Here is a 62,546-nt window from a genome sequence, read left to right on the forward strand (position 1 = left end):
TTATTTATTGAGGGTGGGGAAGGAAGGAACCGTGCTCGGAGTCTCCAGAAGTTCTCTGGATTTGGAACAGACACAGTTCTGCCTCGTTACATGGAATAGGTCCCTGGAGAAAGCAGGTTGATTGCAATCTAATTTATGGCATTCATCAACATATGAATTAATGCTGGGGTCTCAGATATGAGATCTCTCTGTTTCCCCCGTCCTCCTCGCGCAGGCTTGGCAGCTCAGCTCCACTGCCACACTTCCTTCCATCCCAGCTCTGCTTCTTTCTTTCATTAAAGAAACAGCCTTGGTTTTGGTTTAAAAACAGCTTGTTTACAGCGAATGAACTGGGTATTACCCAGCTTTCTGTGAATTAAAGTCAACTGAAACCAACGAGTATCTAGTCTGTTTCTAATAACTTTGGGCTCTGGTGCTCAGCTGCTGTGTGCCTCAGCTTCCCTGTCTGTGATACAAGGATGCTGTTCCCGGCTTCCTGCTGAAAGCCATGGGGAGGATAAAAATATGCTTGTTCTTTGGAGCCCTGCAGTGAAGTTTGCACAAGGCTTTTGTGTGTTTTACTGTTGCTCCTCTGTGTTGTTCTTGGCTTTGACCTTGGACTGAGCTGAACAAAAGAATAATCAAACAAAGCCACTTATATTTCAAGTGCATGTTGGACACTTGTTAAAGAAAGCTTAAAACTGCAAAGTCTTCTGGTAGCAGCCATTAACCCATAGGTGACTGGAAGCCCTAGAGCTGTTGACAGTGTTATAAATCATCAGCAGTGGTGGATGAAGGGCTGCTTGTCTGCTCTCTGCCTAGAGGCTGGCACAGGCAAAACACGACAGCAAAACAAATCTAAGGCCGGAAAGTCGGTGTGCAGCATGCCCTGGGTATGGGAAAGTAGGACCAGGAATAGGCTGAGATGCACAGAAGAGCAGAGTGCATTCAGCTGTCTAAAGGGGAGACTTCTGCTTCACTGACATGAGGACGCAATAGTTGCATAGAATAGAAGTGAAGACAGGTATAGCCTAGGATGGGGACTATAGGCCTACAATCTCTGAGCACCAGGATCAGGCTTCCTTTCCTTGGAAAGGGTTATTCCCTGGGGCATAACTCCACAGTTAGAACTGGGTTTCAGACAGAAATCTCAGTGTCTGTCTCACTGGTCAGGTCCCATGGTCACCTTCAGGATGGATCCCATTCTGGACAAAAGGTGTGTATGTGATTTCACAGAAGCTCAGCATCACCATGAACAGAGGGGCTGCTGCTCCATCTCTTACCTGTGCTTCCTGACTTGCCTAAATGCACATGGACCTAGTGGATGTGGCTTAGCTTTTTGTATTCTCTGATAGAAGAAATAAAGCATGTGAGGTCATTTTTACACTAATCTATAGAGCGCACTGTTCATCAAAACCATCAAAGAGTGCTTCAGTGAAGAAGGAAATAGGAAGCTCTCTGTGCTTGATGGTACAGAACAAGATGTGGACTCCAACTGCAGTGAAGAACACTCAAAGTTGGATTCACTAGGAAAAGCTATAACCTGAAAATGAAGAACAAGAACTGACTGCATAGCTCCTCACTGATAAGAGACTTCCTTCATCTGTGGAAGAGCAGGTTTAGCCAGAAGAACATGCAATGCAATCAACATTTTGAAAGCCAAGAGCGTTGGTGAGCTGTGGACTATCTGATGTGACATTAGTGGACATGTAATATGTTCATAGTAGTAAAGTGCAGGAGTCAAAGGACTAAATCTCTGTGTGGTTAACAGCCTACACAACAAGATCATGCCCTGTTCATTATGAATGTCACCTTTAGTCTTAATTCAGCCTTCTCCTGGGGTTTCAGCTCCTAGAAGGGAACATTTCCCTGGCTAAATTATTCTCTGGTAGCATCGGGCAGGCAGATTAGAAAGTACAACATGCAGCACTTCCATCACAACATAAAAAGATGGAAGGGCTGCAATCCCACCTCTGGCTGCAGGTGGGTTAAAAGAGGTTTCTGTACTTGTTAAATGCATATGTCTGACTTAGGCTAGTTCTGCTCCAGAGTTTATCCTATCCAAAGTAATCAAGCATCTTACTGCCACTGCCAATCACAGCCGTCTGCTGCTGACAAGAGGAGCATTGCTGCTAGAGTTGGAGCACCACAGGGTGCTCAAGGCAATGTCCCTGCTGAGGCACAGCAGAGCTCAGGCCAGGCTAGAGCTCCTTCATGCTCCTGTCACTCAGGCCAGGGCTCCTGCAGTTCATGAGGAGCTGGCTCATCCGGCCTGACCTGAATGGGGAAATGGGGCAATGTGGTGCTCTCATCCAATTCAACCTTCAGTCCTGAAGGGCTGTGCCCACATCTTTTCTCCATTCTGGCACACATACGCCTATAGCAGCTGGATGTTCTCATCTGTGATCCACCAGTTGCACACACTGGAGCACAAGAAAGGGATTGTTACCCACTTTCATTCAGGACACTGCATCTGCTGATTTGAAAGACAAACACAGGCTAACATTACAGCCCCCCCTTGCCATCAGCTTCTTTAATGTGAGCATATGTGGAGCTGCAGGCACAGCCAGGATGTGGCCCCGGAGACTGGCTTCCCATTTGTGAGTACAGAGCAGTCTGCAGACACAGATCCAACTCAAGCAGGCAACACAGATCCAACTCAAGCAGGCATGCAGTTCAATGTGTGATGTAGAGCTGAATGAGTGCCTGGGAAATAGCAGGTAAGGGTTAAGAAAGGTGGTGGGGAAAGGGCACAGCTGGAGCACAATCTGCAATGCAGAAGAGAGCACTGCATCACCTTTCTGATGCTGTGGCAGATTAATCAGGAGTCACAGAGAGTATCTGTAACCTGCCTGGCAACCCAGCTGCATTTCACATGCTCAGCCCTACTCAGCTCCTCCTCCACACCTGAAATACTAGCATGGCTTTACAGGTGCCATGATACAAGCAGGCTCTGCTCTGGGAGAAGAAAACACTGGAGCAAAGACATTGCAAGGGATAGAGAGCAGAGCTACACACTCCTGTGCATGGCTGTAGGGGAATGCGAACTAGCATTGTGGGGGTCTGTATTTCTGTACCTCTAGCTGCAACGGGAGAAGTATTTCAGGGAAGCAGGTAAGTTTTCCTACTTGCCTTGCTCAGTTTCTTTATCTGGATAAAGGATAAGCCTCTATTTCACAGCTTCTTGTCATTCAGGAAGGCTGGCATTTAATGTTTCCTCTTGGAGCCCAAGCCTTAGCACTGGACAGACATTAGTGGATGGACCCCTCAGTCCTGCCCTTTTAAACTCTCCGAAGATCATTCCCCTACAGACACACATAGGAGTTCGTACCTCTGCTGTGTGTCCATTGCAAAGCCTTTGCTCAAAGACCTGCACCTAGAACATCATGCTGGTGTTTCGGGTGTGGAGGAAGAGCTGAGGAGGCCTGGATGTCTGAAATGTGCTGGTTGCCAGTTTCTTCTCTATTTTGGCTGAAAGAAACAGCTGGTGACTTTCTTATTTTCACTCTACATGTCCATCTTAGAGGGTGGAGAAGACAGAATATGTACAGACTGCCAGCTTCTCCTTCCAGATCCCTTTGAGAGGCTTTGAGAGGTGCTGGATGCCACCAGCCTGGCTCACCTTCTCCCTGGATTTCAGGATAGCAAAGCTTTGAGTGGAGGGGGAACATGGAAAATCATTTTTTTTCCACTTGTTAGGATGAAGTTTTCCTGTTCTTCTTTGCCCATTTGTATCAGGTTTACCCGTAGATAACACCTGAAATAATTTTCAGCTATTTTTGCCTGTTCTGTGGCCAAGCAGTGCTTTCTAGGGGTGCAAAAAGAACATGTAATTCACTCTTCCCACCTCACCTCCACTGCAATTAGTCCTGTTGGGCTGGGTTTATTTACTTGGGAAATACTCCCCTTTCTTTCATGAAGCAAGCTTTTCATGCTGGATATTTTTGTGTGTGCCTTCAGCCTCTCAAATCCATTGAATAAGCCAAGCTGCCCATGATACAGTTCACACATACCAGAGACAGCAGGTAGAGAAGAGTCTTCCTAGGGATTGCATCTAACATGGCAAGTTCGTGATGTTATTTATTAGTATAATCTGGACTCTTTCAGCTTTGGGAACATGAATAATACAGTATCAAAAAAAACACATTTTGTTAAAAGGTGTTTTTATATATAGAGGGATAAAGATAGCTCGCTCTGATTCATCTGCTAAAAGCTGCTGCTGTCCCTTGTTTGTTTGGGTTTTTTTTCAAGCAGAAATAGCTGGGCAAGAGGAATACCAGGAATGGAAATCCAGGATAAGCCTATATCTTGTTGTGCAGGAAGGCTGCTGACAAAACTTTGGTACAGGTCTGGAATTTGCTTGGAAATGAAGCCGCTGCTCAGGGTATAGTGCAGCAGCAGCGCACAGCCGGGCAGGGAGGCAGGGAAGAGCATCTGGCCCATCCAGGGATGAATGAAGGTCAGCATGGCTCCTGCATGGGAAGGCTGCAGAGAGTGGGACATGAGCTGAGCAGCCCCCATGAGCTGGTGTCTGGATATGAGTGTGGATGTCACCCTGTAGAGCTAGGATTGGGATGGTTTGAAGAAGTCCTGTAAAAACTGTTTTACCTTGTTCTAAATGAGGTCATAAATCTCTGTGCTTCTTATTCTGCTGAAGAGAATGGTGTCACAAAAATTCCTTAAGCCTGAAAAGTGACCTTTGTGCAGACAAATATCTTGCTCAAAACTGTGGATGGGGATGGACATATTGCTGCTGGAGCTGCACCTCCTGCTTGTATACTTGGCCAACTGGATAGCTCTTGGCCAGGGTGAGACACAAAGCCCTCCCATGCCATGCCACACTTCACAGTGATGAACTACAGCACTCTCCATCCCTGCTGCTCAGCTTGCACCTCACAGTTGTTGCCACATTCACAGCCTCTATATCCCTTATGTGTCACAAAGGAGGCCATGCAGCCAGCAGTGGAGCTGGGAGCAGGGTCAGATCTCCAGCCATGGTGTAGTCCTTGGGCTTTAGAACAATCTCTGGCTTTAGCTCATATAGAAACCTTGGGATCTGCTCCTGGTCATGAACAAGAAACCAGACTCTGCTCAGGGCATCACTTGTGAGGTGTCAGAGTAGTTTTTCAGCCCTGCATGGACACCAGCATTAGTCAGTTTGATCCTGCCTCTGTGGAATAAAACACCAGTGCTTTGACTATAGTTACACAGGCAGTAAGCCCTAAAATAATAAGGAAACAGCTGAAACAATCACTCAACATCCATCCTGAGGAGCAAGATCTTCTTGACCCATTAAGACATCATTTGTTCTTGTTCCCAGGAGCCAAAACACCGCTCTTCTGCATGAGCTCTGTGTGTCATTGGGTATGTGTGTATCCCTAAATTCAACTTGTCCAGTTGCATTAGGACAAACAGCTAATTCTGAAATTCATTTTGCTCCTCAATCAACCCCTTTGCCAAATGGCATTTGAGTGGAATTGTGGAGATTGTGGTTTTTATTTAAAGTGATTTACTAAAATCATTAGCACTGTTCCCAAAGAGAAGTCCACGGCAATCCTTTTAATCTCTCCCCTCCCTCCCCCCCCCCCCCCCCAATCTCAGCAAATGCAAACATTTTTTTAATAACAGAGAGTATGAAATATATTAAAATCCACATTTTTATATTTATCCATGTTCTCTCCCTCCGTAATGGGATGGAAGCTGTAATCATGGAAATAAAACCTCTCTTTCAGATGAGAGATGCAGAGAGTGTCTAATGAACAATTAAACATCTATTTAGTCGCTTTGAATTGATATGGGTGTTAATGAAAAAGAAAGAGGCCACCTTTACTGTCACTGCAGGGAGATGCAAAAGGTGGAGGAGTATATTCTGGCATTACCCTAAGCCTCTTTAATGAATTCAGCGCCTGCAGCAGACCTCAGAGCTCCCCCAAGCGCTTTTCCAGCCTCTTCCCAGGAGTGCTCAGTGGAGGTCTAGGAAACCGAGGGGGGCTGCCCTCCGTCCTGCTGGAGCTGCTGTCACCAGCTGCCCCCAGGCAAGCAGAGAGCTGCTGGCTGCTGGCTTGCTTCATCCCTCGGTGTGCTGATTCACAGCCACGCGTTTCCCAAAGAGGGAAGTGTGGGAGACGGAGCTGTGCCAGATGTGCTGCAAGCTCCTGGCCATGGGGAGCAAGACAGGGACCACCAGCATCCACACTGTCAAAGCACTGTGAGCAGTATCCCAGCTTTCAAGGGTACCCAAAGGCAGTGAACCCCTGGCAGCCCCAGCAACAGCTGAGCAGCACGGCTCCTTTGGCTCACACTTGCAAAACTGTGGGGAGAGGAGAAGTGCCAGCCAGGTCTCTATGTTCTTCCTTTGGGTTTAGATGAGAATAAACCTGTTTGCTGATGGTACAGCAGGAAGGAAAGGGCTGCGGTCACCACAGGTTTGTCGATGGGGAAGCTGTCTGCTACTTGCAACCCTGTTCAGCCATCCATTCAGCTCATCCTTGCTACCTAGGAGTTCCTCTGTTTGGGGTGTTTTTACCCATATCACATCGGGCAGAGAATCTGACCCAACTCCCCAGGGACTTTAACCCATGTCTGACTAAAGCGCTTACAGATGGTGATGGCCTCGGGACCTCCAGAGCCACAGCATCCCCTTTTGCCCTCAGTTCCTCTGATTGACCTCCCCACTCACACACACCTTTGCAAATACTTTGCCCCAGATCACTCAGGTCCTTCCTCTTCTGTGAATAAAGAGGCACAGCACGGTAGGGACACAGCATGGTGGGAGCACATCTGGGATGGTGGTACCCACAGCCAGCCACAGGGATGGCTCAGCCTGGACCAGATGCTCTCCCTTTCCCTCTGGTTGATGCACTGGTGCCATGGCAACTGCTAACACCAAACAGCTGCAACAACAATACAGCTTCAGAGCAGCTTCAGTCCCCAAGGACCAGTGGGCATATTCCAGGGGTTGTCATCTCCTCCTGGGGACCCCAGATAAAGGATGTGTCTCTGGAGCAGGGCAAAGCCGGACTGCAACATGCTACCCCTGCATGGAGCCCCAAACCCACCTAGAATTGAAAAGTGCTTATAAATAATCAATCTTGCCACATTTTCCCTCTTAGAAAGATAAAATCTGGCATGGCAGGACTCAGAGGCTGAGAGAGGAGCTGTTTGCCGTTAGCTCCTGACTCCTGCCCTGGCACCCAGAGCATCCCATCTTCATGGGCAGAGAAGCAGCTCCAGCACCAAGGATCACTGGGGCAATGGGACATCACAACATGTCCCATTGCAGGATTACGTCTCCATGCAGCTGCCCAGATGTGTTTCTTCAATCAGTCACAGATCTTGTGAGAACAAGTTTTTGGATGCTGCAAAATGGTCCGGGGGGACAGAAATCCCTGGGACCTGGCCCCTACACACTCCAAGGGGGGCAGAAATCCTTTCTTTGCTTCTGAGCTGTACAATCTGTCCATCACCTACTTGAGCCCTAGTGATTTCATTGTAAGGGAGAGATGTTCCCATTTTATTCTATACCCTTCCAACCCCCCGGCAGCTGGCTGGATTGGTGCTGGTAACACACACACTTAAAGTTAATCTTTGCCATTATCTCTCAGAAGCTCCATCTGGCTGCCTTCAGGCCTGATGCAGTGATTTCCTTGCCTTCGTGACAGCTATTTTGTACATGGGGAAGCTGCCCCAAAAAAGAAAGAAGGATGTAAAAGATGGAGCTGTGATTTATTTTCACCACCAAATATAGAAAGACAATTTCCCCCTAAGATTTCTTCTTCCTCCTCTTTAAAAAAGTCCCAGTGCCTTCAAACTGAGCCAGCACCCCAGTGAAATCCCATTGCCAAGGAGGATGAAAAGTGTTTGTAGGGAACCTGGACCAGTTAAAACCATCATCAAGGTGACCAGGGACAGGCTGGCTCTTACTAGCTTACATAGAGAGCCACCCAGGGTTGGGGAGATGGAAGAGAGCTCAGCCCCAAATCCTGCAGGCTTTCTGCAAATCAGGCACCCCGCTGATGCCAAAAACTTGGCTTGGGCTGGGAGGGGGGAGGACAGGGCTCTGTGGAGCATCGTTCCTTTGGGATGCTGGCGGTGGGATTGATGGTGTCCGCCTTCCTCCCGGCAGCGCCTGCGATCTGATTTCTCCCTGCCGGCAGCACAGCTCCCAGACAAAAGCTGTGCTGAGCACTCGCAGTCGGGCTGGACCAGGGGGTCTCGCCGGAGGGGGCACCGGATCCGTCCTCAGCGCTGCTTGAGCCTGTGCTGCCGCTGGGACGCGCCGGCTGCGCTCTCATGCACACGCGTGTACCCACACGCACGCTCCGGATGCTCCCCACCTTCCCCTCCGCCGCTCCAGCGGGCGGATCAAGGCACGTCTCGTGGAATCAAAAGGATTAACTCCCTGGGAGCAGCCGCCGGCCTCACAGCGCGCTTGGGACTTGTGGAGCCAACCTCTCAGCGGTGGATAATCCCCCTCGCTGCTGGCAGCCGGGGCGGCTGGCAACAGCCAGCAGGGCTGTAGGGTGAAGGGACAGGAGAGGAAGAGGACGAGGAGTATACATACACACACACACACCCCGCAGACAGCAGGCAGCGGCACCGGAGCGGTTGCTCTTTGCGAGGAGGTCTGTAGGGAGCCGAGCGCTGGATAGAGCAAGCTGGAGCATCAGGAGAGCTGATCTGTTCGCTTGCGAAAGTCCTTCAGGTGAAACCCGAGAGCAGCCACTCCTCATTTGGGCTGCCCTTCGGAGACCAGGCACCGGGCTCGCTGCTGTTGTGGACATGGTCTCTGACTATGGTTTTGTTCTTAAAGGAATCAATCAGGAGATGTCGGCAACAGAAGTTGCTGAGAGCGGGGCTGGGAGCTGCTTGCTGCTGGCTCCGACACGCACTGTGAGCAGCTGAACTTTGTGGGGTTTGAACATACATTCCTCCTCTGCGGACACTTCAGGCAGCGCTACGGGAGAGGAGAGCCACGGCACCGCACACCTTGCGCCTGCTGGTACCCAAGCTGAGTCTGGGCGATGGCAAAGAGGGATTTCTGCCTCTCCGAGGACCATCACCTGTGAAAAGAGGCTGGAGAAGGGTGATTTATCTTTGTTTTCCAGATGACTGAAAATACCTACAGGATCCTGCCTCTCTGCTTTTCATCAATGAGCAGCATCTGGGGGAGATGGCTGAGGGACAAAAATGGTATCACTCAAAATCATTCTAGCACCTACTTTTTCCCAAAGAACTTCATGTCCATAGGGGTTTGCTTTGGGCATTTCCAGCGGTGAGGACCAGTATACCACAGATACATCCCTACTGGGTCATGTAAGAATTTGCAGGTGAGAAACCTACCCAGCAAGACCTTCTCTGCCCAGCTTGCAGTACATGGTTTGGTGTAAGCAAGGCAATTCTTGCCTCTTCCTCTCTATTTTCAATCTCTTGGGCTTGGAGACCTCTCTCCCCATTGCAATTATGATCATTTGCAACATCAGTGCCATCAAAGATTGGAGCACTTTCCTCTCCCAGATCCTTCCCAGCGTTAACAAGACTCTGAACTTGGTACAGCAAGTAGAAGCCACCACCAGCTCGGTGGTAAGTGTCCTGCAGGACCCTGAGGACAGCTACCTGTCCAACAGCCAGTCCATGAACTCCAGCAACTTCACGGCTGGCCTAGACCACTTGTTCCAGTACTCGTACTCAGACAATGACCAGCTTTACAAGGAGTACAAGCCCCCTCCTCGAGATGCCATTCCTCTGCCCAAGGCTGTCCTCTACCTTCTCATGGCAGCCCTGGTGGTGGTGGCAGTGGCATATGCCATCGTTGGGCATCTCATCAAGGACCTCATTCATGACTTTATAGGTGAGTGCGGGCATCACGCGCTGTGTGCATGTGGTCAAAAAGAGCCTGGGGCAGAGCCCGGGGATGTTGGCTGATCGCTCTCCTTTGATTTGGTGGGGTTTAGAGCAAACCTTTACCCTTTCACATTCACAGCAGTGTTAGTTTACCTGATGTGCTGGGCTCTCCAAGCTGAGCTGTGTGTTGATGAGCTTCTCAGGGAAAATCCTCGGGTTCAGCTCCCTCCCTAAAGAGATGAGGCTTGCACATGTATGTATAAATGTGTGTGTGTGCATAAGTTGGTGCTGCCAAACAGCTGAGCTTGGATTAGAGGTCTCCAAAATGAAAAGTTTCATGTCAACAGATACCTGAGCACAGGAGAACAACCCACCAGTGCATTGTGAAAGAATAGCTGCCATATGAGCCTAACCCCTGATCAGACACCAGAGAATCCACAAACTCCCAGGAAACACAGCTCAGCTGTCTGGCTCCCTTGTACAGCACCTAGCACAACCATTACAGCCTGTGCAACAAATCTGGACAGTGATAGCCCAAAGAGTGCATGTTGTTATTGGATTTGGCTTCCCGGTTCTTCATTCCACCCTGCTGCTGATGAACGAGGTCACTTGTCATTGGGGACAAAAGCGCAAACACTGCTGGCTGTAGCCACCGTGGGCAGGCAGAGGTGCAGGCAGAGGTGTTGGCTGCTTAAAGCATGCCCTCAGTGGCACTCTTGCTGCTTGCCCATAATTTGTCAGGCTGGTCGTGCTGGGGAGTGAGATTGTGCCTAGTTCCCTTCTGAATGCATGGTAACTTTTGGCACCCACAGCCAGCTTGCTGTGTCCTTTGGGGGATAGGGTCCTGCTGCAAGGAGTTGGTGGCAGTTTTCCAGCTCAGATGAGGGGCTAGGAGGGATCCACAGATGGATCTAAGCTCCTAGCTCCTGCAGGTGTAGATACCCCCCACTGAAAGCTCTGAGGAGCAATGTCCTCTGCAGGGGAACAGAGCTGAAATCCCTCTGCGCAGCCCTTGCTCTGAGCCTGCCCCCCAGCCAGGGATGCAGCCCTGCAGGCTCCATCTCTGCAGTGGGAGGGAGATCACACTCATGTGGAGCAAAATATGCGTGTTCCTTCATGATTCCCCTTTATTTCCGTGCTCTTGGGATGCAGGAGGTACACACCAGCCAAAACTCTAACCACTGCCTGCAAGGCAGGGAGCACCCATGCCCTGCTGACGGGAGGGCAAGATAAGTCCCTCGGGCAGGGGGTCATTGATCAGGCAGGGTCCAGCAGATATGGGACACAGGTATATGGGAAGGAGGGATTTGGGACAAGAAAGGTCAAAACTCCTGGCAGGGAGCAGTGCTTGGGGTCTCACGTGAGGCTCAGCCAGGAAAACAGCAGAGAGCTGCTGCTGAGGAGTCTTTCTTTGCCCCAGCTAGAAGGGAATGGTTATGTCTTAAAGTGTTAAATATAACAATCAGCATCTTGCTGGGGCTGTAACATCTCCCAGCTCTGCCACTGATCTGATTTAGCATTGCCTTCCCAACAAAGGGACAGCACCTAAAATTATACATGCTCCTGCCCTGAGATGCTCAAAGGACCAGTTCAGGACAGGTTAGAAACCCCTCCAAGTCACAGTGCCCGCATGGAGCAGATACCCCTGCCCTGATTACTGGGGTACCTGGTGCAGAAGAGCATGGATGTGAGGGCTCAAAAACACCCCTTGGGTGAGTACTGCAAAACAGAGCCAAAATCCATCTAAATGTCATGCCCTTCCAGACAGGGAGAGAGGCTGAAGCCACAGTTGGAGGCACCCATGCCCATGCCGTGCTCAGCATCAATGCTCCCTGGTGACCTTGGGCACCTTTAGATTTGCCTCTGTGTGGGTCAAGGTCAGTGGAGTGTCCCTTCCCTAACAAAGCCACAAAGGGACACAAAGGGACTGGACAGACTTTCACAGCACCACAGTCATCCCAGGGCTGGCCAGGCACTGGGAATATCTACCCACTTTCTGCCACTTTGGAGAAGCCCTTTCCCAGCTGAACACCCTCACTGGGCACAGAGCATCCCCTCTGCCCTGGTGGAGGTGACATCTCTCAGTTAGGGTCAAAAATCCAGATGTGAGCTTCTGTCCCATCCAGAAAGAAGGTATCTACCAAACTCCAGCAGCACCCCTCAGTGCAAAAGGCTGCCTCTGACTCGTCCTATTTAGCACTCCAGGTTTGTCTTCACACCATTTATGCACTTAAAATGAGCCAGTCCTCGGAGGAAAGCAGACAAGTCCATGGTTGTTAACACTGCCAAGAAACAGCCCTTAAAGAGAAGGTTCCATTTGAATGAGTTTGCATAAAATTACTTCAGGGACAGGACAGAGGGACCAAGGGATAGTAAATAAGAAACTGGTCTATTAGCTGCCTTAACACAATGCCTGTATTTATATACTCAGCGGCAGCTCCAACTTCCACAGAGTTTCTGCGCTAATCATATTTAGAAGGATACAGAGAGATGGAAATAAGATGCCAAAGGGCTGGAGCCTGTTTGGGGGAGATTAAAGTGTGAATAGCTAATCACTACTTTAAACAGTCACTCGGAGACGTCAAGGATGATTTCAGCTCCTCACCAGCAGCTCATAGGACACCACTGGGGGAGTCAAAGCATCACCAGCTCCATGCACCAACAGGGACCCAATTGCTGGGCTCAGTTCAGGAGGATGAAGGGGCTCTCAGGATGCTGCTGATCTCTTCCCCTGTGAAATCTGAATGGATATTTGAGACACTGACACCTCTTGCAGCTGCTTCTTAAAATTCAATTAGAGTTTGTCCAGGCGTCCCTGAGGAGAGATGAATGCAGCTGTGATGCCCAGTTTGGTAAGGAGGAGCAGGAAATGGGGGGCTGCATCGGAGGAGACGGAAAGATGTATTACTGGAGAGGATGAAGGCAGGGATCCCCTCCAGCCGGGTTGAGGATCCTGTCTGTCCTCATCCCCCTGGATAGGAATAAGAGGGCTCTGGAAAAGGCCCCTCTTCAGATTTTCCTGGACAGACTTGGCCAAGGACAGCCTGATTTCTCTCTGGTTTCTGATTTCCCGCTTGCTTGGAGCTGACAAAGCCTCATATTTGCGCCTCTCCCGAAACTCATCGGACACCTCTGCCTGGGTATGGATGCGAGCCCTGCGAGGCAGGAGGGGAAGGCTCTGCGTGAGCGCCGCTCAAACCCGGCTACCAGTTAAGGCAAATTGGGTCGAAGCATTTGGAAAGCGGCTTAACCCGGGAGCGCTGGAGAGCTGCCAGAGACGGCGCTGCGGAGAAGTGCCGGCTTGGCAAATGACAAGCCTGTCACCAACGCACGGAGCGCCTAATTACTGCAATCCTTGGGAATCAGCCCGCCCTCCCTCCTCCGTCCCCAGCAGCTCACTGCACATGGCCCTTAGTGAAACACACGGAAAAAAGGAGGAAAAAGGGGAAAAAAAACAAACCCCAAAAGTTTGACTGGAAACAAAGATGTTGCCATGGGGACCGCAGCGCGTGTGGTCCCTGGGAAAGCATCGCACCGCTTGCACGGAACCACTCGGCTCTGCGTGGGAGCTGATGCTTTGCAAATAGACCTTTGCTGGTGTCACCCAGTTCAGATGAGGTTTCCTCTGAGCTGCTGATCTCCGGAGGAGACCTCGAGGAAGTTTTTCCTTTGGGGATGAGCCCAAGATGGGGTACGGCAGGGCAAGCTCGCTGATGCTGGTGGGACTGTGTGGGCTGATGGCTTCAGGGCAGTTCGAAACCTTAACCCATTCTTGGAGTAGGTTCTTTCATTTCTTTGCCCTTTTGGCCCACCAGCTGTATTTTTTCCTTTACAGCCTTATCTCCACCCACCACATTTCAGGCTTCTTTAGGAAATGGTCTCCTTGAACAAAGAAATTGTGCATGAATGTGGTGTTACTGAAAATAGCTGCTGGGTGATCCTGCATGGAGTCGGGATCCACTTTTAATTGCTCCACACAGAACCACAGGGCTCTTAGGATAATTCAGCCCATGGCAGGGATTGCTAATTGAGTCTCAGCTCTATCGGAGAAGACTTACATCTTCTCTTTGGGCTCTGGTTTGATTATGATTCATTTGCTCCCCAGAGTTATTGGAAGAGACTGCATCAGGTTCCCTTCTGTTTCCCATCTGGGTGCTAACCCACCTCTAACACTAACCCCTGCCTCAGTTTCCCTTTGGGTGCATGGCAGTGCACTGTGGTTCTTTAGGCACTGGTTAGGGGTGCTGATGTCTAGCAGTAGCTGCTGTAGGATGGCTTCTAGTGGGTTAATTCCCACTCCCAGTTACTGTAATAACAGACAGATGCCCCATTGCCGCATCCATCCTGGCATCACCACAGCTGCAGGTTGCGGCTGTCGGCCAGACAAGTGGTCACAATGGCAGCAGTGGCCCCACTCTCTGGCTTCTGCAGCCAAACCTTTGAAGCACAAAGCCTGAGCAGTGGGATTGCTCCCAGCACATGCTGCCAGGGATAGATTATGGCTGGCCTCAGGGATGTGCCATCCCACAGCGGTGTTTCCATGCCTGCCATCCCATGGTCCAGCGATGGGCTGTGTCAGGTCCCTAAAGCGAGCACCGTGCCTCTGCAAGTGCTGGTGGTTTTGAGCTGTGACCAAGCACAGCTCCTCACTCTCTGGCCATCTTTGCCTCCATGGGCTGGAGGCTGAGGAGAGCAAATAACCAAGCCAGGAGCATCCCTGCCTCCCACTCCTGAGTCACCACCTCTCTGAAACCTGCTCTCCAGAGCAGCAACACTGCCCAGGGATGTGACTGGGATCAAATACAGGCTTGCTCCAGGGCTGTACTGGTGCACAGGAGCTATTTTTAAGAGAATATCATAATTAATTGAATGCCTTTTCCATGTCACCCCCTTCCCCTTCATGCCAGGTGACAGCTCTGCAGAGGGCCAGTGTCCTTGCCTGTCCATCAGCAAAGCAGTGTGCTCATGTTGCTTGGTGTGTAGGACAGTTTTGACTTGGGTAGCATGATTAACCTAGGAAGGACTACAGGGAAGACTAACAGGGAAGGAAGAACAGACTCCAACAGCAATCTAACTCAGTAAGACATTGAACCTGGGGGAAAAGGGACTTCTTGATAACAAATTACTACTGCCAGAGGCAGACAGAAATTTTCCAGCAGAACAAACCTGGGAGATATCTGCTGATTTTGCTAATGAATAAGCAGAGTCCATCCTGCAAATGAGACAGATACGATGTCCAGCTGGGACTGCAAAGAGACACGAGTCACATGAGGGATACCCTTGAACTTGGCCAGAGCTGGTCCTGCCTTGTTGCAGAGCACAAGGCGATTGCTGGGTCAGGACCTGTTTCAAACAAAGAGGTGCTTCTGCTCCTGCTGCTGAGAAAAGGGCTTTTTTAGCAGCTGTTTTCACACCCAGCTCCATTTAAAGCAAATAAAATTAGAGCACGAGTTCAGTTGTTCATCTAACATGTTTCCCCTTCCGTTGCTTGTTTCCATCTCTGTAGGGAGTGTGAATGTCTCACTGCACTGCATTTAAATTTCAGCCCTCTCTCCCACTTCCCTCTGCTCTTCTGTTAGGGACATCTCTTGTCCAGTGGCTGAAGTGCCTCTTAGACATCCCACCCTGTCACCAGTGGATGCAGGGGACCTGGTCTGGATAAGACTGGGCAGGAAGCATCCCTGTGCTGCTGTGGACACAGGCAGCAGGAGGCTACTCCCTGCACTGTAAGGGGTTTCCAGGTGAGGATCATCCCTCATGGTGCTGGTATGAGGGGAGGTAAAATACACTATGAAACCCCGAATAGTGTTCATCTCCCCCTAAAAACACAGCACATCCTAAGGGTCCTGCTTCCAGGGATGCAGTCAAAGACTCGGGCAGAGCCAAAGAGGTGCAGGGGCACTTTGTGCCACATCACTTAGCTATGTGGGGAGAGATTCTAATCCACAGCTCCTGGTTTACCCAGCCTGCCCTATCTCCTCTCCCCAGCTGCTTTGGATCAATCATACTGTATCGATCTCACCCCATCTCAGCACTTTCCACTTCGCCTTTCGCCCTGCACGGCCTCAGGAAGCAGGCTGAGCCCCAGCAGCTCCTGGTGAGCAGGGAGAGGTGCCTCTGGGTTAGATGCCTGGCTCAGAAGGTCACTTTGTCCCTCTCCTTTATGTGACGCATGACTCCTTGCGGCTGGAGCCTGTGTGAACGTGGATGGTGACTTTCCCCCAAAAGAGGATTTCATTTTCCCTTCTGTAACAACTGTGCCCATTTTTCATTGCTCATGCAGACCCCCTGCCAGGTGTAAGGGATGGAGAGAGAAATCCCTGTCATGATGCTAATGGCTCCAGCTACCTTGAGAGGGTCACAACCATCCCTCTGCTCCCAGCCCCTCACTACCCTCCATCACCTGATTACTTTCTAACCCGTGTTTGTGCATGACGTAAGGTTGTGCATCACATCCCCTGCAAAGATCCTTCCACATCGGAGCAAGGTTTAATCTCATGGGGCCAAAGCCGTGCAGGTCTCCTCTCTCCTCCCCTTCATCCTTCCCCAGATATCCCATGGGGGACTTTGATTTCTCAACCACAGGCTGAGAGGAGCTGGGGGTGGGAAGCTGGGGAGGAGCATGTTGAGGGTGCTGACAGTTTTATGGCTGTTTCTGCAGGGTCCTTCTGGCAGGAGATCCTCCATCAGCTCCATGGGGCCTCGCTCCCCTCTTCCACACATGGCAACACGCTGAAGTTACAGGCCATAAATGGCCACAAATAACGTGTAATTGTGTAATTACTTCACTCCTTACTTACACAGTCAAATCATAAAGGCATCGCAGTAAATACCCTCTAATGACAGCCTAATTACATCTTCCTGCAGATTACTGGGTAATTAGATCCAGCAGGCTCCAGGAATAATTCCCAGGGAAGCAGCGGTTCGGATTAGCGTGTACAATCCAGACCGCTCTTACCCAGGAATTAGACTGTGGCAGCCTCACATGAGCTGCCTTCCCCGCACACCCTGTCACCCTTTGGTGATGATGCACTCTGACCCTTTCCCCATAGAAACAGCTTTTGCTGAGCCCCACGTTGCTCTCCCAAAGCACCATCCTCTGCGTTTCTCCCTTTATAATGGTATCACGGTGCTGTGCCTGGCTCTGGTTTCTTCTGCTGCCTGCAAATGCCTTCAAGTGTTCATTGCTTGGCCACCAAATGCCACCTCCCCTCGCTTACAGGCATGCAAAGCTGTGCTCTTGGCTTCCCATTGCATGCCGCAACCCTCATGCAATGGCTCTCGGTGTATTTGGGTACCCATCACCTCTTTCTCTACAGGATATTCCCCTTCTTCCCGCCAGACCAGCCCCTGTTCCCACTGGAGTTTTATGGCTGACGTCAAGGAAAGCAAGCTGAGAACTTTAATAGTGTTTGTAGGAGGCAATCTTGTTATTGTCTTCTGGATCCTCCTCATGCCAAGTGGCTGCATGTGAGCCTAGGAGGTCTTAGGAGCAGAAGAGGGGGAGATCCAACCAGCATGGACCCAGCCCAGGCAGCCAGAAAGCAGCCAGTGGAGTGTTTGGCTTTGGTCTAAATCCAGTAAATCCAAGCAAAATGGAGGCTATAAATGGAAAAAGACCTAAATGAGCCTTCCAGGCTTGGCTGCTTTCTTCAGGGAAGGGTTGTGCTGGAGAGCCCAGGGACTGTGGACCATGCAAGTGAAAGCTAAATGCTCCAGTTGGGACTTGGGGCAGATCCAGGGCTCCCCAAAAGCCTTTAGACTATGTCTTCGATGAGTTCTCTGATCACTCTTGGTATCACCACGGTAGCTGTGGGGACTGTGGAGGTTCTCCTGCCTTTCCCTCACAAAACCAGCAAATTTTGATGGAGGTGATGGAGGTTAACAAAAAAGGAAAGACAAGAAACAGACAGTCACTCTCTGGACACATCACACATGCCCAGTGTGTTGGAAACCTTCTCTTCCTTGTAACCTGCACTCATGTCCAGCCAGTGTGGACCAGCAGTGGAGTACAACACCCACTTTCTTTCTGCCTAGTCCCTGTGGCAGGGCTGGACGCTCACCCTGACTCCACAGCATGAGCATCACCCCAAAAGCTATGTTCTGTGCCCTTGGGAATGGTGCAGCCAAATGGCTTCTGGCTGGATAAAAATGACAAAACTTCAGGTGTTTCTTCACAAAAGCAACTTTGGGACTTTCAGAAAAGCCCCAGCATTAACCTGCAGTGCACACACCTAGCACAGGGAGGACCGTGGTCATTCCATCTCTCTTATCACCCCTGCAGCAATGTCTGGACACCACTGGTGACCCAAAAAGTCAGATCTTCCCCTCCCTCCACACCTGGGATCCCACTCCTGTGTTTGCTATCATCCAGGCTTGGTTTGGCTGTAAAGCTTTTTTCCACAGCCCATGATAAAGGCAGTGTCTCACTGTGATTGCATTTCTCTGGCCCTGCTCTGCCAGGCAGCCTGCATCCTCCTCCAAAGAGCTGCGATCGAAACATCCGTGGGGACAGAAAATGTCCCAAAGGAGAGAAATGTTATTTCTGAAGCAGGATCCATTGGTGGATAAGTGGAGTCCCTCAGAAACAACTAAACCAGGCTGGACTTTTCCTGCCTCCTGATACCCATCCCTGCTTTGCTTTGAGAACAGAGCTGAAGCAGAGAGGTCCTGGTGCTCCACTGCCCACACTGTCACTTAGACTTGCTCACCTTCGGCTTGCTCATTGCTAGTGTGTCTCCATCGTGGCTGGGCATGGCCTCCTGCTGCCCGAACAACCAGGCTTTTAAATAGTGAATATTTGGGAAGCAGCACAGCACAGAGCAGCAGCCCTTTGTGCTGCAAGGGATGGCTTGGTCATACCATGTTCCAGCAGTGACCACTGTATTTTGGAGTGGGATCAGTTCCCCCCCAGGGTTGTCAGAGTAGCTGGATCAGCTCAGAGCCACGTCCTGGTGCTCTGCCCCAAAGCTGCCCATGGAGGGGTTGAAGCCCTGGTGTGGCTGTGATGTACTCCCATGGCAGATAAGCTGTGTCCGCAGCCATGCCTCCAGCCCCTTTTGGATGTCACATGGTTATTTAATCATTCCCTCTGTTTTTGACAGCAAAATCCTGCTGTGGGGAATACATTGCCAGAGAGCTTAGATGCACACTTTGCTTCAGACGCACTTCATTTTCATTTTTGGGATTAGCAGTGCGATTTCATTTGCCTAAGCCAGGAGGGCTTCCAGAAACAAGCAGCCAGCAAACCAGCCTGAAGCTGGGAAGAGCAGAGATCCCAGTACCAGGGGATCCAAGCAGACTGCAGGGGTAGGGGGGGGATGGTAAATACCTAGAGTGAGGGGCAGGATGTAGTGGGAGGCAGTGATTTCCCAGCCAGCTTTGACTCTGGGAACAGCCGGACGTAACCAGCAGCTTGTTTTGTGCTTTTCCCTCCTCCAGACTGGATCTTTGGCCCCAGCCCAGATGACAACAGCAACAAGAGCGACGTCAACTGCATCAGCAACAGCGTCAATGAGATGAATGAGATGCCCGAGATGCCACGGCGCCGGGACCGCCAGCCCCAGGACGTGGTCATCACCATTGGCGAGACCTGCCACTTACCACAACAGACGTGATGGGCACGGTGGCTGGGCTAAGTGGGATGGAGCAGCGGGAATGGAGCAGAGCGATGGAGCAGCAGGGAGATGCAGTGGGACTGCAGCAGCCACCATGCAGGACCAGGCAAAGAGAGGAAGGGAAGGGCAGAGCTGGTACCACAGAGCAAAGCCCTTCTCACCCTGGTTTTGCCAGCCTCTAAGTACTTTGCTGGGTGGGTGGCATTCCCCTTCTCCCGGGCTTGTCATTCCTGCCCTGATGTCTGCCCATGGGTTCATGACCTCCCTTTCTTCCCTGTGAATAGCAAAAAAGAAAGGCAAATGCAAAATACACCCACCAACAAGAGGAATGAGCCAGAGAGGAGCCAGGCGGTCCTTCAGTGTGCAGCTGCCCTGCAGCACAGGGATGCATGGTGAAAAGAGCAAGTGAGACAAAAAGGCTGCATGAGAAATGGGGGTGTCTGTTCCTGGGGAGGAACCCAGGACAGAGCGGGGAGCTGAGGCTGCAGCATGAGCTGGGGGCTGCAGAAAGGCACTGGAAGGTCAGTAGGAGCCAAATCCAACCCTATACACTGATGATCTGCACAGGCCATCATTCCTCCCCTTAGCTTTGCAGCTCTGTTGGCAGCTTTCCTCTTCCCTGCCAGGGCACTGATACCCAGAACTGCCCTTCTCTCTTCTCCCCACTCCTCTCTGCTCAAAGGCATCCTTTCCATTGCTAACTCCAGGTGGATCCTCACTTCCCCTTTTTTACGGGGCTCAGGGGAAGCCAGCAGCAGGTGATGTGGGGGTGACCTCCCAGACCAAGTGGAAAAAGAAGCATCCTGATGGTTTCATTCATATTCTAAGGCCAGTTCTTGCCCTGCTTGGGGTTTTGAACCAGGATTCATCATTTTTCTGTATAGCAGAGCACAGGCACCAGGATCAACCTCATTCCTTGGTCCCAGTGCCTCTTCCTCATGAAGATCCCTTTGATCTCCACATATTTCCTAACCTTAATAAAAGGCTATAATGATGGCACAGAGACCTGGTCACAGGAAAAGACAAGTGGTCAGGACTTCAGGGAGCCAAGCCCTGCCTTTCCCAGCCTGAGGTACACAGAGCACCCCTGACAGCAGGAACCAGAGCCATTTTCCCCTTCTGAATGCAGTTAGGGGAAAATGAATGTATTTTCCACCTCCTGCTCTGATGGCTTTTAATGAGAGCCATTACCAGCAGTCCCATGCTGGGGCTTTGTCTGCTTTGCAGCAAGCAAGGGCAGTAGCTACAGTACCAAAAACCACCCCTCAGTAATTAACCATTTCCAATCAGACCCTCCACTGCTCCAACCAGCATTCCTCTCCTATTTGATTTGGCCCAGGGTTTGTAATCCTAGATCCTGCAGTGGGGCTGTCGAGGAGAAGCCGGGCAGCGATGCCACAGCAGCATGGAGGGATGCTGGGGGGTGAGCCTGGGTCTGTCAGTGATGGAGCTGGCTGAGTGCTGGGGAAACAGGGAAGGTCCAGATTCCTGAGGGGCAGGAGCTTGTACACGGTGGGAGGGCTGGCTTCCTTGCTTCACTGCTCTTTCAACACATAGAGGCTGGGCAATGGGGTGATCCACTGCTGGGGGCAACAGCGAGGCCATGTGTCCAGCATTGGCACTGCTCTCGAAGGGACTGGTCCCTGCCATGGTTCCATGGCACTCACCAGGCACAACTGATCCCCTCACAGCTGCAGGCAACATCTGCGCTGAGAGCCCATCACGCAGCTGCTGAAAATGAGGCTTCCTTGGGGATGGAAGCAGCCCCTTCCACTCCACCCGGGTCCTTGCTCCCTTCCTGACACTTGTTGGGTCCCACACGGCACGGTTGGAACCCACGGGTGTTCCTGCAGAAGCAGCAGCTCGCACCCAGCGCCAGCGTGGCTGTCATCCACCCAGGACGCTGTTCTCCGAGCAGGAGAAGGAAGGAGCCAAGCTCCCTCCTGTGGCCACCGGCACCGGGATCTACCGGGCTGCTCAAGGCTGGGAGGAGTCTGGTGAGGAATCACCCCCAGCCCGCTCCACTCCTGGAGCCAGGACCCCTCCTTTGAACCCTCTTTTTTGCAGGGATGCAAGGAAGGATCCTGTTGCTGTGCCCATCCCCAGACCAACCGAGCCTCAGGTAATGCTATGGCAGGGGGAAACCACCACCCATCTTCCTGAGCCACAGCATCTCACCGGGTCAGCACCGGGAACGGGGCTGGCCCTGGGGTTGTGAAGGACCCCATGGCTGTAGCTGCTTTCTCTACTGTGACCCCACTGGAACCTGCAACACGACAGGGGAAACAGCAGAGGACAGCTGTTTCACGCACACACCACCTTCATCCCCCCATCCCTGCATCACTGCCAGCATCTGGCACCTGCCTTGCCCTGATTTATCAACAGACACTGAACTGGTGCTGAGCTCTCAGGGTGCTCTGAACCTGTTAGAGAGTCATGAGAAGCCATGGAGCCATTTTGCCTCCAGAAACTGGAGCAGAGTGTGTCTTTTGGCTGAAAGCAGCCCCTGTTCCTCCAAGACATCAGTGGCTTCCAGCCCAGGCACCCACTGCTGGACTGGCTGCATTTTGGAGGACATCTCCAGCACCCTCAGAGCACCTCTGAAGCAGGGTGACAGTGTAGGACCAGATGGACAAGCAAAACTGAGAGGATGGGGAAAGAAGAGTTGTTTGGGGACCAGTGCAGATGACAGCAACCTTATCTGCTCCTCTTGCGCACCAGGACCCCTCCTCAGGGCTGGGCTGTCCCCACCAGCCCTTTCTTTGCCCCCCACATCCTCCAAGCAGGGCATGAGGGTCCGGCCGTCCAACAGCAGGGGCTCAGGGACAAGGTCCATGGGCAGAGGTGCTGGGGGCTGCTTTGCCTGGGGGAGGTGTGGGGAGTGCCAAGGGGAAAGGGGACTAATGAGGGTGCCAGGCTGCTCCGACTGCTCCAGTGCCTGCACCTCCATAGTGCAGGAGGCTGCTCTTTAAGCGCCTCTTTCCTCCCCTAAGCACCTTAGGGAGCAGAGGCGAGAGATGCTGGTGCTTTTTATAGCAGCCATAATCCCCACTGCACACACTGCCCGCGCCCGCCCACCCCAAGGCCCAGGACTGAGTCTTCAAGATGGGGGCTGCTGTCCCAAAACTCCTTCAAGTCCCTTCAGTTCCCAATGTTGTCTCTCTCCCAGGGCACAGGTCATGGCTGGGGATAATAGTGGCTTCGAAACCCTTTTGCAGAAGGTGTTTGAGAGCAGCATGTGTTGCACCCCTTTGCCAGTCACAGCACTCTGATGAGGAGGGGCAGCCAGACAGGTACAGAAGTGTGTGGATGAAGAGTGAAGCCACTGCCTGGCCTCTCTGCTCCATTCCAAGCCTGGGGAGAAGGGATGAGGAATGGAAGGTTTGATGCCTGGGAGACGCACATTTCACCTCCCATCCCTGTCACAGTGGCCAGCACTGCCCTGTCCAGACCCAGCCGCAGTCACCCCCAGCCCAGGACCGTTGCCATCCTTTTAGGACTGCATGCAGTGCAGCTTCCCCCCCATTTGGAGGCGTCCCTCTGGTCCTGCTCCTCATCCTGTCCCCACTGGAGATGAATCCTGACTTCCCCCCTGACAGCCCCCCTGACAGCCTCTATGCTACATATTCACTGTAATTTTCCCTTTAAACACACGGCCGAAGGGACACAACCAGCCCAGGGGGGGTCTTCTAGGTCAGGCCGAACTAAAAAGGTGAAAGAAGATGAATTTCTCCAAAGAGCAATCCCGATTTTCCTTCCCCTCCCCACCGGGAACCGAAGGAGGGCAGGAGGTGGCGACAGCAGCACACGCATCTGGGCACACACAGCTTCTGGTGTCACCCCGGGGGTGGCACTGAGCGAACCCAGGTCCCACTCTACGTGGGAAAGGGGGGACTCTTACCAAGTGATGGGAACATGAATGGGAAGGAGAAGGTGGCACACTGGGGATCCTGATGGGCCAGGGTGGGTGCCCACCACCCAAGGAAGGGGACTCCTGGCACCTTGGCTGGGCTGGAAGGGTGACATGGGCAGGGAACCCAGCCCAGAACCTGTCCTTGTCATCCATCCCATGTCACACCCCTGAGGCCCCAAGTACTCATGCTTGTTTTTCACTCTCAAGCAGGGTTGGGAAGCTCTAAAGCCAACGGATTAGAATCCAAAGCAAAGGCCAGGCAGGGAACAGCCCCGGGAGGCATTTCCCAAAGACTCAGCTTGCTCCTGGCTTGTGCTCCAGCTTTGTCCCTGTGTTCAACAGCTTCTGGGTCATTCAGCTGCTGATCCAAGAGCAAACTCGGGGGGTACCACAGGAGGCAGGAAGCTCCCATGAGATGCTGGGCAGTCAGACCATCCCCTGCCTGGTGTGGCTTCTCCAGTGTATAATAGAGGTTGAGCACACACTGGAAGCATGCCTTCCCTTAGAAGACGGGGGGGGGGGGGGCACTTCTCAGCTGCCTCCTTGCACAAAACCTGTAGGAGGTCCTGCCTTTGGAAACTTGTAATCCTGAGGGAATGAGAAGGAAAAACCTGGAAACCAGCTGAAAACTCAGGGCACAGGAACCCTCTGCTGGCCTGGTTTAACCTGGTACGGGGGGTCCTGGTCAGGGCATAGGGAGCAGGCTGGGTGAAACCAGGAGAGAAGGAGAGCTGGATGATGGGGCCAGCTTGAATGCCAGGTCCTCAGTACCAGGTCTGAATGCTCTCCTGATCTGGAGGTGGTTTTGGCATCACGGGGCTCTCCCTTGGCTCCACCAGCACAAACATTTCAGCCTTGCCATGAGAACATCCCCACAGCCAAAACAGGGCAGGCTTAGAGCAGGGTTTGGGGGCATGACCAGCCCCTCCTGTCCTATTTGTTGGCCTCTTCTGCCTCAGGCTGCCTGCAATGGGTCAGGCAGCTCAAGCCCAAGGCTCTGCCTGCAGCACTGCTCCTGGCAATTGGAGAACCATGGGGTGAATGGGACACCCTCCCCATTGCCACTGGTGTCACTGGGTCACTTCATTGCACCCCTATAGATGAACACTTTCTCTTGAGGAGTTTGGTTTTCAGGCAGGTCACCCTGTAATGCAGCCCATGATCATCCCAGGGAAAGCAGTGGGCAAGACATTGTCAGCCCCAGGTTACATTTGGTCCATCCGCACCTTTTCTTACCTTCTCATGTCAGCAGTGGATGCCAGAGACAAGCCTCAAGCAGAGCCCAAAAGGTTCATTTTACAGCAGCCCCAAGCAGCCCCGTTACAGGTTTCCCCCCAGCACCTGATCCCTGAGCAATGCACAGGGAATGGTACAAGGCACAGCATGGACCATCCCTGCCCCAAGCCCTGGTGAAGCTCCCAGTGCCACCCCCTGCACCCCACAGCAACACACCCCACACCAGCCAGCCCACAGGGTTTTATGGGGCTGCCAGACCAAAGGCCACGGTGAGGGGCAGAAGGGCTAGAAGCCACCTCCCCTTTGGCCATGGGCACCGGGCTCTTCCCCTCTGTAAAAAGGTTATTTTCCCCGTACCTCCTCACAGGAACTACCATAAATTGCTTAAATGGCTGCAGCCCTCAGGGGATGGGCCCTTTCTGAGCCAAGCTGAATGTGGGGAGGGGAAGGCCCAGGGGAGTGTTTAATAGCTAGCAAGGGGAGCCATTGAAGTGTTTTACTGCCTCGTTAAGTCCGCCTAATCTCTGTGTATATCTTTAACAGAAAAATGATGACTGGATGGTGTTTTTATTGTAAGAGGTGGGTGTTTTCTGGCACCGCCTCAGATCCTGCCTGCTTTATCTGCTTGTTTTCTTACCTAACACCAGAGCTGCACAGCCCAAGAACAGCCCAAGGGCAGCAGCAGGCAGGGCCAGGCACTGCTCCTCCCTGGGCAGTGGTGAGGAGAGGCTCCAGGTCTATGCTGCAGGCTGGTTCTCACCCATGGGTGCTGTGCACCCCATTGCTGCACCCACCTTGCAGTAAAACAAGAGATGCTGAGATTTGAGGGGATACCCCGATTTAGATTGGATATAAGGAAGAAATTCTTTACTGTGAGGGTTGTGAGGAACTGGACTGGGCTGCCCAGGGAGGCTGTGAATGCTCCATCCGTGGCAGTGTTCAAGGCCAGGCTGGACAGAGCCTTGGGTGATATGGTTTAGTGTGAGGTGTCCCTGCCCATGGCAGGGGGTTGGAACTGGATGATCTTAAGGTCCTTTCCAACCCTATTCTATGATTCTATGTGCAGCTGAGGCCCCTGCAGGCTCAGCTTAAGAGTCCATGTCCAGGGGAACCCCAGCAAAGGCAACACAGAGCTGCCTGACTGCTGGGTCTAGCTATGGAAGAGGAATGGGCTGGGCATTTTGTTTCTAAGGTTTCCTTACTTTATTTTTCACCCTAGCCCAGCATAAAACGTGGAAATCCTGCCAAACCCTGCTGGCTCCAGCATCCACCTCTCCATCTGCAAAAGCTCACAGTTTCAAAGCCAGGAGACGGAACGGATGCTGGGCTGGGATGGTAGGCCTGGATAAGCCGCCTGCGTTTGCTTTGGAAAGGCTGATGTTTCCACGAGCTCCAGTGGCTCTAAAGGGACCCACCCTTTAAAATCCACCCAGGAGCAAATCCCAACAGCTTCAAACCAGAGCTGTGGCTGCTCCCACCCCATGCTGGCCTGGAGAAGTCTCTGTCCCATACCCAGACCCCCATGCACACCCTAGCTGGAGGAGGCTGCAGGAACCAAGGCTGCAGATGCAGAACAAGGGAAGCAAACATGACCCCAGCACAGCTAATGGGGCTGGCAAACACCTAGAAAGGTCTTCCTTGGAAATCTGGGCAGGAAGGGTATTTGTCAGTGGAGACATGGATCAGCTGAGCTCAATATGCCCCATCTCCCACAGATCCAGTGTCACCAGCATCCATGCTCCCAGCAGATGCGCTCTGGTACCCAACTGCTGCAGGAAGGGTGACATTTTTGTGTCACCAGTCTGATGTGAGAAGGGACAGATCCCTGGACACATGGTCTGGATTAAAGGACTGGGGTTAAACCTGCCAGCAGCTCCACAGCATCTCACTCTCCCCTTTCCCTACAACCCCCATAAGCTCAGCAATGCACTGACACTGTGGCCTGGGAGAAACGCTATCATTTATTAAGCCAGCTATATTTTGATGAGAATGATTTAACAGCGCTGGAGGACTTCCCCTGTCTCCCCCAGGGACCCTCAGCTGCTTCATGCCATGCAGGGCTAGAAGGGAAGCAGGGGACAGCCAGCCTTGGGGGACATGGTGGTTTAGCAGCAGTGGAGCTACACAGGGAGCCACAAGTTGCTTGTAAGCAATGGCAAGCCAAGCTGCTCCAGGGCAGGCAGGTGGGATGCTCACATAGGGCAACCTGGTCCCAGTTTGCTGGGATTCCCCCAAGTCCTCAGCAGGTGCCACCTCCTGGAATTGTAGGTGTTGTTCTGCACTCCATGTCCATCCAGGAAAGCCCTGAGGATCTGCAGGTGAAGGAAGGGTGCTCAGGGGCCTCAGTATGGAGTACAGTTTCCACTGAGGATGCTGCTTCAGAGGCATAAAGCTGAACTTGTCATGCACACAACCACCTTCCTAACCATGGCCAGCTCACATCTCACATCTAGGGAGAGTCACAGCCAGGTCTTCCCTTTCTCTTGGCTTCCCATTGACATCAGGAGGTGGTGTCCCCACTCCCACCATGCCAGTAAGGGAAGAACCAGGCTGTGACCCACACAAGCAGGGTAACAACAGCATCATGGTGAGAGCAAAGCCGTCACAGCACCGAGCACCCATGGCTTATCCACAGACGTGGAAGAGCCCCTCTCCTTGAAGCAGGATGCTCAGGTCCTTCCTGCATCATCTGGTGAAGGCAGCAGGCCTGCCCACGCTTTCATGCAGCTCCAGCTTCAAGCCATGCTCTACAAGCCAGCGAGGGGTGTGCTGGGGGATGTAGTGCGTGGACAGTAAAAGGCACAGGCAGAAGCCAAGGCTAAAAGAACAAAGAAGATGTCTTCAGGACACGGGCACTGCAAATCCACCCCAGCAGAGAAGCCCCATGTTTCTGGTTGCTGATATTGGGTAAAGACCTGCCACCATTCATCACATAGATGGAGAATCCCAGTCATCTCCCCCATCACACTGTGTCAGGGGGAAGCACTCTCTGAGCCTGAGCCCCACAGGCTCTGCCAGGCTGCCCATACACTTCCACATCCCGGGGTTTCTGCAGGACATGGTCCAATAGTGGAAGACAGTCCAGAAACAAACTGGGAGAACTGGATCTCCATCTCCCACTCAGCACATCTCTCTTCTCATGTAATCACATTGGGAAGTCTGCACCATCATCCTCCCTCCACAGGGTATGGATGAAGGCTTTCAAACCAGGCAGGGCTCCACTCACAGGAAAGAGGGGTTTAGCATCCCCCATGTGCTGAGGCCAAGCCCCAGGTGCCCCAGACCAACTCCACCCTGGATGGACACTGACCATGGAAATGAGCACATCCAACATGGATGACCTGTTGCTGGCCTTGCCCCACACCTCACACTGAGCATGCTGGTGCCACCACGGATGTGTGGGAGCATCTCCTGTCCTCTGGGCAGCTGGTTTACAGGAAGAGTCCCCAGTTTTTGCAGATAGAAGGCTGGGGATTAGAAGGGAGAGGTCCCACTGCACCAGGTTTTCCCACCAGCCCTTCCCTGCCATGAAGGACAACAGAGAAGTGACCAGCCACCTGCAAGCACCACCCCGGCGCAAAGGGTTTATGGGGACCCACCTCATCCCCCCTCTCCCATAAAGCTGCTGCAGGGCCAGCACCCCACCCCTTAGGGCTGCATCACCAAACACTGACAGGAGTTAGAGGAACAGCGCAGCACCACCAAGCCAGCCTGTCCTCCCTTCTCCAGCCAGCCCAGCTCTCCCCAGCAGAGACAAGTGAAGCAGAATGAGCAGTTGGGAGAGCTGGAGTGGTAAGGGCAAAGCCATGGGCTACAAGAACGTCACATCATCCTGAGACTGGAGCCAGCGCCAGTGGGCATCGTACTCCAAGTGCAGTTTGCTGTTGAGTTTGCAGTTCTCGAAGTCACCCTCGGCTTTCCAAGCCTTCCCATCCAGGTTCCCCTTCCCCAGCCTCTCCCCAGCCCCTGACGGCACTTTGGTGTCTCTGCCTGGTTCCACAGAGGAGAGCTGCTGGCCCAAATGCCCGTTGGCCACCTGGGGCTCCTTTGCAAACCGGTGATCCTGGGGCAGCCGGGGTGGGGAGACGTCCACGTGGGGCCACTCGTGTTCCGCTTTGCCCTTCTCTTGCTTTACCAGACCCCTCTCGGGGTCAATCCTGACCCAATCCTGCTCTGCCCTGACCAGGGCTCTGCCCGATGTGGATGCCACAGCGGTTTCGGCTGCGTTTTGGGAATACTCATCCATATCATCAGCCAACGTGTCCAGGTAGCTACCAACGGAGATGCTGTCCAGCGGGTCATTGGGGTCCTGCAGGCTGTCCCAGCTGCCCCGCCGCGAGGCTGCCTGGCTCTCCACCAGGCTGTACTGGCTGCTGGCCAGGCTGCTGCAGCGGCTGGTCAGCGTGCTCCGCTCCTCCAGCAGCCACTTCACCGCCTCGATGCCCTCGTTCACCACCACCAGCTGCTGCAGGATCTTCACATCGACTGCTCGCAAGTAGGCCTGGTAGGGAGACAGAAAACACGGGGGTTTGAGGGGACCAAGGTGAGCCCCAGTCCCAGCACAGCCTGGCAGAGGTGTCACTGTAGTGAGCTGCTTGATGAACAGCATGGCACTGCGAAACATCCCAGGGGACCCTGTCCAAGACTCAGGGATGCAACCATTGCAACCAATGACTTATGGTGCCTACCACCCCGCAGCCCCTTCAGGGAGGTAAACCCAGAGCACTTATGTCACTGTCTCCTTATGAGGACAGGAGGAAGCAAGGAACTGGAGGCACTGGGTGTAGGTCTGAGCCCAGAGCATCCCCCAAGCCCTAACGGACTGGTGGCAAGGCAAAGAAGACCAAGCAGGGGCATTGCTCTGAGCTGGGTTCTATTTGGACTCTCAGCACCTCCCCAGGCTGTTTTGGCTGGGGTCCCTTCATGTATTTACTTCCCCTTTTCTAGGGCCCGATCCAAGCCTGGTGACAACATGACAGGATCTGGAGCCTGAGATCCAAATCACTCCCGAAACAGAGGAGGATGGTGGAGTGGAATAGTCACTGCTGACCAGACCACTTCCCTCGCTGACTCCTGCCTCTCCAAACCTTTGCAAGGCTTCAGTTGCCGCAGAAACATCTGTTTTCCTGACGGAAAGCCCCGCGTGCCAAGACATTCCTGTCTGCGTGATACTGGCTGCCGAAAGCTACTGGATTTCCCCTACGCAGGACACAAATATTTTGCCAGGAAAGGGAATAAGATGGCAGTGGTGGGAGAGAAACCCAGTGCAGGACAGGTACCGGCAGCCTGGGAGCTGTGGATGCCCACAGATTGGTTCACAAGCACACTCTGTCCGCAGCACTAGCAAGCTGGGATGGAAATCAGAGTTGCCCCACAGGATCATTTCTAAGCACAGCACCCGGTCCCCAGCATCCGGTACCCTCAGAGCCACTCGCCTGCCCCCTGGTGACCCGCCAGTCTCTTGAGACCCCCCATCTCCGGTCCCACAGTGAGCGCAGCAACAAAAGCATCCGAGGAAGGAGCCTGGGAAAACTCCAGCCAGGATTCTAGCACGTGATGCCTCTCAGTCCAGAGGACACAAAAAAAGGGCAATGATTTGTAGAGACCCAACACAAATCCGCCATCCCCTCCCCGTGCTCCTCAAGCTGGATTTACATGAAAAATAGCAGCGATGTGCCCGGATTGGGGCAGGAGCCAGCACTGGAGTGCAGAAACTTCCTTTCTAGGCAAGCTATTTCAAAAACTGCCTACAATGGACTTTTCTGCACACACTGCTGAAGCATCTGGCCTTGGCAGGGAGAAGAGGCGGGAGGAGGAAGGCTGGGAACCCTGATGAGGGGGCTCCCTGGTTGCCTCTGCCTCGCTGCGACAGTGCTGTCAGAGATGCTGGGGAGCCACCCCAAAAGCAGAAGGTGGGAAAACACCCCCCCCCCTTCCATATGGTTTGCTGGAAAGAGTTGAGCATCGTTCTACTGGTACTTTAGGCCAGCCTGACCCCATCCTGTTGCACCCCAAGAAACCCCTCTCCAGCAAGGCAAGAATAATGTGGGAGAAGACCGAGGTCCAGCTGCTCTCTGTATGCCTCCAGATGTGGTGATGTGGCCCCACAGCACCAATCTTTTACCAAGGACAGCCATACAAGGGACCATCACATTCCTCCCAGGGGCGATCCTATTCCCCTCCCCAGCACGCAAGAAACCTGCAGGCACCTTCATCCCTAGGGATGAAACATCCTCCTCAGAGCAAGAGGCAAGTATGGGAATTTGCTGTCTTCCTCTCCCATCACCCACTCCCAGGGCAGCTTCTCCACAGACCACTGGGATTTGCTGGTCTCTGCTGCTGGGGAGGGGAGATCCTGGTTCTTTTTCATGCGGATGGGGAGATGGGGGAGCCCTGTATTGGGTTTTGGACACCCAGGTGCCATCCCAAAGCTGCTGACCCAGGTGTGAGGTGTCCTTGCTCCTTTCAGCCAGCAAGAGAAGCCAGGGCAGAGAAAGGAAAAGGCTTTCTGAGCCAAGGTTAATAACACACGGCCAAAACCAGGCCTTGCAGACGCAGGGCTGACCCTGCCTGCACCTGGGCAGGGCAAACACCACTACTGCTTCCTCCTCCTCTTCCTCCTCCTCCTCCTCTTAGCAACTCAGGGCCCACAGACCTTTCTCCTCCGGTCAGAGTGCAGCCTGGAAGCTGGCGTGGATGGGAGGATGAAAGAGAAGGGAGGATGAAAGCACCGATGGGGAATATGAAATATGGAATGGGGCAAAGCAGCGGTGCTCCGGGTGGCAGGCAGGGTTGCAGGCGTATTAAGGCGGTTTCCCTATGGAAACGATGCTCATTCCCACCCACCGGCCTGTGTGTGCACGCGTGGGAGAGTCCCTTCCCCCAGCAGCACTTGAACCCATTGCCCAATCTCGCCACGTTTCCCAGAGGCGCAGGCACCGCCGGTATTTGCTCCCTCCACAGAAAGAGGGAGGCGAGAAAGCTGCCATCGACACTCCCACGATCCCAGGGAAAGGCGGCCACAGGAGCACAACCCTTTACGAGGCACCAGGGAAGCCCCAGCAGGAAGCGAACACCTAGAAAGCTCCCAGCCATGCTTGTGCCTTGTCACTCAGGGGGTGACACCCGTGGGGGTGGGGGGACCGGCCACCATGCCCTTGGCGAAGGTCCCTGCCTTAAATCCTGATCCCTGGGACACTCCGATCCCCACTGGAGCCAGCGCCTGCGGTGAGGAGGGCGGGGGGGGGGCAGGACGGCGGTGAATGAAGGGGTCCGTGAGACCCCAAGTGGGGGGATGCTGTGTAGATCGGGAAGCACAGAAAGACGGGGTGAAGGACTCTTAATACACAGAGGAAAAGAAGGGACACCCCAAAATGCGGGCAGAGCGCGGGGCACTATTAGCGGGCTGTTAGGGGGGACATGGCAAGCAGTTACCCAGAGGGGATGCAGCTATCCGGAGATGGGAAGGATGGAATTACCCCGGGCGCGGGGGCACTTACGGGGAGGTGGCAGGCAGTTACCGGGGGATGGAGGGAGGGGAAGAGGGGCAGTTATCAGGGGGGTGGGCAGGCAGGTACCGAGGGGCCCAGTTACCGAGGAGCAACGCTCGGGCACAGCGGGCAGCTGTGGGGGGAAGACACGCACCTCCCCAGGGGTGCGCAGTGACGGGGGGGCCGGCAGGCAGTGCCCCGGTGCCGCAGCACTCACCATGTCGAGGCGGAGCGCCCGGAGGCGTTCTGCGAGCGGCAGGCGGGCTCCGCGGGCCGGGCCGGGCGGCGCTGGGGCCGGGGCTGGGGCCGGGGCTGTGTCTGCCCGCAGCCCCCGCAGCAGCCCTGCCGGCGGCCGCCGCCCCACCTTGGTGACCAGGTCCCGCAGGTCTGCGGGCAGCGCCTCCCCGCCGCTCTCCATGCGCACAGGGCGGCGGCGGCCGCGCTGTCACCCGGACCGAGCCGCGGCCACGCCCCGCCGCGCAGGCCACGCCCCCCGCCGCGCAGGTCACGCCCCCCGCCTCCACCTGCCCCGCACCAGCGAGGTCCGCCGGGTAGTGCAGAGCGGCGCGGAGGGGCGGGGCTAGCGCTGGCCACGCCCCCTTTCGTCCCCCGCGGCGGCTTTGCGGCGCCGGAAGCGTTCGGGGTTCGCGGCGCGGCGGCACCGCTGGGTCGGGCCCGGCCCGGCCTCGGCCTCCCCGCTTGGACCGTGAGTAGCGGGCCCGAGCCCCCCGGCTCCGCGCATGGGCCCTTCCTTGTCGCTGCTCCCCTTGGGCCTTCGGCCCCCGGCTCTCCCCTCTGGGGCCCCTTCGCCACGCTGCCCCCGCTGCCCTGGGTCCCCTCCACTCCGGGTGCTTGGGCCGCTCTGCGGTACCCGCCCGGTATCGCCGGGTCCCGGCGTTCTTCCCCTGAGGGTGCCCCAGTTCTCCGTTCACCTCCGGGCGGCTGCTGGGGGCTCCCACCGTGCCTGGCTCCGCTATTGGGGTCTGTGCTTCAGCCAGGGCCCTGGCTCTGCCGGGCCTCAGCATCCCCCCCCCCCCAGACCCAGCAGGTTGCTCGCAGCACGGAGCCTGGACCTAGGCACGGCCTCTCTGCCCCAGGGGTGCTGTGATCCCCAGTGGGATTATGGCCCAGCTCTGGCTCCATGTCTAGGCTGTCGGAAGCACCATAGCAAGGATGGTGTTGCTTCATAGCCACCGTGTTGCAAGTGGGGAGGATGCTTCTCCTCCCCGGGGACCGTGCAGGTAGATATGGCCAGTGATGACACTGTGATGCCTGGTGGTGTGGGGTCTCACCAGCTCCTGCCTCTTGGCCACCTTTCCAGAGTGTGGGAGTGGTCCCCCTGCACTGCAGTGGCCTCTGTAAGGCGGCCTGGAGTGGAAATCCTCACTGACCCATGGGTTCAAGGGCTTCCCATCACCCTGCTTGCAGTCCTCCAGCAGAGCCTGGCCTCGTGGATTGCTCCTTGCAGAGTTGGGGGTGCCTGAAGGTGGGGAGACTCCATGGGGCTTTTGCTTGTGGCATGTGAGTGCCATTCATGGTCACTGCTTGTGCCAGGCCCTGTCTTTGCTGGGGAGAGGGTTTGAAAGCACTCACCTCCCTCACTGTGCTCCCATCCCATCCTGACAGGTAGCTCCGATGAACATGAGAGTGGAGCAGCACACATCCTGACCCCTGCCCCACACGGCTGTGCCAGCCCCTGTGACTATGGATGAGTGGAAACCCAACCCCGCCACCAAGCCCCACAAGAAGCGGAGCTGGTATCTTGCCTGGAAGTACAAGCTGATGAACCAGCGCACGCTGCGGAAGCTGTGCCAGGTGAGTCACCCACAGGCCTGCAGTAGATTAGGAAGGATAATCTGCAGGATTTGTGATCTTATGGAGATGTTGTGTGGATGGGAGTGGGTCTGCTGGCAGTCTGGGTGACCTAACGTGCTAGGGAGACATAACTTGTCCCCCAAAATGTTACTTCCAGTGATTTTTATGCTCATGCGTGGAAGGATCTGACGTTTCTAGCAGCAACTTCCAGTTGGAAATGGACCTGTTGGGTGGCTGTGGCATGAAATATAATTATCCAGGTGTCCTTGGGAAGCTTTCAGGTAGAAACTTGACTGAATGCTCCCTTTTCTGTTTCTAGACCCATCCCAAGTGCTGTAGGGCTCAGCCTGCGTTGGGAAACCATCCTTGCCCCATTTAGTTTGCAAATCAAGCCTGGTATAAGACACAGCAGGTGGACAGAGAAAATAGGGCTGAGTAACAGGATCTCATGCCCCAGAGGCAGCTGGCGTCTGGGAAAGCTGCAGGCTTGGTTGCTTGTGCTATAAAACTGCTAATCCTCAGCATTCCAGGGGGTGTCTGGGGATGTAAGGACAGGAAGGGTTTGGCCCCACAGAGTGAGCTGCAGAAAAGAGGCTGCTCCTGGGATGAGCAGAGCTTATGAGACCTGACAGTTGGTCGATGTGAGAGGAAGGAGGGAAGGGTTTTGTGTGTGCCTTGGGGGCATGAAGGCTCATGAGAGCTCCCTCAGGAACAAGAGACACTCCGGTGTCCCCTGGAGTGCTCAGGGATTGGGAACAGGCCAGGTCATTCAGGCAGGCATTACTGGGGGCAGTGTGCTGGAGCCTGTCTGCTGTCACCTCTCTCCTTTGTGTCACTGCTGTGGCTTAAAACACATGAAAACTGGGCTTAAAATACGTAAACCAGAGTTGCAGGTATGAGGCAGCCAGGTCTATAGCATCTGGGCCTCTATCAGCAGCTCTGATCGAGCCAGGCTTGCTAGACTCAGCTGTTGGTCTTCCTTAGTGCTTGGTCACCAGGCCTGCTGCCCCATGTCTCCAGTGCTGGAGGCAGGTTGGTAAGGTGGCCTTGCTGCTGGCCACCAGGAGCAGTCTCCCCCTCATTGTGAGCCCAAGGTTCTATTCTTGCCTATTTAAAAGCTTTCTGTGCACAGATCCCAAAGATGCTCATACTCCTGAGTCAACAACAGATCAACAAGCCAAAATGCTGTAGTGACAGTTATATTCTCATGTGTCTTATTGCTGGTTTTCCATCTTCCTCTTCCTCAGTTACTTCTTGAACCCATTTGGCTGCTTGACAGAGGTAGTAGCTGGCCAGGTAGGACAGGGATCCTGTTAGTGCCTCTCAGCAAGGGCAGGCCTGTGTGTGCTCTCAACCCCATACCACACCTCAGAGAATCGAGGATCCTAGAGCTGAAAGAGGCATAGATTTTCAAGCAGTAAGCTGTTGGGGGCTGAGGGGCAAGGGAAGAGTCTCAAAATCACCCATGACCTGCCAGGCGCCCAGGCTATGAGCAGCCTCCACCAGCCTCTCCTGTCTTCTTCCTTTTAGCTGTGAACTCCATGCTGAGTCTTGGGGTGCTGCAGGGAGATGCTCAAAGCTCAGAGTAGCATCCTGAGCTTGAAACTGGAAACCATCTGATGGCTAGGCCAAGGGGCCAGAGTTTTGGGCCATGAATGAATCTGTCAGCAGCACATAGCAGTCAGACTTGGGTCTCTGTGGTGACTGCTGTGAGCTGGATGGACCCTCCTGGCCTGGAGCCTGGTGGAGCCCTGCAGCAGTGTTAGCACTGGATGTAATAGCTGCTCAGGGTTTTGTATCTTAAATCCAATGGCAGAGCTTCCCCTTGCAGCATGACTGTCCAGAGCAGCTTTTGAGCTCTGGGCTGGAACTGTTCCTCAGGACTTTGTCCCTGTGTGAAGCCCCATGGCCACCACATGCTGCTGTCAGGTTTTCACTTGGGCCTTCGGTCACAAACCTCCCTAAAGTAGACACATTGCTTCAGCTGAGGTCTTATCTTTCAGTCCTGCATCCCAGACCAGCACTGCAGCTTTAAGCTCACACCTCCAGGTGGATTATTCCCCAACATGGGGTGTTTGTGGTCCAAGTCTTCCTGTGTGGCTCTGTCTCAGAAAAGGCCCCTTTAGCGTAGAGTAGTTTCTGCTTTATGCTGGGTCCAAATACCAGGAAAAAGACTGAAATTGAGCAAGAGAGGAGCAAGGTGCATTCAAGTACAGGTGCTTCTCCATCCTCTTGGTCTGGAAGCAACAAGGCCATGGAGAATGGTGATGCTTAGGGGGATCCTGTGGACTGCTCCATAGCTCCTGGACCTTCCTGTCGCCCTCTGTGTTGGCATCCATGCAGGTTGCCTTGAAGATTGCTGCAGACAGTAAGGCTGGGGGCTCTTTTATGCAGCCTGTGGCAGTGTGTTTTCCTCAAGTCAGACCTCAGCTTCTTCCCTTTGCCTTGCTTTCGTCGCACAGCATCTGTCCCTGTGAATACATCCTCTGGTTGCAGAGGGAGAGATGAGAGTAGTGATGCTGCAAGAGAGGCAGAAGTTAAGGTTCCTGTAGGAGCTGCAGTTCTGAATTGCATGCACAGACCCCCAACCCTGATGCAATATTTTGATGGGAATCTGCTCATAGATCTGGAAGCAGGGATTTGTTGGAAGTGGGTTAATTCTCATGTATCAAGAAGTCGATGCTCTCCAGCTGATAAAAGTGTTTCAATGTAAAACTTGGTCATCACCTGTATTTCCTTCTCTTTGCCTCTCCCTGGAAGAAAACAGGGGAAATAACAGATAATGATGATCCCTTCCAAGAGCTCTTGGGGTGCCCTGCAGCCTCTGCCAAGGAGCTGGGTTGCATTTGGGATTGTTACTTACAAGCTGCTAACACAGAGTGTCCTGCATTGCAGACAGGTGCTGTCCTCTTCCTGCTTGTGACTGTAATTGTGAACATCAAGCTGATCTTGGACACCAGGAGGGCTGCTTATGAGGAGGAAGAGGAGTCTGCGCAGGACTATGGTGAGGGGCAGCATCTTGCTTTTCTTTGAAACCAAGAAAACTGGAAGGAGGGAAGTAATTTCTTCAAGTCAGGGCAAACTTTTTGACCAGCTGCAGCATAAAAGGCAGGCCTGTGCATGTAGTTTTAACAAAAATTAATAGAAAAAGTTGTTCCTATTCTGCCTACTCAAAGCTTCAGCACATTTGGCTGCAGATATCTATGTGGGGATAGCTGGGGCCAGACCTGTTGCCATTTTGTATTTCCCTTAAATGCTGTCCTTGTGCATTCTTACCTGTAGTTTATTGAGCTGGGATACCTGGTGGGCATGACCTTCCGGAGGCTTGTGTGTGCTAGCACCAAGCATGAGCAAACTTGAGGTGCCTTGGCTGATGGAGACTGTGCATTTACCCTCTGCAGATGATGAGATGCTGAATGTGGAGGTCCCTAGGCACCCTGTCAGCAACAAGAAGGTCTTGGATGTTGAGGTGTATTCCAGCAGGTCAAAGGTCTATGTGGCTGTGGATGGGACAACGGTGAGTTGTAGGTGCTGGCTGGTTGGTTGACCAGAGGGTGGGTATTGCTGAATGAGTGAAGCCTCAAGTGGTAGGTGGTGAGAGCACTTTAGTGGTGGCCAAGACAGGACTCTTGAGGTGCTGCCCTGTGTTGCCTTCTGCTCTGGCATCCATCACTGCCATCAGCAAAGACAGAATGTCACAGCAGAGAGAATTGCTTCTTGTCTGGAAGCTCTGCTGTGGTGAATGGGCAGGGAATAAGAGGTCTTGGAATAGTTCTTATCACTTCTCCACTTGCAGGTCCTGGAAGATGAGGCTCGGGAGCAGGGGAGAGGGATTCACGTCATCGTCTTAAATCAGGCTACGGTAAAGCATCCCTGTGTGTCTGCATTTGTTTGTATTACTGGGCACTGTTTGTCCTTGCTCTTTAACTGCTGGGTGCAGGAGGCAAAGGGCAGCCAGAAGAGAAGCTCCCAAATGCTTGTCTTCACTTGCCAGAGCAGGACACAGTCATCCAAATAGTCCCTGCAGTGTTTCTCTTGTGCGTCTCTGGCTGTCCTTGGGTAGCAGGCAGGAGAGGAGTTGTGAGGTTGTATAGTGCTGTCCTATGGACCTCATTGCACTTCACGTGTGTGTGAAGCTCCAAGAGCTGAGCTTGCCTGGGGACTAAATTCTTGGCATACCAGAAAAGTAACTCACTGTGTTACTTAGGAACTGAGGCTTCCAGGACGGATTTCCAGAACATTGCATGTGCTGCCCATATACCATTTACAATGCATCTGACGTTTGAATACCAACAGGGTCATGTGATGGCCAAGAGGGTCTTTGACACCTATTCTCCCCATGAAGATGAAGCCATGGTACTCTTCCTTAACATGGTTGCCCGGGGCCGGATCCTGATCTTCACCATTAAGGTATGTGGCCTTAGTGTCAAAAGAAGTCATCTTGACTCAGGGCACCCTAAAGCCTATCTGGGCAGTTGTCTCCTGAATGTCATCAGGCATTCCCAGGGCTAAATGTCACATCCTCACTGGGCTGTGCCTCCCTGGCTGGATCACCTCCTATGTCCTCTTGCTCCCCCTTGCTACTGCAGGTATTGCTGTGTGCCCAACAGGGCAAGAGAGCAAAAAGCTGTTGTGTGAGAGCCTGCAGCAATAAACAAAGGTTAGATGGAGAATGGACATGAGGAAGTAAAAGGATACGGTGGAGCCCTTCTGGATCTAGATGGCTGTGTGAGCAGTACTGTGCTGCTTCAGGGTTTCAGGTTTAGCTGTGTGAAGTGTTGCTGAACAAATGGCTCTGCTTGAGAACAATGTGGTCTCGAGGAAGCAGAAGTCTGCAACTACTCTGACCTCCCTGTAGGTCATGATGAAGCCACGGTTAGGTTTAGTGGCACAGAGACTTTAGCGACCTGCTGTTGAAGGTTTGTAGTTGAACGGGTTCAAGGGTAAGAGTGAGCTCTGTACCTCTTTAGTATTCATAGGAGACTTGTCTGCATCAGGAGCTAGGCCTCAGCTGCAGGGCTGTGTTTTGTTCCAGGATGAAGGCTCCTTTCACCTCAAGGACACAGCCAAGAATGTCCTGAAAAGCCTGGGGAGCCAAGTTGCACCATTCCTGAGCTGGAGAGATATGTGGACATTTGTCGGGAAGAAGGGAGGTGAGTCTTGCACAGACTGGAAGAGTGTACATGGCTCCTTATGGTGGGAGAAGCCAGATGAAGACAAACCCAGCCCATCCCCAACATGCTGTAAGAGCAGGGAGCAAGTCAGAGAGTGGCAACTCTGTTCCTGGGGCTGAGGGTGAAGAAGGAGACAGAGCATGTCCCTTCAGCAGCTCACCACAGGCCAATGGGAAAAGGTGCCAAGCTGCCACCCTGAGCTACAGCCCTTGTTCTTGCCCTGACACAGCGGGGATGGGCTCTTGCAGACAGTCCTAACCCTGTGTCCCTGCTCCAGGGGAAGTATATGGGGAGAAGCACGCCAAGTCACCTGCCCTATCAACGTGGGGTGACCCTGTACTGCTGAAGACAGAAGTTCATCTGACATCTGTGGAAGGTAGGAAGCAAGACCTGCTCCATGGTGCCAGGTCTCTGGGAGATGCCTGCCTGCTGCTCTTGATGGTTTTGAGTCGAAGCTGTGGGTCTGTTAGCAAGATCCCAGGATGGATGTAAGGGTGTTTGAGATGGGGATGGTAATTTTTAAAATGATGCCAGCTTCCCTTCTTCAGGCTTCCATGGCTGTTCCAGGCACGGTTGTTGAGAAAGGTGAGGATGGGGAAGCAGAGACATGGTCTGGCTGTTTGTCACCTCTTCAGACCAGGCCTGGTCCAGTCTTTTCTGACTGTTGGCCTTGAACAGGGCCCATTGCTGCTCAGAGAGGCTGTATGATGGGGAAAGCTTCTGGATGGCTCCTGGGGTTATAACTGGCATCTGCATGACCAAGCAACAGGTGTTGCTTAGGGAGAGCTATGCATGTGGCAGTGCAGCCTGGAGAACACAAGGTGAGGTCATGGGGATGAGCAGTCTGTTTTCTCTTTGATGCTTCTAGATGCTGAGTGCCATTGGCCTGACACAGAGTTGAACCGCCGCAGGAAGAGGTTCTGCAGCAAAGTAGAAGGTTATGGCAGTGTCTGCAGCTGCAAAGACCCCACACCCATTGAGTTCAACCCTGATCCTGTGAGTGCAGGGGCAGAGTATTCAGGGAGGGCGGGGATGGACCAGGTGTATTTGCAGCTCAGTTGCAGAGCCCTGTCCTTAAATACCAGCTAAATGGTGCAAACTGAGCCTGGGCAAGCCCTTAGCACTAGCAAAGGTGAGATTAATACAAAATACATGTGGTTAGGTCATGCTGGGGAAGGGGAGTTTGCTTGCCCTATGTCTGTTCTGAGCTCCCAGGGCACCATGGCTCTAGGGACATCAGTGTAGGCAGGAGAGCCTGTACATTTGGAGATGCAGCAGCTGTTACAGCCTTTGGACTGTCCTTGGCACAGTGATGAGGGGTTTGGACAAAGGTCTCCAGGTGGATGCAGGCTGGGATTTAGGAGCTGAGTCTGAGATGGGGTGAGGGAGGGAAGCTGGCAGGATCTCCAGCAGTGCTAAGTGGAATCCTGGTTGGTTGGTGTGGTCCTGAGCCAAGGGGTAGGACTGTGCTGATCCCTACCCCATGAATCCTGCTCTCAGTGGCATAGGATCATTTAGGTTGGCCTGACCTTCCCAGCCCCACTCACGCACATTGTTCTCTTCCAGCTCAAAGACAATAAAGTCTTTGATGTGCCTGTAGCTGTTATTGCAGGGAACCGCCCCAACTACCTGTACAGGTAAGCACTTCTGGGGACACAGCTTCTCTGCTCTGTGCCACCAGGCATGGCCCAGGCTCTCCTCTTTGTCCTGCTGGCCGGATCCAGCCTCCTCCCAGAATTGCGTGGGGAGACCTGTTTGAACAGCTCCCAGAGTTCTTTGCCTTGGGAAAGGGAAGAGCCCTGGGGTAATAGGTCTTGTTTCCTAATCATGCATATTTCCCCTATCCCAAAGGAGCCATTATCCTCTGCAGAATGGCCTGGGCCCACTAGGACTGTGTTGTGCTCAGGCCCCTTGATCTCTCCCTAGGATGCTGCGCTCCTTGCTGTCGGCTCAGGGAGTCAATCCGCAGATGATCACAGTCTTCATTGATGGGTACTATGAGGTGAGAGCACTCTCAGAAGTCCTGTAGCCAGGTCCTTGGTCCCACAGCTGGGAGTTATGTGGTGCTGGCCCAGTCTTCAGTGGGTGGCAAGCAATGAGCCCCTTCACCCTTCCTGCTGCTGTGGGTCACACAGCTCCTCACACACTCCTGCACAGTCAGCTTAGCCAAATCCTGAGTGTGGATAAAGCTGCCTTGGCCTTTTCCAAAGCCCAGGATTGACATTCCTATGTCAGAAATTGGCTGGTTTACAGGAATGAGGTGGTCTTGCTGGGTTCTTCCCATCCCCTTGATGAGTATCACCAGCCTTTTGAGCAGGTCTGGTATAACACCTTGTGTCCAGCTCCCTCTCATGAAGTGGAGGAAACCAGTCCAGCCATGCCTGCCCAGCTCCACTCAGTAAGAGGTGAGGAGACCCAAACCAGTCTGCTTTCATAAGGGTCATGGAAGCTGAAGCCAGGTAAAGGAGAACTGGCCCTTTAGAGAGCAATGACCTTCCTGTCAGCTCAATCTTATAAAGCCCTGGAGGATCCCACTGCAGTCTGGTGCTCTGGCAATGGGATGTGCTCTGGGACAGGCATGTGGGACCTTAGTAGGTCTCAAGAGTTTGCTAGCCCTCATCTCTGCAGCAGCCCATGAGGTATTGTCTGGTTGCCTTGTGATGGAGATGGGGAAAGGGAACAGGCTTGTTCCCTTGCAGGCCTCTCCCACCACTGCCAGGCTGTGGGGCTGGGGGAGCTGTCTTGTTTATGCAGGCTCTTGCTGCAGCACATCAGAGTGGTTAAAGATAGCAGCATCCATTGCCATGGCAACTGGAGCAGCATCCCTTGGCTACGAGGGGGCAGCCATGCTGCCATGGTGGAGACCAGGGAAAGGCTGGTGCAATGGGAGATCCTTCTGTTGTGGCTAGGAGGTGGGGTGGACAATAAGGGGATGGAGAAGGCATTGATGAAGTCTTGGGGTAGAGATGTCAGCCCAAATGTGATTACTTCTAACCCCAGTGCAGATAGGTCTCTTTCTTGGCAACTGTGAGAGAAGATGAAGTTGGTTGTGGTCTTGACATAAAGCAGCTAGAATGTGATTCTGCCTATACCCGTTTTCTTTCTGCGTTGTCAGTGGGAGGCTAGGGATTTTGGGGCCTCAGATATTCTTGGATACAACTTTGGGTTTGCAGACTATCAGGGCTAACAGAAACTTTCAGCAGTACTTAGGGATTAAGGGCCAAGAGAGTTGGGTGAGTTCCTTGTTGTGGGGTCAAGAGCACAGCTTCATTTTAAGCCTCACTTATGCCCAGGAGGGACAGCCACATGCAGGGCATCCCACAGGCATATTCTTCTTGTCCCAGGGAGCTGACACAGGCACAGGGTGGGGAGGATGTATCCAGACCCACACGTCTGATGAGCTTTGTACCTTCCCATTGCAGGAGCCGATGGATGTTGTGGAGCTGTTTGGCCTCTCCGGAATCCAGCACACTCCCATCAGCATTAAAAATGCCAGAGTTTCTCAGGTGAGAGACCTTTCCCAGACCCTGGAAGAGTTATTTCTTGTGACCTGGGATAGCATTTGAGGGAGGCTGGTTTACCCCTGCATCAGTGTCAGGCTGATGGTAACCTGGGCAACAATCTGTCTTTTCTTATAGCACTACAAAGCCAGTCTGACTGCAACCTTCAACCTGTTCCCGGTGAGTGAGACCTCTGGCCTGACTAGCTGCTCTGTCCTGCTCCTCTCCATCCTTCTCATGTTCTCCTTGCCCTACAGGATGCTAAATTTGCTGTGGTTCTGGAGGAAGACCTTGACATTTCTGTTGACTTCTTCAGGTAAAGCTGTGGGTCCCTGTTTGGGTAGGGCATTTCCTACAAGCTCTCTGGCTGCTCAGGAGAAGCCAGATTCCTGCCATGCTGTTTGACCAGGGGCTGCGTAACTTTTCCCTCAGCTTTCTGAGCCAGTCCATACACCTTCTGGAGGAGGATGAGAGCCTGTACTGCATCTCGGCTTGGAATGACCAGGTGGGTCAGGGAAGGATGGTGGAGCAGGGACACCTCTGCCTTGTGTTGTTCCCATGTCAGACTGGGGTCCAAGCTCCAATTGAAACCAGGGTGTCCCCCCACTATCATCCTAAGTGGGTCTGTCTCTCCAGCCCTGGGCTGTTCAGAAGTGCCCCTGCAAATCGTCTTCTCCTAGCCTTCCCAGTGGCTGTCCCCTGCTCCCCATGCTGAGAGCCTCAATGGAACAAGATGCCTCCTTTTCTGGTAGGGTAGAGGTGTGTTCAGGGTGTTGAACGCTTCCCATAACATCACAGGGGTATGAGCACACAGCTGAGGACCCCTCGCTCCTGTACCGTGTGGAGACCATGCCAGGCTTGGGCTGGGTGCTCCGGAAGAGCCTGTACAAGGACGAGCTGGAGCCAAAGTGGCCAACCCCTGAGAAGGTGAGTACCTTAGAGGGATCCTCTCATATGCATCCCCATCTCTGCTCATCCTCAGTCTCTGATCATCATCCACATCCTGTGGGTACAGCTCTTGGAAGGCCCCTGGCTCTCCCTGAGCTTCTGCTGGGAAGGATGCCCAAGCAGAATGGATCTGAGAAAGACAACTTGAGGACCACATAACCAGACACAGACCTGGCTGGAACAGCCCAGGCAGGCTGGAACCAAAGGGGCTAGAGCTGGTGTGGGCAGCTAGAGAGGTCCCTGGATGGCCACACTACCAAGTTATGTCCCCAAGCTTGAGTGGCAGTTTTTCCTCCCCAGCTCTGGGATTGGGACATGTGGATGAGGATGCCTGAGCAGCGGAAGGGCCGGGAGTGCATCATCCCCGACATCTCCCGCTCCTACCACTTTGGCATCGTGGGGCTCAACATGAACGGCTACTTCCATGTGAGTGACCTCCCTCAGCCCCCAAGCCTTATCCTGGTGCTGAGCTCTGACTTGGTCACCTTTCCAGGTAGCAGGGATGCTTGGGGTGACCTCCAAGTACTGCTGACTCCTGACTGAAGCCCGTTTTCCTTCCTTACCTCCCCTTTCTCTTCCTCCCAGGAAGCCTATTTCAAGAAGCACAAGTTCAACACAGTTCCAAATGTCCAGCTTAAGAATGTGGAGAGGTGAGTGCTGGTCAGAATGAGATCTGGATGAAACAGTTGCTTGATCTGACCCTTGTCCCCTTGTGCTGGGAATGTGTCCCTTCCTTCTGGAAGAACAGCCATAACCTCCAGGCCCAGCACACTGACCTCCACTGGGGAACCTTTGCAATGGTTTTTGTGAGCTCAGGTTCAGCTTTGGTGTGCTCCTGATGGATATGTTGAAGGGTCGTGTTTTTGCTGCCGCATCCTCTAGGATGCATGGCAGTCCTTGCTCTCCATTTGTTGGTTTCAACCTGCCTTTTAGTGTTACACTGGGTCAGTCTTAAATCTGGATCTTCTTGGGATATTCTGTGCTTATCAAACTGACTGCCCTTACCTTTATGTTCTCTCCTCCTCCAACAGCTTGAGGAAGGATGCCTATGAGACCGAAATTCATCGGCTCCTGGGGTATGTGCCTGCAGGAAGGTTTGGAGACACTGGGTAAACCAACTAGGACAGAAGAAAGAGGGGAGGTGGCCCTGGCAGCCCCAGCTGCTGCTTGCCTGTCTGAAGTACTCTGCAGTGGGGATAGGGAGGAGGTGGGATACCTTCTCACTCCCTGTTCTGTTTCTGCAGTGAGGCTGAGGTCTTGGACCACAGCAAGAACCCCTGTGAGGACTCCTTTGTGCCCGACACTGAGGGCAGGGTCTATGTCATGTTCATCAAGATGGAGCAGGAAGCAGATTTCACCACCTGGACTCAGCTTGCCAAGGTGAGCCCCTTGATATGGCCTATCCAAACCCCTGCATTGGTCTTGGCATCACTGGGAAACATCTGGCTGTTGGTTTGGGGTTTGCCCATGGAACAGGTGCAGCTCAGCAAACAAATTCTTGCTGTCAGTGGGTGATGCTGAAGCTCTTGGTGTTTACAGAAGGCACTGGGTCATCCAGGGCAGATGCTTGTCTCAGTGGAGAAGACTTATGACCTCCCTGTGTGTGATAGCAGCTGGTCTGGTAGTTCCTGTCACTTTCCTAGAAGTAATGATCAAACCCCATGTCCTAAGGAAAGGATGGGAGCAGATCCCCCCTTTCCTGCTACTGATGGTGGCTCATGGGGTACTGTCCTGTGCCACCCCAATTAAGGGGGTCATCCCTCCCTGCTGTGTCTCAATGAGGGTGAGGGTAGTGGCTTTTCCCTGGCCCTGGTGCCTGTCGCCAGGCCCTGACGCCTCTTCCTCCCTCCCCACCATCCCAGTGCCTCCACATCTGGGACCTGGACGTCCGTGGGAACCACAAGGGGCTGTGGCGGCTCTTCCGCAAGAAGAACCACTTCCTCGTGGTGGGGGTCCCTGCCTCCCCCTACTCGTGAGTATCAGGGCATGGCACCCTGGGTAATGTCCCCATCCTCATGGCTCTGTCCCCTGTCCAGTGCACTGTATCATCCACTGCTGCCCCAGCCCAATCCTGGGGCATACCACCCTCCTTAACCAGTGTGGTGGGAGGGGATGGGATACATGCCCAGGGCTGAAAGATGCTCCAGTGGGAAGATCATGCCAGGAAGCAGTGCTATTGGGAGCTGGGATCCTGAGGGGGACCAGCACTCCTGCCCGCTCCCATCCAGCCTTCTCACCTGCAGGTCCAAGAAGCCCTCATCTGTGACACCAATCTACATGGAGCCCCCCGCCAAGGAGGAGGGGGCAGTGGCAGTGCCAGCAGTTGCTGCAGCAGAGCAGACGTGAGACTGGCAGCGGGGAAGTGAAGGGGACCAGGGGAAGCCAGAGACCCCCATGGTGCAGAGTCAGAGGCAGTTCTCAGAGACTGATGGCTGGACACACGCTCCCATTTCAGGCTGCAAAATGAGATCTTGGGTTCCCTCCAGCCCCCTGTTGTGGTCTCCCCACTCTCCCTCGCAGGGGATGGGGATTCCTCCCTGTAGATACGCCACCTCCCATCCCAGGAACTTCCTTTTTTTAACACGGACTACTAACGCTGCTCCCTGTGCCCCCTCGCTGGGCAGGGCTGGAGGAAGGAGATGCTCAATTGCAGACTGGAGGGGGCCTCAAGAAATGCCTCAGCTTCCCCTTTTGGTCCTCAAGTCCTGAGAAGGCAGCATGCTCATGTGCAAGTGCTGCAGCGTATCAGCTGGGTGCTATTTATTAACTCTTGCCTGGCTGGTTCTGTGCCCAGAGGTGAAGAGGAGATCTTCCAGCATCTCTTCTGTCTGCTGCACGATGGATGCACCTTGAAGACTGTGTGCTGGGTTGGGCATCTCCCTGCACACTGAGTTTAGCTGTTAGGCTGCAGCAGCTGGTGCAGCCCAGCTTGTGGCAAAAGGGAAATGCTGAAGAGGAGCTGAATTTACTGTGGGAATGAAGGGGACGGTCCATACCCAGCACGAGGAGCTGTCAGGTGCCCCTTTCCTTGCTCTGCAGTTCAGGGAGCTGGAGGTGGCTGTAGATGGAAGTGGACCAGGCTCTGTGCTGCGGCTCAGACTGTCCTCACCCACCATCTCTGGGGGGAGCAGCCCTGTCCCCCGACTTGTGGGAGAGGGGGTGAAAGTGCCTTGGAGAGTGAGATGTGAGCAGACACAGTCGCACCCTCTCCTTTGGATGGAGAGATGCTCCTTGATGGTCCTTCCCTGTGGTACTGTGCCCTGTCTCTCCCTGTTCCCTGGCCAGGTAGCCCCATCTTTTGCTGAAAGCAGAGGGGGTTTCTTCTGAATCCCCGTCCTTATCTTGGTACGTTGAGGTGAGCCAGAATGGGCAACCTGGCTCTCTTGCTGTGGTACACCCCTCATGCAGAGGGAGGGGGTCCCTGTTCCCCCTCCTGTGCCTTAGGAAGGACCCCAGAGCCCCCTCCCATCCCCAGCCACTCGGTACTAATGTCTGTCCCCTGCTAGGGACAGCCCTGGTCCTCTTGCTCAGTACAGCTGTCTTATCCATGCAGCAAGAGACCTCTGCCTGGTCCCCCAGCACTGGGCAGGGATGCTACGCTCTGGCTTGCCCTTGGGAGGAGGATTTGCTGCTCAGCCCTTTCCCTGTGGTCATGGGGGCTCTTCCCCTTCATTTTCTCACTGTGAACTGGGCATCGGGATCTACACTACACTAACTTATTTATTTATTGCTTGTGGGAAGGGGAGGATAGCAGGAAAGCAGCATGGAGAGCTGGCAGCCCCCAGCCTGCACAGGGGCAGTCACAGGAGGTCTATCTCTTGTCCCCAGCTTCATCCTCTGTTCCCTTCCTTCCTCCATTGCCCAGCATAGGGATGAGTAGTTGTGAACCCAGGAAATCTGCTTCTGTGTGGCCAAAAATGAGCCCTGTGTGAACACAGCACAGGTCGAGTGTGACCCAGCAGCAGGGATGGATGCAGGAAGGGAACAGGAGGGTGCAGGGTGGCATCTTGAGACTGTGATACTGGGCTCAACCCTGTCCTCTGCCAATACCAGCACTGCCCTTGGCTGGGGCTCTGCTCTGGCAGCATGGGTAGAGCAGGTCCTTTCAGCACGACAGGAAAGGGACAGGCTTCTTCCCAGGGAAAGCAGCTTGCTCCCCATACCCTGCTTTGGGAAGACTTCTACAGCTCTCCACCATGATGCCCTTTCCTCAGCATCTCTGTTCCCAAGGCCCAGTTTCCCTCCTTCCTGAAACTAAATGCACCCCTTTTCCCTTCTCTGGCAGGGCTCAGGCTTGCCTTCCTCTTAGCTCCTCCTGGAGCTGGGAAGAGTGGTCCCATGGATAGGGAATGGGTAAACCCAAGCTCCCCTGCAGCAGCCAGGGGCTGGGGCTCCCTTCTCAGCAACAGCAGGAGTTGACTGGTGGGTTTCAAGATTCCCATTCTCCACCCACTACAATGGGCTCTCTGGTGCTGTTCTCCATCCTTCCCTGTTCTCCCAGTAAGGCTCTGGTGTGGTGGCTGCGGTGGGGCTGGGAGTGTGGGCATCCCGGGACTTGCTGCTTTCGGAATTGAATTATTTTTTCAGGAGTAAACATTGCAAAGCTGTTGAGCCTCGTGTGTTCCATACCTGCCCTGTGCATGCCCCAGGGCGCAGCTCCCTGTCCTCTGCTGTCACCTGGGCTACTGGTGGCCCAGGGCTGTGCCAGCAGAGGTCCTCCAAGACGTGCTGTGCTGGATCGGAGCAGTTGGCTGGCACAGGTTTGTGAGCTGTTTCCTCCTTGGCCTTTATCACTTCTATCTCAGGCCAGCTGCCTGAGGAGCTGCTTGGCACAACCAGCCCCTGTGCTGCCCCAGCACGTCCAAATGCTGTCCCCTGAGAGTCTTGTGGCCCTTGGCTCCAGGTGCAAACCCTGGCACTTGAACCCCACCATCCAGCAAGCTGAGCCCCACGGGGCCGAGCTGCATTTCTGGCCTCTGGTGTGTTTGGATTTCTTTCCATTGAGAGAAATAGTTTTGCAGTAAGAACGCCCTGCCCTAGGGCACAGCAGAAGGAAGGGATGTCACAGCTGGAAGGGACAGGGCCCTTGCCATCAGAGCCACAAGTGGAGCTGAGACCTGACAATTCAGGTCATGCCACAGCAGGGCCAGCCCCCTGCCCTGCTCCTGAGCTGTTCAACCCTACCTGGTTGTGGCCAAAGATGGCAAAGGCTGCAGGAGGGCCCTCCAGCACAGCTGCCTCTGTAGGGCAGCAGCTTTGCTCCTCCCCATGGTATAGGTACAGGCACGGGTGAAGTGAAACCAAGCGAGGAGTAGGCTTGGTCCTGCCATGAGAACAAAGCCTTGGCACCCTCTGGATCAGCGCTGTGTGGGTGACTTTTGCAGGCAGCCCAGGAGATCACCCCCGACTTCTGTCTCTGTGGGGCAGGGAGCCCTGGGAGGGCTGGGGTGCACTCACTTCTGGGGCAGAGCCTACAGGACCCAAACAAAACCACAATGGAAGAGCGTCAGCCACCAGCACGGACCAGCCACAGCCTGCATCCCAGACCGGCTGCCTCCTGCTCCCTGCAGCCAGGCTGGGCTTCTTCCTAAGCTGACACCACCACCCTGGGACCAGGCACAGCTTTTAAGGGGAGCATCCCATTGCCAGAGCCTTTCTGCCCAGCCCTAGGAGCTTTGCTTGGCACTGCCAAGTGGATCTCACCTCCTGGGACCATCCACATCCACCTCTTGCTGAGGCAAGACCCTGTGGCACTGAGCCCCTGCCGGGGTGCTGTGACTGATGCCTATGGGTGATGTGGGCTGAGGTTTGAGACCCACCACTTCATGTCCACCTCCAGGAGCCAGTATTTACAGTAGTTTCTTCCCAAAATAGGGTGATGATGCTAAAAGCAGGTTAACCCCTTGAAGGGGAATGCCTGTGGCAGGCTGATGGAGAGCAGCACATCACCCCTGGGTGGTGATGGTGCAGATTCCTTGCCTGAAGGGGCTTAGTCCTGGGCAACTTGTTAGAGGAGTCAGGGCCCTCCTCATCCTGCCTTTTCTCAGGGTCCTGCTCCCTTCCCAGCTCAGCCCACTGGTGCTGGAGCATACCCGGCAGTCCAGGAGCTGCCTGGACAGCTATCCCATCATCTGCCCTCTCTGGGAAGACCAACCTGCCATCTCCCATGGTGGCATGGTTTAAGCTTTGCCCCATGTGGCACCAGCTTGAGCACAAGCTCCCTAAGCTGTGGGTTCCCAGGTCTCCCTTGCCCCCCGCAGCCCGGCCTCCTGGCTTTGTGCAGCCGTACAAAAGAGAACCTGTCCGGGCTGCTCCGCTTCCCGGGAACTGGCTGATAATTAAACAAAGGCAAAATAGCCTTGGCACGAAACTTGACCTTTCCGGAGCTCGGGGGAGGAGGGGAATTTTGCATTAATTCTGGCTGTGGTGATTTTTATGCATTATGCTTTTCCAGTGGGGATCTCTGTGCTGGAGGGGCAGGGAGTGCCTAACCCCGATGATGGGTCTGTGATGTGGGAGGCAAAGTCCATGCTGGCTCTTCCCATGGCACATCCATCCCTCCATGCCCCATAGAGGAAGGGAAGCACCATCCAGCCACTGTCCTCCAGGATAACAGCCAAGGTCCGGTGGGATGGAGGGATCCCAGTGCTTAGGGTGTGCTGGCCCTGTCCCCATCACTGTGCGGGAGGAGGCAGTGATGCTGTGCCCAGATCAGCTCCATCGGGCTCAAGGTGCTGATCCCCAGGCAGCACCTTCTGCATTATAAAGAGCCCTGTAACACCAAGGTGCCCAAGGGGCTCTGCCTGGCTTCTCCCCTTGATCCTGGCTGTGCCCAGCCCATCCCTGTCCCCATCCTGTGCCCACACCAAACAAAGCCCAGCGGCAAATTAATCTTCAACTGGGTCCCTGTGATGGTTATTGCGCTGTGTCCTGCTTGGCACCACGTTAATGATTAACCCCTCACGTTCAATGTCAGCTCCTGCCTGCTGCTTCCAAAGAGCCCTTCTGACACCTCCTCTGGTACCCCAACAAATAACCGGGACACGGAGCTGCCCGGAAAGCATCCTTGGGGCCGGGTGGACACCCAGGATGGTTTCTCTCAGGAGGAGGAGGAGAAGGGAAGGCAGTGCTGGGGAAAGGGTGCAGTGCCTCCCTTCTTCCCCCAGGCCAGCCCATGGCCTTCGAGGATGTCCTCTCCTGCCGGATTAGGGAACGTCATGGCCAGGTTGTTATGGTGGGTGGGGGAAAATCCCACACAGCAGGCACTCCTCGGGCAGCTCGTGATGAATGAGTTGGCTTTTGCTCCCCATTCACACCCTTTATCAGCACAAGCCCAAAGAGCTGTGATTCCTCCTTCCTCTCATGATAACCCTGTCCCCCCACCAACACCAATTCCCAGGAGGGAGAGGGCAGCTCCTGTCCTAAATCACAGCGTTTGCCCATTGTGCCCTGGAACAGGCAACACTGGTGGCAAACACACCCTGTAAGTCCCCTGAGGCTTTGGCTTGTGCATGGCACCCATGGTGGCAGAGCAATGGGTGCCCAGGCACCCCATGGGACTGCTGGGGGAAGAAAGGCAGCTCTTCACATATCTGCCTTCCCTGTAGAGCTCCAGCTCCTCATTTTCTCCACCCTGTGCCCATGGGGATGCTGCCCTGCAGGAAGCTGATGGGGGATCTGGATTCACCCAGCCTCCAGCACACACATCAGCCCCTTCCTTACTGCTTCCGAGGGAGCAGCTTGCCCTTGAGCCATCCCACTCTCCAAGCAGGTGGAAATTCCCCACGTGGGCTCCTAAAAGATGCTGTTTCCAGGAGAGGGATGTTCCAAGGCTGCTGCAGGGTGGGCGATACGGTGGCATTGGGCTGGTCCCCATCACATGTGGACTCATGGGGCGGCAGCAGACCGGGTGAGGCCGGAGATGCCACACTATTCCAGTGGGTCTGGGGTCTGCATGCACCCATTTCCCTACACAAAGCAAATCCCAGATCACAAGGACCAATGCTGAGACAACCCTAAGTGTGACCCCATCTCTGCTCCCAGCCACCCCACACACAATCGGGTCTCTCCACACCATCCTCATCACCTCCTCAGCCAAGATAGGGCAAACCCCACCCAAGAGAAGGGCTCAGCCACCCTTCCCTTCACTCCCACCAGCTCACCCCATCCCAAAGGATTTCTGGCCAGTCTGGTTGTGACCCTCACGGGTCTATTGCCCATGGTGGAATGGGGCAAGACACAACCCACAGACTGGGGTGCACAAGGAGGTGTGTGGAAGCAGCCCAGGCTCTGGCAGGAGGCAGGGTGCTGCTGGCGTGGCTGCAGTCCCCATACAGGGAGACTTTACCTTCCTGCTGTCCTGTGTTACAGGTGGAAAAGAGTAACCCCCATCCCAGCACACACACCCGGCACTCCAGGCCCAAGGACACCTTCCGGGGGAGGCAATAAGGAAGTTTGTGTTTGCTGCCATGTGCCCCTGGGAACTGTTTGGCCTCGGTCTCCAATGGCACAATGATCAGCTTTTTGGGGTGCCAGTCTGGGGGATCAGGCAATCTAAGGGTTATAAGGTGCAGAGATGCCTGGTGGCACCCACTTGGGGTGGTGGGCTGGGGTGCATCCTGGGGCTGGTGTGGGGCCAGCTGGAATGGGGGTTCTCTGTAGATCTCCACAGCTCTGGAGGTGCTTGGGCAGTGGGAAGCAGAGGGAAGTGGCACACTGGAAGCACAGGGGAGGCTGCACCATCTGACCCCACTTGGCAGGGTTACCCCCCACTGCTGCCCTTTGGGCTGCCAGGGGAGCTGAGAGCCGGGAAGAGTGATGGCGAGGAATTGCATCCGGGAGGAGAAACTGGTCTTTCAGGTTTCCCTAGCAGGTGGAGGGGAGGAACCAAGCTTGTGGTTGCAGCCAGTGCCACAGAAACTGCCTGCCCTGAGCGGGGAAACCCCATGGCCAGGAAGAGGTGTGAAGCCGGGAGCCTCCAACCATCCGGGAATCATCCCAATCCCACTGCACCCTGCTGGGGTGATGGCACAGGGTGGTTGCCAGGACCCCACTTGGCAAGGCAGCCCCATACAGGAGCAGAGAGGGACGGGCCCAGGCCAGATGTGCCCAGCGGTGCCTGTCTCAGTGACAACAGCTCCTGGCCACCACAACCAGGAAAGGCTTTGGGCAGCACGGGGCTCCTGTGTACCCAGAGAGGGAAAAGAGGATTAAAGGGCTTGACGTCACCCATGAGGTCACTGTTTATGGTCAGAACCAGGTTCTTCAAGTGTCCAATGAGGAGGGAAAGGAAGATAAAGCCGTTTTATAGCAGTTTCCCCACGCATCTCACCATGGGGCAGGGCCAGAACCCATGTCCCCAGGGCTGAGTCACCCTGGGGTGGGGAGCAGGCACCCACGCCTGTCCCGCTGCCACCCCGCTGCCCCCGACAGGGTGCTGTATGGTGCCACCGAGGTGCTGGCCCCTGAGGAACCGCAGCTGTGCCCCGGTGCAGCCCCGTACCCGGTGCAGGAGCTGATAAGGGGGTGCTGGAGCAAGGCAGTGCGCGGGGGGAATGTTTGCACACTGGGCTCCTGCCCCACAGCCTATCGCCTCGTCCTTACCTGCCACCACCCCACAGTGCTCTGCTCCATAGAGGGGAGGTGCAGAACCTCATGGCAGAAAGGGGGTGAAGCAGAGCAGCCACCCCAAACCACCTCGTGTTTGAAATGAGCAAGTTCCTAGAAAGGGACTCTTCATAAGGGACTGTAGTGATAGGACAAGGGGCAACGGGTTCAAACTTAAACAGGGGAGGTTTAGGTTGGATATAAGGAAGAAATTCTTTACTGTGAAGGTGGTGAGGTACTGGAATGGGCTGTCCAAGGAGGTTGTGAATGCTCCATTCCTGGCAGGGTTCAAGGCCAGGTTGAACAGAGCCTTGGGTGATATGGTTTAGTGTGAGTTGTCCCTGCCCATGGCAGGGGGGTTGGAACTGGATGATCTTAAGGTCCTTTCCAACCCAAACCATTCTGTGATTCTATGAAATGGGGAAACTGAGGCATGGCAAGGGGATGCTCAAGGTCGGGTGATGCTAAAGGCAACAAGGGAGTGACGCTGGGGAAGAGGGTGGCTGGAAACCCACCCATCACCCCCCATAGAAGGACTGTGTGTGCATCCCAGTGGGACAATGCTGGGGGATGGAGCTGCTCAGAGATGGAGCGGGGGGGGGGGGGCTACCACCCCGGTTGGTGCTCCTGGGGACACGGACTCCAGGCCAAACCCCCCCACTATCCAGGCCTGCCTTTCAAGCCAGGCTGTTGCCCAGTCCCTAAACCCACGTCGCTGAGCAAGCAGCGGCTGTTGCGGAGGGCAGGGCTGTTTTGCAAGGCTCATGGTAGCCCCCGCCGCTCCCGGCTGTTGTGCAAACACGGGGCTGATGGTTTCCAAGCACCGGAGCAGGTGAGGAGGCTGCGGGCAGCGCTGTGCTGCCTGCATGGGGCTCTTGGGGATGGCGAATGCAAAGCAGCCCCTCTCCCCGCTGTGCTCCCCAGGCACAGGCTGTTCATGGAAGCAGCACCGGGATCGGCTCCAGGTTTGTATCCAAGATGAACAATTTAATCGGTTTTCTTTACAGCATGGAGAGGGCTCAGCCATGATGTGACAGGGGGGCAGCCCTGGCCACCACAGGGACAGGGACCAACAGGGCTGTCTTCATGCCAGGGCAGGGGCACAGACCAGCCAGTGCCTCTTTAGGTGACAACACAGTCAGGGCTGGCAGGAAACGTGTAGGGGTAGATACATCCCCATAGGAAGTGTAGTTACCACCTACAGTGATTCAATGGAGTGACGAGGGGGGCACGGAGCAGCCCCCACTTAGGAACACAGTGGGAACAGAATGGGAAGGCACAGCAGCTGCCTGCAAGGGTTTATCAAGGCATTGCTGTGCCACTGCCAGATCAGCAGCCCTGATCAGCCCCTGTGCTTCTTTATCTCCCTCTGGCATCAGCTAAACAGACCAAGCAGATCCCCCCCCCCCTTCAAAACCCGCCCTGAATCACTATGTACAGACTCAGCGTCCCATAACAGTACAAAAATATACACAAACTCTACAGATCCCAGCTCAGTAGATCAAAACACAGCTACAAAATCACAGTGCACAAGACAGCATCAGGCCCAGGGAGCGATGGGGTCCCCCGGAGAGCACGGCACGCCACAGGAGCACCCCAGCACGATGTGTGGGGGCAGATCATCTCCTGCCTCGTGGGGTCATTTCTGGTCCAGATGGCAGTACAGGTACATGGCAACTGCCATGGCTGCAATCTGGGGTGGCAAGAAGAAAGTCAGCACCCATAAGTGTGTGTTGACACATCCCTCCACCCACCATGGGTTTGGGTCACAGCCTGTAGCATCCATCCCCAGCACTCTCAAGGAGGAAGAGTTGGGTGTACCAATGGAAGAAGGCTCAGTAACCACCCTGGGGCAGAGGGTGAGACATAGGGCTGCACCAGCCCCTTGCCACCCAGGCTGGTCCCTGTGTTACCATTCCCCCATGGATACAAGGAGAAGGAGCACAATGATGCTCAGGCACTCACCTCTAAGGCAGCGATGCCAGCAGCCACACCACCCACCACACCTGCATGGGTCCTGATTTCTTCCAAGACCTGATCGAAACAACCCTGCAGGAGGCAAACACAGAGGTGAGGGTGAGCAAGAGGTGGTGATGGCCACGTGCTGGGGTACAGCAGCTCCAGGAAGGAAGGTATGGTTCTCCAGTATGGGGATGGTCTGGGGGTCTCAGGAGGCAACTCAGCCACTTCCCAGGCCAAACCATGGCATTAGGGGCAGAAAGGAGGGGAATAGGCAGGGAAATCACACAGAAAACCAGAGAGAAAACCTGGATTCATGCTCAGCTCCAGGCATGCCAACCTGCTACAGAGCTCCCCTTAGGACCAGAGCAATGGCAGCACCTTTGCTTGCCTCCACCAGGCATCCCCCAGGACTTAAGGCCCATGGGACCACCATGTCCCAGGCTGGGTCTGGAGCTACATGGGGGGTCTGCCCCATGCTGAAGCACACCCCAAACCAGGCTCTGCCAGAAGAGAAGAGCTGTTGGTGCACCCATACCGTGACTTTGCTTTCTGCAGCTATCGTGTAGGTGCAGGGCTGTGTGTTATTACAGCAGGGCTCGGGGTAGGTTTCATGGTCCTTATACCAGACGGAGTCATTGAAGTCTGTGTAGTTATTCAGGCCACAGCAATGGACCTAAGAGGGAGAGAGAGGAAACGATGGGGAGAGCATCCTGCAGGTATCTCTCTGGATGTCCAGGTCTGGACTTTGCTGCCCCATGGAGGGGGTTACCCAGCTCAACCCTGGTGTTCAGTGGCTTCCTGGGACAAGGATTTTGCCCATAATTAAGCATATACAGCTCTCCCCCCCAGCCATGGGACCACTGGATCCCAAGCGGGTAGGTCCCAGGCACCTGGGAAGCTGATAGGAGGGGACAGCTCAGCATATCCAGGATCATGATTGTGTCCCCATTCCCATCAAGGAATGGGAATTGCCCCTCCCAAAGCCCAGGTTTGCACCACTGAGCCATGCTGGGAGCATTCTTGCCCAGAGATGGGGGTCCCAGTGCTCAGCGCACCTCGGTCATGGTGACATTCCAAATGTGTGTGAAGCTCTTATCCACCCCGTACTTATCCTTCAGGAGAGGGGTCACCACAGCCGTCAGCAGTGTCCCTGCCTGGAAGGAGAGGCAGAGAAACACCATCAGAGAAGGTTCTGGTGAGCATCACAGAGCTAAGATCCCCCATACTGGCCAGGAGCACATCACACCACATCCCTTGGCCCCTTCCCCACTAACCAGTACTTAATGGCACCCAGGCCACTTATGACCAGTGAGTCATCTGATAAGCAGCACAAGGGAGCCAGGAATGATGTTTGCTCTGCGGTTGACTTCTCCAGTGCCTAATGAGGCAGTCACCTTTCTCCCCAGGTGGTTTCTCAGGTGTTTAATACAGGGGTGAGTTTGAGCATGAAGCATTAGGGATTTCCTCTCCTGTGTAGCTCCTACCACCAGAGGTGGAGAGGTGTCAAGGCTGGTACTAGCTTAAGGTGTTTGAAAGAAAGAAGAGGGCAAAACTTGGACCATAATGCTCATTTCTTTAGGGCAATGGGAATCCCTGTTCACTCCATTCTCACCCCAGCCAGCCCATCCCACCTTGCCCACATAGCTGGTGCCAACAGGGTCCAGCTTCCCTTCCTCCAGCAGCAATGCCCACCTCTCAGCTTCCCCAACCTGTGGGCAGCACCACCAGCCCCAGCGCCTCCTGTTTTCCCAAGGGGTAGGAATGGGTCCCAGATTAACCCAATGCAAGCCTCAGATATGGTACTCACAATACCCGTGTAGACCAGAGCCACCACGGCAGCAGCAACTTCAGCAATGAAGATGATCAGCACCACTGAGAAGAACTAGAATGCAGCAAGGGGAGAGAGGTCAGAGCAATACAGGATCCCAAGGCCACAGGGCACCACCTCAGGCCTCAGTCCCTGTCTCATTGCCTTCAGCTCTGCCGCAGGGCATGGGCAGCACAACCTTGGGATCCTCCAGCCCTCCCCATGGGGCTGATCTCTCCAGACATGCTCCAAAGGAGACCTCTGCTCAACACCAGCTTCTGCTTCCTTTCACCCTCACCCTGGGCAGACTTTAGGTCCAGCACTGCCTTTCCAAGGGCCACCCAGCCTTCTGCCACGTGGGAACATCCACGGAGCACGTCTCCATGGAACAATCTGTCCCTCAGATCTCCCCCAACAGAGGCCAAGCTCAACTGAGGCTTGATAAGGAGACAAGTCAGGACCATACCATCATCAGGAGGCATTTGCTCTCCTTCTGTGCTCCGTAGCACCCAAGGAAGCCGATCACCAGCAGGATGGCACCGATGACGATGAGGAAGTAGCTCACATTCACAACCTGCAGGATGCTGGAGGAAATCGCCCCAAATATATCCAGGAATGACTGTCCATCCACTGTGACCCAGATGCCAACTCCTAGCAGGGTCCCACCACTGAGCTGGGAGGAGAAAGACAACGTCAGCTCCCAGGCAGGCAGAGATGTGTGATTTGGGGAAGGTCCTGGCACAGCTCCTTCTCCCCTTTGTAAGTTCTTGCTTACAAGTCAATGAAAGCAGCTCAGGGTGTTGCTGCCACACACTTGGGGTGTCCGGATGGGTCAGTATCCTGAAACACACCCCACCACCAGCACATTCCCAGCTGTGGTGTCACAGTTCCCCCTGTTCAAGGCAGCCAAGCCAGCCGTGTCACCGCCCACCCCCTGGCCACAGAGGGACCCACATGTCCAGCTCACACTGGCCACAGATTCCATCCAGGGAAGATGCCCACTTACACAGAGGCTCACATACACCTGGCAAGGTCAGCTCAGGGTTGCTTCCAGCCTGCCCTAGCCCTGCCCTCCACCTGCTCTACCTTTTCCGAGCCCTGGAAGGAGCATTAAGTCAGCAGTGTTTCACCAGGGTGAGGCTGGAGGCTCTGCAGCACCCCCTTTCCCGCAGCTGTACCCCAACACAGCCCCTTCCTGCTGGATCCATTGCTCTTGCATAGACAGGGTGGTTCTTAGAGTCCCACCACCTTTTAGCCCTGGGTGGGAGCAGAGGCTGTATGTGCTCTGGAAACTCACAATATCCCAGCACTGGAAAAGAGTTCGGATACTGGGAGACCCCCAGCATTGCAGGTCACTGTAACACACACGGGCTGCTCCCCTACAGGCAGGGACCCAGCAAACCCCCCTGCTCTGGGGCACACCGCACCCCTCACCAGAGCTTCAGCACAAGGAAGGATATGGGTCGCTGATGCAACAGCCTCCATCCCCTGAGCCCAGCATGGTCCCCTGGGCTTTGGCCAGCACTGGACGCACCAATGGAGCAAGACCCTTGCAAGCCCATGGGCTTTAGTCCTCAGCTTGGTGCCAGAGCCCAGACCTCGCACCCCACCGGGGTCCCAGGAGCACAGGTCACGCATGGACCTATATCCCCTGCTCAGTCCCCCACGGACAGGGACATGGAGGGGCAGGAGACCCCCCAGGGGATGGCTTCTCCAGCACCATGCCCCGCTCAAGGTGCTCCCCAGGACCTGCTCCCTCGGTCCCCAGCCTTTTCATCGCAGTTTTCCGAGGGGCAGGAAGCCGACAGGGTCGGATGCCCCCGGGGCAGAGACATCATCTGGGGCTCACTTACGAATATGGCCAGGTTGAAGAGGATCATCATGACCTTGATAAAGGTGAAGCACCCCATCTTTGCACCTGCGGAGAGCAGAGACGTGATCAGGGGGGATCCCCAACCACAGCCCCCCTCCTGGCCAGTCCGCCGAGGGGCAGAGGAGGGGGAACCCGGGGCTCACTCCCCAATGCCCGAGCCGAGCTTACCTGAACGCAGACCAGTCCCAGCGCCCCGTCCCGACCGCACTGACGCCTTTTAAGCGGGTACGGCCCCGGGGCCGCCTCCGTTGCTGGATCCCCCCCGCCCCGTCCAGCCCGGCCCCGACGGGCCACCCCCTAGAAGGAGGGAGGGAGGGAGAAGGAAGGGGGGGATGAAGCCACGCGTGTCTCTGGGTACCTGGTGCCTGCTGCCCTCTGCCGCCGGAGCGGCCCGACCCGGGACATACAAGTAGTGAGGCTGGATGCTGCTGCGCGCCCATCACCGCGGCCTCTCGGCGGGGGGTTGGGGATATGATGTTCCCGTCCCAGTGCTGCTGTGAGGGCAGTACCCCTGCCTGTGTCTTTGCTGAGACCCAACCTGGCAGCCCCGTGACCCTTGGGATGGGGCTGTAGCCCCCTTCCAGTGCCTGAGGGCAATGCAAGAAAGCTGGAGAGGGACTTTATATAGGGGCACGTATTGACAGGACAAAAGGGAATGGCTTTAAACTGAAAGAGAGGAGATTTAGATTGGATATTAGGAAGAAATTCTTCACTATGAGGGTGGTAAGACACTGGCACAGGTCACTCAGAGAAGCTGTGGCTGCCCCATCCCTGGCAGTGTCCAAGGCCAGGTTGGATGAGGCTTGGAAGTGGAAGGTGTCCCTGCTCATGGCAGGGGGTTGGAACTGGATGAGCTTTGAGGTCCCTTCCAACACAAACCATCCTGTGACTCCATGACTTTGGTGGGCAATTGTACCTATTTGGGGGGGGGGGGGGGGGGTAAGGGGTTGTGCCCCCCATGGAAGGTGCTGCAGCCATGGTGGGGGTACCACCCCACTGCCCTCCTCCACAGGCACTCAGCAGCAGTGCTGGGCACTGGGCTTGGGCTTTTCTGGCCATGGGCAGCCCCATGGGTTGGCCCCTCTCTGCCATCCCTTCCTGCAGGACCATGACTGTGTCACCCCATCTTTCCAGGCTGATGCTGTGTGGTGCTGCTGGCCCTGCAGCCTGGGACCACTCGGGCAGGGATCTCCAAAATTCTAATCTCCATACCCCTGGGCAAAGCCAGGAGCAGGCAGAGGAGGCACAGAGCCAGTTTACAAAGGAAAAGCCAAAGCTGTATGGGCCATCACTGTTGCACAGGGAGGCAGATTTTTGCTGGTGGGGATGCAGCAGGGCGACAGCAGGAGAGGACAGTGACAGCCATAACAGATGTCAGCGCTGGAGCAGGTCAGCAGAGACCTGCCATTGCCTAAGGGCTGCCAAAAGTGATTCTCTTTGGGAAGATGCTTTGAAACAGGGCTGCAACAGAGAGCCAAGCAGGGATGCTGCATTCCTAGGCCTGACCATGGCGGTGGTTCTTGCTCATCCAATGTGTCTTGGGGCAGGAGCTCATGTCGGACCCCTCCCCAGCACCCACAATGGGTCCCTTCAGCTTGTCATCAAACCAAGGAGTGATGCAGGAGGGTGGGGAGCCCTCATCCTGCAACAGCAGCCAGCAAATGCAACGTCTGAATGCTCAGCACGCTCCACCCTGCACCCAGTTCCCCTGAAAGCCCACAGCGAATTCCCTGCCTGGCCATAATGATGCATTTCAGCAGGATGATGTCAGCCCCATTGGGCTCTAGCCAAAGCCCAGTGGTATTTGGGGAAGCCTTCAACCCTCCCCAGGCACCCTGGGTGTTAGTGCAGCTTGTGCTGGAGCCAGGGGTTTTAATCCTTTCCCCCTCAGCCCTTCCCTGCAGGAGTTGAGCATCCACTGCTGCCATGAAGCTGCTCGGAGTGAGGGGCTCAGCCTTGATCCTTCTTCCAAAAGGGGCTGTTACCCTTCCATGCAAAACAAGGCCCCCATCATATTGACCCTCTCCCAGAAATCGCCCCATCCCAGCCTGCACACAATCAAACATATTTTGAGGCAAATATGTAAGTAGTAACTTTCATTCCCAATCATTTCCAGACACAAGGTAACTCAAAGGACCAGCTATGGGCTGCTCCACTCACCTCTCCAGCTCTCAGCACCACAGCCTGGGGCTTGGCCACTCCCCAGCATCACCCATCTGAGCCCCATTAGGGAGCCAGGGCTGGAATTTCTGGCTCTTTGGGAAGGCTTGGTCTGACCACAGCAGGACGAGCCCAGTGACATTCCCATGTACCTCCTGCCCAGCAGGGCCCCGCCACCTCCCCATTGCCCCCATCTCTGCACGCAGCCTGGCCGGACCATGAGCATCCCATTTCCTGGAGCACAGGGATGCTTTTAACCAGGACATGGGTATCACAGCTCCATCCCATCAGGCCTGGCTGTGGGAGGCTGATGGCAGGAAAGTGGCTGTAATCGGTCACCCCAAAGTCCTCTGTCCCCATCCCAGCTGCTAACCCATGCTGGGCACATGTGTGGTGTCAGGATCTGCACCAAGCACCTCTCCCTAGGTTTTTCTTAATGGAAAAGCTGCCAGCTCTGCTCCCTGCCTCATATCTCTTCCCTGGGAAGGACTGGGCAGTGGGACCACACTGATTTCTGTGTGCTGCAGCTCCCACATTGGGGGAATCCTCCCCATTTCCATGGCTGTGTGCAAAGCCACAGCCTGAGTCCAAACCACAGGATCTGACCCATCTAGTGCCATGACCTTTGCCATGGGGTGTGAATACAGTGGGAGCCCCAAGTGTGTCCCAGTGGTGCATCCCACAGTGTGAGTCCCTTAGGGCAAGGATCCAGCCCTGCACCTTACGTAGCTGATTTTAATCATGGTGCTGTTTCTAGCTGGGTGTTAATAACATAATTAAAGAGGGGCTCAATGACATCTCCCTGCCTGTGTATGGAGCTGAGCTTCTTCCTGTGCATGTACCCCCTGCAAGGAGTCCCCCAGTGCCTGCCCTGACACTGGCTGCCTGCCCGCACCCCTCCAGGATAACATTTCCTTGTTTCTCACATGTGATTAGGCCAGAAAATCCCTCCCAAATTCATTAGCAAAGGCCGTGTCGAGGCACCAGCTGCTGTAAAGCCAAGTGGGATGGGTTGGGAAATGTAGAGGGCTGCATTGTGGGGTCACACCAGGACAACCGCATGCCGAGCACTGATGCTCTGGGGGCTGCTGCAAGTGAGAGCCAGGCTGCGAAGCCTTCTCCATTGCCTCACCCAGTGGATAGGACCTTCTCCCGTCATGGATTGAGGTGTGGGACCTGGCTCTGGTCAGGATGCAGTGCTGGGGTGTGCTGACACCCACTGTGTGGGGAGGTGGCATTGAGGGGCCATAGGTACCCAGTGCCATGCAGGTTGCCCTGCCTGTAGACACTGCAGTCTCTCTGCCAGCATCTTCCCCACTGTGAAGCTTCAACCTTGCAGAGAGGGGAATAGCCTCAGTGCCAGCCCCGGGCAGTGCCCTGAGCCTTTCCTTATGTTCCTTGGTTTTGTTTCCAGCATCCCCAGGTGGGGGTACCCCAGCCCAGGCAGGCACTGTGGCAGTGGTGGCAGAGCAGGGATGCAGGAGCCAGCAGCTCCCGGCTGCCCGTGGGCACCGTGATGGGAGGTTGTTTGAAGAAGCACCTGGCTCTTCCTCAAACAAAACCCACAGAGGCCAGAGATCACTGCTGGGCACCCTGAGAGAAAACCGAGATAGAGGGAGTTTT

General features: G+C 54.6%; 4 protein-coding genes across 5 annotated transcripts; 2 read left to right on the top strand and 2 right to left on the bottom strand.

Moving 5' to 3' along the window:
* The first annotated feature begins 8,425 nt into the window (after positions 1–8,425).
* Positions 8,426–20,438, top strand: LOC117436296 (uncharacterized). Its single transcript, XM_034064120.1, has 2 exons — positions 8,426–9,829; positions 19,264–20,438. Exons 1-2 carry the CDS (start codon positions 9,355–9,357, stop codon positions 19,437–19,439), a joined length of 651 nt encoding a protein of 216 aa, XP_033920011.1. The 5' UTR covers positions 8,426–9,354; the 3' UTR covers positions 19,440–20,438.
* Positions 20,439–26,529: 6,091 nt separating this feature from the next.
* On the bottom strand, positions 26,530–32,516 carry LURAP1 (leucine rich adaptor protein 1). The gene is made up of 2 exons (XM_034063655.1): positions 32,296–32,516; positions 26,530–29,089 (listed from the first exon to the last, which is right to left on the bottom strand). The coding sequence occupies exons 1-2, from the start codon at positions 32,494–32,496 to the stop codon at positions 28,400–28,402; spliced, it is 891 nt and encodes a 296-aa protein (XP_033919546.1). The 5' UTR covers positions 32,497–32,516; the 3' UTR covers positions 26,530–28,399.
* Positions 31,580–48,126, top strand: POMGNT1 (protein O-linked mannose N-acetylglucosaminyltransferase 1 (beta 1,2-)). Of its 2 annotated transcripts, none has more exons than XM_005151098.3 (22): positions 31,580–31,815; positions 33,705–33,893; positions 36,789–36,897; positions 37,295–37,410; positions 37,690–37,755; positions 38,190–38,303; positions 38,929–39,046; positions 39,345–39,443; positions 39,936–40,063; positions 40,634–40,704; positions 40,994–41,069; positions 42,490–42,573; positions 42,706–42,747; positions 42,825–42,883; positions 43,000–43,072; positions 43,366–43,494; positions 43,816–43,941; positions 44,101–44,165; positions 44,547–44,591; positions 44,760–44,895; positions 45,378–45,487; positions 45,759–48,126. In XM_005151098.3, exons 2-22 carry the CDS (start codon positions 33,783–33,785, stop codon positions 45,859–45,861), a joined length of 1,980 nt encoding a protein of 659 aa, XP_005151155.2. In that variant the 5' UTR covers positions 31,580–31,815; positions 33,705–33,782; the 3' UTR covers positions 45,862–48,126. The 2 variants fall into 2 exon arrangements, with proteins under 2 accessions (XP_005151155.2, XP_033919545.1); XM_034063654.1 differs by lacking the exon at positions 31,580–31,815 and adding an exon at positions 32,678–32,784.
* Positions 48,127–54,083: 5,957 nt separating this feature from the next.
* On the bottom strand, positions 54,084–59,012 carry TSPAN1 (tetraspanin 1). Its single transcript, XM_005151097.3, has 8 exons — positions 58,932–59,012; positions 58,744–58,808; positions 57,357–57,563; positions 56,891–56,965; positions 56,139–56,237; positions 55,619–55,756; positions 55,087–55,170; positions 54,084–54,814 (listed from the first exon to the last, which is right to left on the bottom strand). Exons 2-8 carry the CDS (start codon positions 58,798–58,800, stop codon positions 54,761–54,763), a joined length of 714 nt encoding a protein of 237 aa, XP_005151154.2. The 5' UTR covers positions 58,801–58,808; positions 58,932–59,012; the 3' UTR covers positions 54,084–54,760.
* Positions 59,013–62,546: the final 3,534 nt, after the last annotated feature.

Source organism: Melopsittacus undulatus, chromosome 6 (assembly GCF_012275295.1).
Source record: "Melopsittacus undulatus isolate bMelUnd1 chromosome 6, bMelUnd1.mat.Z, whole genome shotgun sequence".
Lineage (NCBI taxonomy): Eukaryota > Metazoa > Chordata > Aves > Psittaciformes > Psittaculidae > Melopsittacus > Melopsittacus undulatus.

Coding starts and splice junctions, on each gene's coding strand:
- LOC117436296 (XM_034064120.1), top strand. CDS start 9,355: ATGGTTTGGTGTAAGCAAGGCAATTCTTGCCTCTTCCTCTCTATTTTC. Junction 9,830..19,263: donor CCTCATTCATGACTTTATAG/GTGAGTGCGGGC, acceptor TCCCTCCTCCAG/ACTGGATCTTTGGCCCCAGC.
- LURAP1 (XM_034063655.1), bottom strand. CDS start 32,496: ATGGAGAGCGGCGGGGAGGCGCTGCCCGCAGACCTGCGGGACCTGGTC. Junction 29,090..32,295: donor GGGCGCTCCGCCTCGACATG/GTGAGTGCTGCG, acceptor TCTCCCTACCAG/GCCTACTTGCGAGCAGTCGA.
- POMGNT1 (XM_005151098.3), top strand. CDS start 33,783: ATGGATGAGTGGAAACCCAACCCCGCCACCAAGCCCCACAAGAAGCGG. Junction 36,898..37,294: donor GGAGTCTGCGCAGGACTATG/GTGAGGGGCAGC, acceptor TACCCTCTGCAG/ATGATGAGATGCTGAATGTG. Junction 40,705..40,993: donor CGCCCCAACTACCTGTACAG/GTAAGCACTTCT, acceptor ATCTCTCCCTAG/GATGCTGCGCTCCTTGCTGT.
- TSPAN1 (XM_005151097.3), bottom strand. CDS start 58,800: ATGGGGTGCTTCACCTTTATCAAGGTCATGATGATCCTCTTCAACCTG. Junction 57,564..58,743: donor TCTTCAACCTGGCCATATTC/GTAAGTGAGCCC, acceptor TTCTCCTCCCAG/CTCAGTGGTGGGACCCTGCT. Junction 54,815..55,086: donor CTGGCATCGCTGCCTTAGAG/GTGAGTGCCTGA, acceptor TTGCCACCCCAG/ATTGCAGCCATGGCAGTTGC.